The sequence below is a fragment of the Gadus macrocephalus genome, chromosome 3 (assembly GCF_031168955.1).
Source record: "Gadus macrocephalus chromosome 3, ASM3116895v1".
Lineage (NCBI taxonomy): Eukaryota > Metazoa > Chordata > Actinopteri > Gadiformes > Gadidae > Gadus > Gadus macrocephalus.
Genome location: NC_082384.1, coordinates 16,058,839 through 16,130,927, shown reverse-complemented (window position 1 = coordinate 16,130,927; position 72,089 = coordinate 16,058,839). Strand labels below are relative to the sequence as shown.

General features: G+C 42.1%; 1 protein-coding gene and 1 long non-coding RNA gene across 15 annotated transcripts in view; both read left to right on the top strand.

Moving 5' to 3' along the window:
• gab1 (GRB2-associated binding protein 1) overlaps positions 1-9,552 on the top strand; it is a 43,038-nt gene extending 33,486 nt beyond the window's left edge. For 7 of the 14 annotated variants that reach the window (XM_060046283.1, XM_060046285.1, XM_060046295.1 and 4 more), the window contains 9 exons: positions 1-503; positions 1,368-1,462; positions 1,751-2,054; positions 3,483-3,575; positions 4,837-4,930; positions 5,229-5,282; positions 5,440-5,563; positions 7,086-7,214; positions 7,729-9,552. The exon at positions 1-503 is cut by the window's left edge and continues 255 nt beyond it. In XM_060046283.1, the coding sequence (XP_059902266.1) occupies positions 1-503; positions 1,368-1,462; positions 1,751-2,054; positions 3,483-3,575; positions 4,837-4,930; positions 5,229-5,282; positions 5,440-5,563; positions 7,086-7,214; positions 7,729-7,887 (1,555 nt within the window). In that variant the 3' untranslated portion in view covers positions 7,888-9,552. Of the gene's footprint in view, positions 504-1,367; positions 1,463-1,750; positions 2,055-3,482; positions 3,576-4,836; positions 4,931-5,228; positions 5,283-5,439; positions 5,564-6,608; positions 6,685-7,085; positions 7,215-7,728 lie in introns of all 14 variants that reach the window. The other 7 variants (XM_060046284.1, XM_060046288.1, XM_060046290.1 and 4 more) reach the window with 5 other exon arrangements.
• A 7,581-nt stretch (positions 9,553-17,133) lies between these two features.
• On the top strand, positions 17,134-65,933 carry LOC132454336 (uncharacterized). The gene is made up of 3 exons (XR_009524917.1): positions 17,134-17,284; positions 17,735-17,805; positions 65,077-65,933. It is a non-coding gene; the product is annotated as an uncharacterized LOC132454336 (long non-coding RNA).
• The last annotated feature ends 6,156 nt before the right edge of the window (positions 65,934-72,089 follow it).

The window sequence follows — 72,089 nt, the reverse complement described above, 5'->3', positions numbered from 1 at the left end:
CTCCCAGGACACGGTGCTGCAGCCCAAGGCGGCCTCGTCCCCCGTGGCCCGCCCGGACGCCGCCAACAGCGACGCCGATCTCTACGTGTTCAACACGCCGGCGCGCAAGGCCTCGTCCGGCATGGAGACGCAGCTGCGCAACATGTCCGTCAGCTACGACATCCCGTCCACGCCCGGCGCCAACTGCACCTACCAGGTGCCCCGCACGCTGCCGCCGCCCTCCTCGGCGGGGAGTGGCGGGGACGTCGTGGGAGGTAGCGTTGGCGGAGGAGTGGGCGGTGGTGACGTGGTGCCCCCGCCCAGACCGCCCAAGCCCTCGCTGAGCTCCGGGTCCGGGCTGCTGCCGCCGCCGCCGCCGGCCGAGCGGTCGCCCACGGACACGTACTGCGTGCCGCGGTCTGCGTCGGAGGCGGACGGGAACTACTGCGTCCCCACCAGCGCCGGGGTCAAGGCGCTGCGCAGCAACACCATCGGCCCCATGGACTCCTCGCGCCTCCGCAAAGGTGAGAGCCTCAGAGAGGTGGATGGGGAGGAGGCCCATCTGGAGCGCTCAGTTATTCAGGTCGGGGGTCAAGATGAACTTGTTGTCTTTTTTTTTTTGGTTGATTTTAAAGATGATCGTGTTATTGGCATGCTGGATAATGTATTTGATAGTGTGTTAGATATTATGTTGGAGCACAGTGAGTGACTATCATAATTTATTCCGAATAACATCTTCACATTGGGCTTTTGAAGGTTACACCTCTGAAAGGTAAATAAACATGACTTTCTCCCATCACTGCCCCCTTGTGATAATGGTTGGCATTAAAACAGCAGAGGAACATTCCTGTTGGAAGCCAAAATGCATCATTACCCAAGCATATACCTGGGTGCCATTTACTAAAACTGATACTCACATTGTCACATTGGAGAAGAATAGGGGCATATGTCCCACCTAAAACAAAACTTTAAGTCTTTTGTATACACTTTCTATATCTTTATTAAACAGTCACATCCCAGTGACCTTCAACTAAACAGTTAATTACAAGTTCCCTGCCGTGTCCTTTTCGCTGTTGCCCATGAGAAAAACATGCTGAGTGAAGCTGTCGAGTCATTTCTCAGATTCTTGTGGTTTTCAAAGTGAATTAGCATTAATACTCTAGCTAGCAGAGGGAGAGGAGAACAGCAGAGAGCCACTAATGATGCACACCGGTCCTGGTGCTAGAATGAACTCTGTGGAGTTTACATTCAGTATAATCCATTACGCTCGCTACCACAAATAGCTACGGTGCATGGGCTGTTTTGTCTGTAGAAACACAGATGTCTTTTTATTATTTTTACTGTTGAATAAGCTTGGCTGAGCAAATTGGTTTATTGTATGCTTTCAGATTTCGGATCCCAAGACTGCTACGACATCCCCAGGACTTTTCCGTCAGACAAGACCTGCTCCTTTGACTTCAACGAAAGTTTCAACAGCTACTTTGTAAGTGTGCTTGATATTTATCGTGTGGTTCCTTGGAAACACAACCTCGTAATTTCTTAGAAATTCTTGAAAGATCTGTGCTGCAGGCTTGTTAAGTGTGTGTGTGTGTGTGTGTGTGTGTGTGTGTGTGTGTGTGTGTGTGTGTGTGTGTGTGTGTGTGTGTGTGTGTGTGTGTGTGTGTGTGTGTGTGTGTGTGTGTGTGTGTGTGTGTGTGTGTGTGTGTGTGTGTGTGTGTGTTGGGGGTGGGGGGTGGGGGGGCACATGTCTGGTGGTGTGCTCACGGTTTAGAAAAACAAAGGCATGATGCCGGTGGGCAGCCAGTCCATGGAGGAAGTGGACCAGAACTACGTTCCCATGAGCGCCAACTCTCCGTCGCACCACCACTCCGCCAGCCTGCCCGAGCCCATCCATGAGACCAACTACGTGCCCATGACCCCCGGCACCGTGGAGTTCTCCTCGCTGGGCAAGCAGGTGCCCCCGCCAGCACACATGGGCTTCCGCTCGAGCCCCAAGACCCCCCCGCGCCGGCCGATCCTCATCAGCGACTGCCAGCCCCCTCCGGTCGACCGCAACCTCAAACCCGACCGCAAAGGTACGTTCGTCGTTTTTAATTTGCCGCTTGCTGTCGTTTTTCTCTTTTTTTTTTTTTTTTTTTTTAGTTCTGCTACGCCTCGATTTTAGCTTTCAGGCTTTGTCCTCACATAAACTTTAACATGACCAGGCCTTTCTTTCCTTGAAACATTTGTTGCTTCATATAATCTCTCCCATGAGCGTCATGCTTTAGTTTGAAGATAACTTGGACAAAGCCATCTTTCACCACCAGTTTAAGTTCCCCGCTTTAGCAAGTGTCCTTGCACACACGTTCCCACACCACCACTACTCCATGTCTCCATTAGATGCTTTAGTTTTCCGCCTGACACTTCCTGTCTAATTCTGCACAGTAATCTTCATATTAAACGTAGCTTCGTCCAAGGAGCCTGAGCAGGAGTCATCTTATAGGGGGGAGTGGTGATAGGTTTGGGTTTGGGGTGAGGTGGGGGGGGGGGGGGGATGTATCACTTGATGCATCATCGGTCCCCATTGTCTCTTCTTCTGTGAATGGAGTTCTTTCATTTGAGACCTAATTGCATAGAGAGAGTGAATGGTAGTGCAAGGAACACACCGACATGTATCCAATCATTTTTAAATCGACAATAAATATGGAGGCTGAGTTAGACATTGTCACTCGTATGCTTTGATTGTATAATTGTTTACTTGAGTACAGACACAGTTTAGACACACTTTTCTCTTCCATCTATATGCTGTTATGATATTGACTTTGCCCTTAGTGTTGTATCACTTCATACATAACAAAGTCTTTAACCGACTGGAATGGGTTCACTTAATCTTTGATTTTGGACTTGACGCACATTTTAACCTTTCAAAACCAGTTTCACTGAACAGTTGCTATTGAACTCTTGTCTTTTGTGTACGGCTGCACTGAATTGGGGCTTCTGTATTGTGTATGTGATTGTTTTCTTTGGCATGGTTTTGCTTTGACCTTCTCACTTGATGTCTGTTCTTGTCTCTGTTGTACGTGGATAAGGGCTGAAAGGGCTTTGAGGGTTATACTCTAACCTAACAGTATACGTGTGTAGTGGACAATTGGTCCTGCTGCAAATTTTTATATAGAATGGGAAGAATAAAATATAATAATATTTATGATATGATAACAATGAAATCTGCTTTCTCTATGTTCTCAACGTTACAACGCGGCTTTTGATGCATGTGCAGCTGTTAGGGCAATAGAGCATGGAGTGATGTGAATGTTGCAGTGTTTTGGGAAGTTGCGGCTATGAAAGTGTCCTTAAAATGCAGGTTTTAGTTGGCTGGGTGTTCATGTTGATTCAACGTGATTTAATGGCAACAGACTTTGGCTTGGCATGGCATGATACGGGGTCTTTGGGATAAGGATATATTTAGCTGCTTACTGTGATCGTCCAAAATGTTATAATGAGTCAAGTCTTCTTCCACCAATCAGGTCAGAGTCCTAAAAATATAAGAGCAAAGGTTGTCGTATTAGAACGAACCGACTCCCAAACCGTAGGGGAATTTCCGAGGCGACGACGCAAGGGTATGTACATCGACGATTAAGGCACACTGATTTTCTCAGCAAAATCTCTCTCTCTCTCACTCTCACTCTCACTCTCACTCTCTCTCACTCTCACTCTCACTCTCTCTCACACACACACACACACACACACACACACACACACACACACACACACACACACACACACACACACACACACACACACACACACACACACACACACACAATGGGGACATTATTTTCCACCAATCACTTGACATACATGGGGCACTCAGGAGGAGCTTAGCTCTGTTGGCTCACGTTGCATCCAGGTAAATAAAAAATCTATTACATAGAATAGGGCCAGGAGGATAGAGAAGGGATTGGGCTGCTCGAATCCCAGCCCAAAGGTACTGTGTTTGATACCCATTGCCCGCAGGTAGAGTGTCCTTGAGCAGAATTGCCCTAATCCCCTACCTGATTCATTATGCCGTCGCTTTGGATCTGAAGTCTCTTTTGATTAACTTAATAGTGCTATTTAATTTGAATTAACTATTTAACGAGTAGATTTTATCTTACCGCCGTTTATTCTCTGTTAAGGTTCAAATCCCTCCACCACTGTGTTCAGTGGGGATTAGAAAATGACAGCAGCTCTGATCAAGCAGTAATGGCTCTTATTCTTTTTAATGAGCTCATAGTGCAGAAAAAACCGAATATTCAGTTTGGAGATTCATGAGCCAACAAAACAGGCCTATACTCACTGGGAATTAATCTTCAAATCATTTAAACTAACCATTCATACTTGCATTGCTATTAAACTAAATATTTGTAGATGAACTTTAACTTGACTTTTAGTAATCCAATATTTTCTTAAGCAGTCAAGAACATATGGCTGATCAGATGTTTATGGGGAATATTGTACAACCGCATTATCAAATATAAGGACATTTCTTATAGCAGATTTATATGAGTTTAAACCAAACTAGCCACAAAGAATGTATTACTTTTCTCCCCTTTAAACTCATTAATGGGATGGAAAATCAGTTTTATATAATCGTTGCTGACATTCTGGCCAACTGATAAAAATGTGTTAATATTCACCCATTTGACAGATGAATTTTTACTCAACTCTTAGCTACACATACTGCATTACATTTGAGTCACTAATGTAGGTCACCAGATCATTGGTATAACTATTTTACGCATGAAATAAAATATCCCATTTTCATGGTCTTCTGCCACGTCTTTCCGCTCAAACCCGACATCCTTGCCCGTGATTGAAAGATGTTTTTCATTCCCACAGCAAAGCCCGCCCCCTTGGAGATCAAACCGCTTCCAGAGTGGGAGGAGCCGTGCGCTCCCGTGCGCTCCCCTGACACGCGAACATTCGCTAGAGAGTAAGTCTCCAAAATATTGCATATTGTCTTGCCTTTCACCCTTTTCAGTATTGTAACTTAGCAAAGTAGCCAACACTAGCTGACTCCCCACCCGTCCATACATTACCATAGCAACTTCATGTTGTCTGTCCTAGTATTAACGTAGACGTAGAAACTACAAACACAGAACAAGCTTTGAGAACTTATTGGGGGGAAAAGCTACGGCACTACACAACAAAATACCTGACGCAAGTAACATTTCTGTTGGCCTGTTAAATGAAGATGGTTCATGGCTTGTTTTTCTTTCACTCATTTAAAGTCGAGGGGATTCAACTGGCTGCAATGGTGGGTTACATAGCAGTGGCAGCTATGGGTACGTCTACACAGCAGTAGAATCCATATTTTGTTTGGTTCCGTTTGTGAGCCTGTTGTTGTTGTTGTTGTTGTTGTTTTGACTTGTGTGTGCAAGAAATGCTGGAAGTGGTTGAGTCAGTGGTTGTTTTGTAAAGGTTCTGGTCGTTCCTCCACAGTCCCTCCAGGTTCCCCATGCCCCCGCGGCCCACCTCCATCCACAGCATGGCCTCCAGCACCGACTCGGATGACTGTGACGAGAACTATGTAGCCATGCTCTCTAACATGTCCGCAGACGAACTAGTATGTAACACCAGACCTCCGCACCAAACACGTCTACGTATTGTCAGGCTGCTGCATGGGTTCCTTGCCATCACTGTTTTATTTCCCCCTTCCCACAACATGTTTCAGATTTGTTGGGTAATTTTACCTTAAATTAATCAACCTTACGTGGCTACAAACTTTTTGTTGGGCGATTATAATTTAGGTTGATAAAGGTTAATTTTTTGTATGTATTTAATATGGGAGGAAACTTGACAGAAAGAAAAAGACGGTAATTTCTAGCTTAGTTGAAGGAGAACATTGGTTTACCGGTTTTACAGGTTTAACTGTGAAGGGTCCCAAATACCTTTTAGGATATTAGTTTTGGTCCTCAGCATCTGCCATCATAGACGGGCTCCTCCTCACTTCCTCATCTCTTGCTCTTCCTTTCCACAGTCATGTTTTTTTATTTGTTTTCTGTTGCTGCTTCACCTCAGGTCTGCTTTATTCACCAATGTTTTCCTCCTCATGCCTCATTAAGTACCTCTACTGTAATTGCTAAGACCCCCATCCCATTTTAAAAGTTCAGTACATGGTTTTGGTTAACATTATTTGGGCTGTACTCAACCAATTAAAAATGACTGAAATTTTCTGTTCTGAAATGTTATAGATTTAAAGCAGTCCCTGGGGGTCGATAGGTCAACCCTATCTCCAATCAATCTCCCATATAGAGTGGGACTTTCTTTTACAGTGTAGATATTTACTGTAATAATTTCCTTTTTATTTTCCTTATTTGTCTGTGGCATTGTCTGGTGACAATCCTTCTGTTTATGACCCACGTGCTTACTTTACCTATTGTTTTCCCTCCAGTTTATTTGTTTTCCCTTCCGTCAAAGCTTTTCCCCTTTTTCTTTTCCTCTGCGCTTCCGGGTGGCTTCCTGACCATTTCAAACCTGCTCTTTATCCTCCTCCTCGTCCTCCTCCTCCTCCTCCCCATTGGGTTCCTTCTTTTGCTTGATGCTTTTGTTTTGTGTTTCCTCCTTCCCTTTTTCTCCTCTTTGACCTCCTCCCACTTCGTGCGGTGCAGAGAGGAGTCCTTCTACTGCACTGTCCCTATCACCCCTGTAAAGAGGGAGGTGGAGGAGCTTGACTCCCTGGAGGAGGTGAGCAGGGCATGCCAGGCTAGCTTAGCCGTGCATGTTGCTGCATCCCCCCCCTCCTCCCAGCCACCCTGCCCCACCCCCAGCGTGTGACGCAGATATCAATACTTGGGAATGCAAACCTAAGGGCTCAGGAAGCAAGGACCACCACATGTAGATGGGGGAAAAAACAGAAAAGCACTGTTGATTTGACCGTACATAAGGTGGATTTGGATGTAGAGTCGGATACTTGTCTGTTTGTGTTTTGTCATCATCCTAGTTTTAACCTCCGTACTGACTCAAATTCCCGCTTCAGAATTAACACCACTCACTGTGTTTTCAATCTTGATGCTGCTGTGACTCGACTTCCTCTCCGTCGCCATGGCTACCTACTAAAAAGGCTTTTGGGTTAACTCTACTCCTAGAACATGAAGCTGAGTGCCCCTAAGACATCGGACGGAGGGAGCAGCCCCCTGGTGAAGCCCAAGGAGGAGAAGCAGGTGGAGTATCTGGACCTGGACCTAGACCCAGGGAAGTCTACCCCACCCAGGAAGGTAGGCATTGTGCTCCACTCCCTCACACAAAGACAAGCTAGGCTGGAACAATGTGTTGAGGTAGTGATGTCTATATATCGTTTATATGTTAACGTAGCTGGTGTGTGTGCGTGTTGTTGGGTCTGTGAGTCTGCATTACACTCAGAACTCAAGACATCTTTTAAAGGGGACATGTTATGCCACCAGGTGTGACATTTTGAAAATCTGCTTGTTAGGGCTAATCACAGTCACACATGGTGGTATAATATGTCACCTTTACGGCCAATGCTGCTAACCTGCTTAGGCATTATATGCACATAAAAATGTATCCCTTTATGCTCTCCCAATATATTGCTATCAACTAAAATGTAAACTTTATCATTCAAATCAAATCAATTCATGAAAACATTACATGAACTTCAACCTATTTCATCTGTTCACTCAAGAAGGCCAGTGAAAGATATTCCTATTAAATGTACCACCTACTGGATGGACGTCATTCAACACTGGTCATGTGTTCATGTCACTCCTGCAGAAGAAGAGCAACGGGACGGGCATGGCGGCGTCGGACGAGCGCGTGGACTACGTGGTCGTCGACCAGCAGAGGACGCAGGCGCTCAAGAGCACGCGGGAGGCATGGAACGACGGGCGCCAGTCCACGGAGACGGACGCCCCCGTCAAGGGACCCAAGTGATCCCCCTCTCCCCGTCACCACCTAGCCGCCCACCCTTTGGTTCCCGTGCGGCTGAGGACGTACTCTGGCGCCTGCGGTCCAACACATCACTGAGATGCTTTGGTCGGTTGGAACCAGGGAAGAGCTCCCGCAGCCAACTGAACTGGCTTGAGTTTACACTGCGCTTTCGGGGACGGGATGGCTGGTGGGGGGAGGCTGGGACAGGCACTCAGCCCCCTGTGGTGGATGGTTTCAGGGAAGGGGACGGAGGCGGTGGTTGGAGCCAGGAATAAGCTGTGTTGTGTGCAGTCTGGAAGCAGGTAGACCGGGAGGTGGAAAGGAATGATGGAGATGGCCTAAGGAGCTGGGAGTCGAACAAATAACGGATGAATCATATCTGGACATTCACTCCCCTACCTCCTGCTTTTTCAACATGGAAGGGGCTTTTTTTTTTATTCTGGTCAACTACTGGAGGAAAGAAGGACTGACATTTCCGTTAAATTATGATGCTGATGGATTCTGTGTTGAGGGAGAGAAAAGGTGAAATGATATCCCCCCCCTTCCCAAACGTCGATGTCACTTAATTTCTCCTATCCTCAAGGGTATGAGATTTAAAAAAAAAAAAAAGACTAATATGCTTCGTATGGACCCAGATCAGAGGTCAGTTTCTGCAGCTCATTCATGAAACAGAGGATTTTCCATGACCCTGTAGTGTAGGAAAATGCCAGTAAGAAAAAGGGCAGGATAGAGCACCGTTTCTCCATAACAACATGTGATAAAAATGCCGACAACAGAAAAATTGCAACAGACAATTTTGTGTACAAAAGTGTTATGTATATAAACAACAAAAAAAGTGCCCTTTATTTGTAATACGGAATATCCTGAGTGTCTTGCTCCTAGGTATGTGGATTCTGCAGGGTAGAATTCTGTGCCTGGCTCAATGGTATCAGAAGGTGTGAGAAGGGATTAAATTACTGTGAGTTTTCAAAAGAAAGTGACAGGCTTTCTATAAGTTATGCACAGGTATCAAACTTGGGTGAAAGATAGGATATCAGGTACTTTCATGTTGGGGAATACTAACCGCTACTTGTTTATTTATTTTTTGTTTTTTTTCCCGCTGGATGTCGCATTTACAAATAGCTCCGTGTTCTCACGCCGTGCAGAAAAATGTGTTCTCAACAAAGCAAACAACAAAGTAATCTCAACAAAGCGTTAACTTTGATTACCACAAGTCAGTCAGTTAGTTTCAGGCTTTTTTTGTTTTGCTTGGTCTTTCACTTACTTTTTCCTCTTGGTTTTTAATTTATTTCAATCTGAGCATTATACACTCTTGGCTAATCATCGGACTGCCTTAACAAGTGCAAACAAACAACTCATTTGTAAATACCGTGTGTACAATGTTTTTAGCCTTATTCTTACTAACACTATCAACTCTGGAGTCCAAAGTCCCAAGCATGTATAAGCACCGGAGATCAACATTTTTTGCTGTATATATTATGCCATAAGCTATTTAAGCATGTAGTACTTATACTGAAAACTGTGCCTATGATGTCAATTTCATACTAGTTTTTTTCTTTCTTGCAGTTTAGATGTGATGTGGACTGCAAATCTGATTATGTTCTTTTTTTAATGAATCTAGAGAAATTGTAAATTTTAAAGTGGACTAAATAAAATCACAACATTTTATGCATTTGTCCCCTGTGGTTGTTTACACATGGGGGTTGTAAAATAGTTTAAACATCCCCAGGAAGGTTCTTGAATGGCTACACTTTAAAGTTGGATGAGGCCAATTATAGAGAGGTTACTGGGTTTAGCATATCTTTTTTGATTTTGTTGGCACAAATTCTTTAATTGAACACCAGGTGGCGACGTTGCTTGCGAATCCTATTGCTTTGCCTCCTGCACCAAGAAGCTAGCCTGGTTCTACCAGACTCGTACTTCACTTCATTTCATTTGTACAGAGTCTGGACCTAATCAATTGACAAACGTTAACTCACTTGAAGGCGGGTGTCTGTTGAAGTTTAAAATGATTGGATCTGCCCAGTGCCACTCTGGATCTGCCATAACCAATCGCTAACGTTTGGTTGTGACGTATGTCATGCGCCGGGAATCACGCGCAGGTTGAACACAAACCAAACACCTTGCGCGTCTGCACGAAAATGTCCGTCAACGACAGCTGCAGGTTTTGTTCGTCGAATTTAATTTATCAGGGAAAAATTGCACATTGTAAATCAACTACCGACCTACAACAACAACTCAAACTGGCGCACGACTTTATCGTCATTGTTCTCAGACACGCCCTCTGTTCGCTGATTGGGCGCCGCTGTGGCGGCGCCCGAAAACCAAATTACATACAGCAGGTCCAGACCTAGTACTGAAGGGAAATTCAAATTGAGCGGAAGTACTTAGGCGGGCGGAGCCAGGCTACCAAGAAGCTAGGTTACAAAACTAACTTCAATGACACGGGTTTTAGTTTTAGAAGTTCTGATATGTTGTCCGAGGTCAGGCAAAAAAATAAAAAAGGTAAGATGAGAATTAATATAAATGTCTCATGAATTGAGAAAATGTGTTACGCACCTGGCCTAGAGGCGCCAGGCTACACAACAAAAAGACAGGAGACAACAGTTTCCCAATCAAAATAAGTATTTAATCAAACCAAACCAATCCAAGTGCTCAACTTATAATAAAAGTATGGGATGTGGAAGTCAGTAAGTCTGTAGTGTGGAGTGTGTATGCATGAGTGGATTATAGGTGTGTGTGTTGTTTTAACATAAGTGTTGAAAGGTGTGCATGGATGTGGAGCTGAAAAGAACAGAGAGGGAATGACTGGGGAAGCAGACTCTTATAGGGCGTTGGCACCCGGGCCCAGGTGCACGCCAATCCCTCCTAATGACCAATTAAGTAGGCCTAGGTCTCTGCTCCCCAGTCCTAGAAACCAATGGAAGACACAACATACAGGGAACCGTCACACCCCCCCCCATAAAGACGGAGTCCCAAAGGGATCACCGGCAACCAATTTAACATTGGATAAATATATACTATCTACTCCCTATCATACCCAACCTCTACTCCAATGGCCGCCTGCCGACTGTCACAGGCCTCCACCCCAGCAACCGGTACCACGGAAGCACTTTAAGGGGTGCAAGACAGACAGAGGCAAAAAGGACCAACGGAGACCGGACCTCAACTTTTGATTAGGCTCGTCAGTTAACTGGCATGCATGACAAGTTTTGATAAATGCTGACACATCTCTCCTCATACGAGGCCAAAAGAAATGCCTAAGTAGTCTATCATAAGTTTTTCTCACACCAGCATGTCCAGATTCATTATGCGCTACTTTTAACACTGACTGGCGAAGTTTCTCTGGCAACACAATTTGGAACACTGGTTCACCCACAAACCTTCCTTTATGTGACAGCCATTTTCTCACCAACAATGAGTCCTTCAGAAAATACCCACAAGCACTGTCAAACAGCTCCTCCTCTGGCCGTACCAATGGAAATATCTCCTTCAGATAGGCATCAGCCTGCTGTTCCGCAACCAGATCTGAACGGGTTATGGACAATGGAAAATCAGAAAGAGGTATCGAAAACTTTTCAGATACTTTTGCCTTAATTGAATCATTTAAATGAGATTTCTCTTTTAACTTAGCCATTGCACGGGTCACCGCACCCGCTGTAAAAACCTCTGGGAAGTCATGTTCACATTCATCAGCTTCCTCCGTTACCAAGGGAACAGAGGTCACCACTGCCGGCGGCAGCGGCGGTACCCCAGCCCAGACCTTAGCACCCACCAGGTCGTTGCCCAGGATCAGCGTCACACCCGGAATAGGCAGTGCTGGGCGCACAGCGAGCTTTGCTTCTCCCTGGAACAGTTCACATTTTAGGACAACATTATGCAAGGGAACCAACAAAATATTCATGTCTAAGCCCCGGATAGGAACCTTATCACCAGTGTCAGAACCATTAGTCAAAGGGAGAATACCAGCTTGAATGAATGAATCAAAAGCCCCAGTGTCCCTCAAAATAGTTACCGGTACTTCTTCCCCACCCTGCACCAAAGACACAGTCCCCTGCATGATAAATGGACGGTAAGAATTCAGAGCTACAACCGATGTATCCTCATTTGAACCGAAAGTAGGTGTAACACAAGTGGACACCGGACGAACTGGAGCTGCCGTAGCAACCCCTTTTGGTTCCCAATGACCCGCCTTAGGGGAATTTAACAAGAAGCAATCTTTTTTCCAGTGCCCCCATTTGTTAGTGATGGCAAACCTTCCCCGAGTCACGCACATCATCTCTACTGTTGTTGGCGTTAGCTCTGGAATCGACAGGCAGAGATTTATTAAATCGGCCATGCGACTCACTGGCGGCAACATAATTGCCACCGCCCGCTCTAAACTCTCCACGGTGCGTTAAGACAAAGTCATCTGCGAGCGCCGCCGCATCTGCTGCGTTGCGTGCTTTCTGCTCACTGATATATGTTGCCACACGAGCTGGAACAGAACCTTTGAACTGCTCCAAAATCATCAAATCTTGTAAGCCTTCGAAATCTTCCACCTCCGAGGCGTTACACCAGCGGTTAAAGCTCGTCGTCAAATCACGTGCAAATTCCAAATGACTTTGTCTGTCATGTTTCTTCCAAAATCTAAACCGCTGCCTATACGCCTCAGGAACGAGCTCGTACGACTTCAGTACCACCGCCTTAACACGGGCATACTCTTGACTGTCAGCCGCATTCATAGCTGAAAAAACCTCTTGCGCCCTGCCTGTTAAGACGCACTGCAGCATCAATGTGCGCGCCGAGTCAGGCCATCTACGCACATCTGCCACCCTCTCAAACATGGCAAAGAATGCCTCAGGATCACATTCGGAAAACTTGGGCACCAAACGTAGATTGCCACTAATGTCAAACCCCCCTGCAGACCGTTTTGCAGGTTCTGAAAACACTTGTGCAGCCGCTGAAATCTTACCATCCCCTATCAAGTCCAATCTATTTTGCTCTACCTGCAACTTAGCCAGTTCTGTCTGCTGTTTCATTTTTTCAATAGCATACTCACTATCTAGCCTAAGTTGTTCCTGATCAGTTTTTAATTTCGCTTGCAAAATGATTAATTCTTTTTGTTGGTCGAACGTCAACCCTGACATAGCTGCTGGTGAAGGCACCTCCATTGCGGCACCTACTGCGGGAGAAAGAGACGCCTCCTCTTTCTTATCCCGTTCCTCAGTTGAAACCGCTATACCACATAGCTCTCTTTTCAAAACTTCCAACAATGTCTCCTTTAACCTTCTATCACTAGCTTCAATTTTCAACCCAAAACGATCTGCAACGTTCAGCAATTGGTCTTTGGTGCATTGATTTAAGAGCTCCACCGAGGGAGACTGAACAACGTCATCCACTGACACCATCCTGGGTATTGTGCGCTTTAAGAGCCTCCTAGCTGGCAAACCAAACAAACTAAATACAATACAAGTGTCCCCCTAGCCTATATAAACCCCAGCTAACTCCACCCTCTTCGTGTGCCGGTTGCGGAGGATTTCTACGCACTGAAGGCCACCGCAAAGGCCTAGCTCATACCAAAGGGGAGGAAAGGCAACCAATAACTGGCGACCCGCATGCCCCCCTTAGCCGTGCCCCCGAGTCGAGATATTCAGTACGAACTTCTCGCTACTGCCGCACCTGACGCACCTAGCCACCCCCCGGCCTAAACCAACGAGCTATTTTACCCAGGCAGCTAAGCGCACCTACCGGGGACACTCGTATCAAACAAATACAAAAAAAATAAAATAAACAACCAGCCAGGCAACTGTTGGCGTCCCAAATGACGTTTACTTAGCTGCACAACTACCAGAAATAAACAAGTCTCCAACCGCACAAAATGAACCAAACAGCTACCGTACTGTACTGAAATAACCAAACCTAATCAAATTAACTCAAATTTAAACAGATGAATTCAACTCATAACAATTAACTGCATCTCCCCAAAGTCTGAATAACAAGCCTGTAACATTGCTTTGTCTACTCACCGGACTGTTGACCAAACAATGGAACGACGGAACCTCCCGGAAAGATTCCCAACTGACGTCACTCCATTCACAAATCCAATACAGGAGTGAGACTAAATTGACGCTCCAAACTCACTGTACAAACAACTTATTGGACGAGCCCCCACTTTGTTACGCACCTGGCCTAGAGGCGCCAGGCTACACAACAAAAAGACAGGAGACAACAGTTTCCCAATCAAAATAAGTATTTAATCAAACCAAACCAATCCAAGTGCTCAACTTATAATAAAAGTATGGGATGTGGAAGTCAGTAAGTCTGTAGTGTGGAGTGTGTATGCATGAGTGGATTATAGGTGTGTGTGTTGTTTTAACATAAGTGTTGAAAGGTGTGCATGGATGTGGAGCTGAAAAGAACAGAGAGGGAATGACTGGGGAAGCAGACTCTTATAGGGCGTTGGCACCCGGGCCCAGGTGCACGCCAATCCCTCCTAATGACCAATTAAGTAGGCCTAGGTCTCTGCTCCCCAGTCCTAGAAACCAATGGAAGACACAACATACAGGGAACCGTCACAAATGTATAAACTACCTTTTAAATGCTGTGTTGCAGGGTTTGTTTTCGAACGAATTTGTGCAATTTTCTTGTTGGTATTTAAGATTTAAACAGTTATTCATTGTATTTAATGTTGTTAGCAGTGGCGGCGCCAGAGATTTTTTTCTGGTGGTGCTATGGGGGTGCTCGGCGTTTTACTGAGGGTGCTATGAAAGGGTGATAGCATACGAGTCTCATTTTTCTCTACTACAACACCTCCCCACCATATCGTCACATATGTTTACACGTTTGCTCTCTAACGGGTCTTTGGGGTACATAAAAAGCGCCATTCAAATCGATCGTATTATTATTGTCATTAGGCTACTTCTGACGGACGCGCACAAAGCCGCGTTCATCTCCGACGGTCAAAATGGATGCAGCATGTTATAGATAACGTAATCCCAAATGCTTCACTTACTTCAGTGTGTGGATTAAAGTTTGCGCCAGATGACTACCAGGTCACCACTACCATGAGCGACAAATTAAACTAAACATACCAAGTTCAATACACTTCTAACTAAAGACGGCAGATTAGAATGTCAGATAGAATTAATTTAAACAGGCAAAGAGTCAGAAATGCTTTCAAAAAGAGTATATTATTTTAGGTCACAATCAAAACATGAATGAAACCAAACAGTAGGTACTCAAAACCACAATAATAAGAGAATTGACCGATCGCCAGGATTACTGTTACTTAGCCTACTACTCATTGAACAATCACGTTCACGCACGCAACGTGTCTGTGTCGTGCTACGTGAACAATCTGTTTATTTCAATGTTATTTTCTTTTGTGATTAAAATATTATCACACAATACATTTTATTAAGAACTCAGAATGAAATTAAATAATAATAAATAAACCATTAATTTCTTGGGGGTGCTATGGCCAATCTAGGGGGTGCTCTAGCACCCCCTAGCCCCCCCCTGGCGCCGCCACTGGTTGTTAGGTATCACAAAACGGAATGTAATACGAAAAATTAGGTACTATTTTAGCATTTTGCTATTGATTCTCATTTCCCCCAGAATGCATTGCATTGCACACGTTGGGGAGACAGTAGACACGGACCAAAGCCGCATAAACCCTTGAGAGTAGAGACTAGTAAGAGACTGTTCAGCAGATTATACAAATACATAGATAAATACATAGAAATTGTATATAGTTAGTATGCTACACGTGAACCTCCTAAGATGGCGCAATTTGATTGGTTCGCTATCTTGGGATATTGGGCAATATCCCATGATTGACATCTCAAACTCGATATTGTTTTCATCGCAAAATGTCAGCTGATAACATAAACCTTCGGTCTCGGGGGCTATTCCCCACTATTCACTTCGCCTTCGCGAATAATTGTTGACTAATAGCCTAGATAGATAAATAGCCTAGTCAAGTCTTTATTAATACCAAACTACACGTAGGGAATACATTTAGGTGATTCGGCTGACACAGTATAGCCTACAAGACCACACAGTACAAGGTAGACAACAAGTCTGACTGGACATACACAAAATACATCACATTAAAACTAGACCCATGCATTGATAGATAGATAGACAGAAAGATAAATAAATATGTTCTGTTATTTGCCTTGCGGAGCCAGCCAATCCGTGCACGTATGCAACTTAGCCATGTGCGCCTAACGCAAGAAAGACCTAATGTTGAGAAGTCATACTAAAATCGGATAGCAAACGAAAGCCGAACCAGACTATCAATCACATACTTTGGATCCATTCTAACGTATGGTAAGGGGCTAGTCTTTGCAGTTAATGAATGTTGGTGATAAAACGGATTGTTTTGCATAAGATGAGTGTGTGCGACTGTGCGTGTGTCCTTTTCGGCTTTGGCATACTGCATGGTTATGAAGGCCTTGTGGTCTTACTGAAGCAGCCTAGCCTTGGAGTTGGATACATTGGAGTGATTGTGTTGTAGTACTGGCTTACGGGAGTGTGTGAGAGAGAGAGAGCACACACGCCGTGGTTTGGCTTGTTGTGGGCGGTCTGTAAGCATCCGCCGGGTTGGACGGTGTGCTCTGGGGTATGTGTTCAATGTACATCTTTCTGGTTGTATTTGCGGTAGATTGATGGTTAAATAATGTCACACCACGATCGGTTATACTTGCAGTTATTGTATGCACTGCTGTATTGACCAGCTCCAGCGCTCGTTGCTGCGTTGTTAAATGATAGCAACTCTCCACTCATTCTCCTCTGACCATGCATTTAATTGGCTTTGACCGCCATCAGTTCTCGGCAATTCCTCATTCGCCCTCTCACGTCTGACAGGTTCGAAATGATACTGCTGTGGGCCATCATACATGTTATTTGTGGTTCTTGCCACTTCTTGGACGCCATAGTTCTAGTACTAGGCTGAGGCTACCTTCCACCCTACTTTCAATAGGAATGAATGGGGCATCATTTTGTAGTCCGCTGTCCTTTCTATAATATGTCCATGCTTCCACCACGTCTCCCCAACGTGACGCCATCGCCGAATTGCGTTAGAAAACACCCGTTACTGCCCAAAACGACCAAAACTGGACTTTAACACTATTTGAGACATTTTATAAATGATACACATATTTTGAGTGCTTCATGTACCCATTAATCAAAATTTCCGGTTAACCTGCACGTGGGCCTTTAACTTGTTAAGGATCGATTCCAGAAGTGCAAATATGGCCTCCAGTGTTGTACTGTCTATGGCCTCGCCCGACCCACTAAGTAGATTTGGTTTGTTCTCATTCTTTAAACAACAAACTTGGTTTCAGGAACGACGTCCTCCGGGAAATACCTTCCCAGAGTTATGCCTTCAATTGAGGTCTCCATTTTCTATCGAGTACGGACACACGGTTTGACTCAGATGCCTGGCTTTACTGCCATATCTAATATCATTAATCTCTTAACTGCACCTCGCATCGCAAGGGTTTGTCTTCTCACATGTGTGATCCTTTGCACTGGCATCACTTAACCTTTACTAACTGCCTCTCAAATCGAATTTAGCACAAATGAGGCATTTTACGACAACTTTACATAGAACTATCTACATTACTTATCGCTTTTATAAAATGTGTTATGTAGTCTGAGTAACAAACATAATACATTTAGAATTATTTTTTGTATTACATTTTGCACTAGAATATAGAGGAAAGTGTATTACTAGCAATTTCATCATCTATGACCATGCCAGAGGTCGTAAAAAATTCATTAGCACCAAAATATGAGAGAAAACGTGCCCTCGTCAGGATTTATAACATTGATTAATCTAACTTGATTTACTGTATTTCAGTTGTCTCCACATCTCCATCTGAGGCACCATCCGAATCCAGGCAGAAATCTCAAGAGTTCTAAAGTAACAGGGTAAGCCTACATATAATAAATGCTATATGCTTAACCAAAAAAACATAACGCATCCATATTTATAATGCAAGTAATGGAGGAGACTGGAGAGAGAGAGAGAGAGCGAGGGAGAGAGAGACGGTCCCTTGCCTCCAGTTGGGGAGAGGGCCAACTGAATAGTTATGAGCTGGGCTGAGGGACATCTCAGGAAGCAAGGAGAAAGCCTCAGCAGACCTAGGTCTATCATGTTGTATATCCGCCCAGTCTGGTGGGGCCAGTGTGTTGTACGCAGGCCTGGGGAGCCAGGGACTCTCCTAGATCCTCAAGCCTCTCCGCCTGCCTCCCCGGCCTGTCTCCATGACAGCCTTCCAGGTCATATCCCTGTATGATTATGTGTTATTGCTCTGGCGCTGTTGGAATCATTCCACTAGATAGAGGGCAGGCGTTGGGGGGGCTGGCCCAACTCCATCCGTCAACTGCTACTTCTGTGTAGCCTTCTGTGTTTCTCTTTACCCAACCCTGATGATGGTATACGCTCTTATGTTTTGTTTTTCACATGTGCACTCCCTTCTTTGTTTAGCCTGATAGAGAAACGGATATTCTGTGTAAGGTTTACTTTATGCCATAAAGGAAGTAGCATTGATTTGGATGTAGATTAACAAAATGTATGCAATATTGTTTAAATATACAAACTAATTAATAAACTTCTTTACCAATATATATTTTCATCTAAATGAATGTTAAGTAGCAACCTGTTAGTGTTGATAATACCTAGTCGATTTCCTGATTAGAACCAGTCCTGCTCTATTTCAATCCCCATCATGCCCATGATCCCACCTCTCTGCAAGGTCATGAGTATAAAATGATTCATTCCACCGCCTGACACGGGTCACATGGGATTGTAAAACTCACCAAGGCAGCCTCTAATCAGACCCATTAAAACCCTTGGTTAAATGTCCAGTGGGTTGAATTGAGTAGCAACTAGCGGAACGGACTTGGCAGAAATGGAATATAATATTCATAAATGTGTTTTTAATCACTTTATGATCCTGTGAAAACAAGAATAGTTATGTTTTCATTGTCTTAGAATGAGCCATTTTATATATACTTTGTTGACGATCACATGCAACATAACCAGTTTTACCAAGTAAAAATAATTATATCATGCCAATAATAGGTGCCTAACCTAATAATATACATATTGGGTTCAGTGCTCATATAGCTTGTTGTATTTAAAATCTGTTTGGGAAACTAGATCGCTAGAAACACGGATTCTATCCATATTTTATCCCAAAAATATTATTTATGTTATGGCATAAGCGCTATTCTCAACCTAATGAGATCTGATCAGATTAGCTTTATATTAAAATGTACTTACTCTAGCAATGTCTTGCATAGGGCAGTGTGGATTTTGATTATATACCAATCAATCTTTAGATGCTTAGCTGCGTTTTAATGATTCATCCTGCATTACCACACAGTTTTTTTGTTTGTATATTCTGCCTGTGGAGCAAGTATAACTCCAGGAAAACTGCCCGTAGAGCAGTACTTGCTTAATGGGGATCTGTCGCGCAAGCAGCAGTCGGGGTGTAAGTTTGGATGAGGTCAGTAAAATTCCCATTAATGTATTACTTATGTGACCCGCCCGAGTCTAATTTCTACTGCCAGTTTCCCCGGTTGCAATAACAAAAAAACAAACAAACACAAAGCGTCGCTATTATGTTATGTAAAACAAAACATTGTTTCATGTGAGATTAAAATATACTGTTAAAATGAAACTATACAAACATCCAATTTGTTATCAGGCCTATGGCTTAATGTCTCTTGGTTAAAATCCATCACGTACATTCTCTGTTGCGCAGGGCAGGCTAAGCGGTGCATTGGTATCATCATACAAAACTAGATTAAATGGTAAACTTGCTAAACTGCAACATAATAAAGTTGGTAGGATTCAGCATTTCCTAATAAATAATTGAAACGCAGCAATCTTATTATGATATCTACCGAGTGCAGCAAAATTATGAAAAAACACTTTTGTAAAAACGGTTCTATGGATGGGATACTTTGTGAGCCCAAACAGAGAAAATCTCTTTCATCGAGATCACAAAAGCAGCAATCACATTACTAAGCAAGCTAGTATATGGCAACCTTTCTTATTAAATGGATACTTCACCGGTTGAGATATGAAGGGTATATGAAGTAAATAATTCTATGTATTATTTATAAATGTACAATTTTTTTTTTAATCGGTTCATCCTAGCCTGAAAAAAGGCAGTGTCTCTGGCGCTAGTGCAATGCGCTCGCTTCACCGCCCGCCTGTTTCCGTTTGTAGTGGGAAGGACCCATTATACTAGCGGGAGTGGTAGCTCGACGAGCAAACTTTGTGTAAACATATCCCCGTGATACGTTGACTACACTTCTCTAGCTAAGCACAGTGAAGAAACATGGTGGACATTGTGTTCACATTTCGTACGCGAGCTCCTGCCCCCCCTCATTCCTTATTGGTGGGCTCACAAATTTGCAGAACCAGTGGTTTGTAGTCCTCGGCCCTTCTAGCAGGCAAGCAAAGTTTCCCGAGATGACGTCAAACGCGTCATTTGACGTGTTTGACGGAGAAAATTGGATCAGGAAAGCTGGGCCAATGGAAGGGTTGGACTGGGAAAAAAACCTTTTTTTTATATATTACAATAGCGATTTTACAATGTTAGAACGCCGGTTCTGAATCTGTGAAGTATCCCTTTAATCATCCTCATGCATGGCAAAACCGATGGGTATTTCAGGACGGAAAATTTACATTTCAGCCTTGTATCGACAACAGCCCCTCTTCCTAGGACTTGCACTTGACTGACTAGAGCTACATAGGGACTGTCGGCAAGTGCAAGCAGCATTACTCTCCGTACTCTCTTCTCTTAGAAAATAGCATTAAGCAAGCATGACATTCCCCTAGGCCTAAAAAAAAAAAAAAGTTTGGTTCCTGTTGGTTGTCAGTTGAGGTCATGGGTAGGTAGGGAATTTATTTTATTTTTTTATTTTATTTTTTCCAGCGGCAGCGAATGATAGGTAGGTTGTTTTCATTTAAAAACGAGAAAATTCGCTCATCCTTGTACAGAATGAAGAGGTGCTGTACCAAAACGTAATTATAGAGGTGCTGTACCAAAACGTAATTGCATAATTTTTTTTTATTTTTTATTTTTTTTTATAAAACTCATAAAATAATTTGGGTCGCACATAAATTGACAGGGTCGGTCGGAAACCGGAACCAAACAAAAAATTTTTTTAGGCCCTATAAGCACCCCTTGCCTCACTGGTATTGAAGTTTTGAGCTATATTTGCAGCCGTTTTTTCAACACCAGGCTACTAGTTTTTCAGAATGTCAGCCAGGATGGGTCTCCATTAGTGGTGCAAGGCAATATGTCAGTGGTGGAAGTTCTCTATAATAAGCTGTGTAAGGGACGTGTCTTTAAGGCTTAATGTCAAGCACTTTTTAGTAGATGTCCCCTTCAAATGTCTCCAGTAGTCGTTTGAATCCTCCAAAAAAAAAAAGGAGGCATTGGGAACTAAAGATGCTCTGCCTCCCTCTTAGTTAACATGTATTCTAGGATACAAGGGTATAACTGCGGTTTTGAATGACCCACAATGATGGCTTCCACTGTTTGAGTTGCTGTACGGCTTTTAGCTGTCCACTGTTAATTTCACACGTGTATCATTATTTTGGCCATTAAAACAAAACATTTATGTCTTCTGTGTACCTTTTAGACCTGTTCCACTATTTGTGTGTCATTGAACCTCATTATATGCTATTATACCCTCAATCTTCGTGTAGGCCTAATTATTGAAACGCCCTATCTAAGTGCTCATAAATAAACAGTGATAATGCCCCAACCCCTCCTCCCCTCCCCTTATTGGCGATGTAGTTTATTAAGTGTTGGCAGCCATATTGGACTGCAACATCCCACCAATGTAGCGGTACATTATTGATCACCAAGCAGCCCTCTGCAGCACAGCGAGAGTCTCCCAAAAGGGGGGAAAAAAACCACAAGAAGCTTTAAGAGTTGACTGGAGTGCCTTTTAACCGGTCCTTGCTTTTGTGGAAGAGGGCGGGCGACCGACAGTAAGAAAGAGAGAGACACACACACACACACACACACACACACACACACACACACACACACACACACACACACACACACACACACACACACACACACACACACACACACACACACACACACACACACACACACACAGAGAGAGAGAGAATGAAGCAATGGTGGGATTGGACTGGTCTGCGATTTAACTAGTATAAAACCAAAAAAACAACAGCCATCCATCTGTGTAATGGACCCTGTCAAAAGTTTCGAGTGATTCAGCACTTCCCTTTTAAGCAAGGCCACGATGGCCGTCAAGAGAGAGCGCTGATAAGCTGTTAAGCCCGTTGAGGCTGTGAGTGGGCCCTCCTGATGCATAGCAATTTCTCCACACCATCCCCAAACTCATTCTGTCATATCTGTCAGCCAAACACTTTTCTGTTAAATGATCTCTAAGCACCTTTTTCAACTTCACCAGTATTTATTATTTATAAGAGGAGATCTGCGGTCATTAATGAAGCAATGTATGTTTTTTCCCCCTTCCCTCTCCCTACCTCGTCAATGATGTACAAGAAACAAAGATGTGATTAAACAATGCAGGACAGATGCTCTCACATTTGGCATTGGGAAATAGTTGTCAATGTAGGTCATATTGTTATAGACTCAAAATATGGTGCTTTTAATCTCGTTGGTAAATTAACATATAATTTTTTGTCTACTGCATAACTTCAACACTAATTAAGGATGATTATAATCAGATAAGTATGAGATGTGTTTTGTCTCCCAGCTTTAAAGATCATCACCCAACTCAAAAATAAGTTACACCTCACCTACAGAAACAGAAGCATTTTATGTAAAAACTTATGTTTGATCCCTAAACATCCTAAACCTTACGTATGTCTAACTCCTTGTATCTCTAACTCTAATTTGTTTTTCTTCTTTGTAGTCCCTGTTTTCTCTCTCTCTCTCTCTCTCTCTCTCTCTCTCTCTCTCTCTCTCTCTCTCTCTCTCTCTCTCTCTCTCTCTCTCTCTCTCTCTCTCTCTCTCTGTGTGTCTTCTCTCTCTCTCGTGGTCTTCTCTCTCTCGTGGTCTTCCATCACACACCTTTCTGCTGCAGACACAGGGGGGCTCTCTGAGTGAACACACGTTCTGCTCCAGGGGGCTTCCTGCCAGGCCTGCTGACGTTAGCCAATCAACCCTCTGTTGTTTCCCATTTTGCTGCAGCACTATTTGCCTTTTTCATTTTTCGGGACACAGGGACGCAGCAGAACTCAATGTGCTACCCCTATACCCCTCTTGGGGAAACTCATTGGCATTTTCCAACCTGCTGGACCCCAGCGCTGTCCCTGGGGCACAGATAACTCTAAACACAACACCCGCCACCACCGTCGCCTTAAATTGTCGTTCCCTGTTTCCTCCACGCTGCCCTGGCTGCTCTGACCTTTCCCACAGCGCCTATTCTCATTCCAGGCATCAAGCTGGAAGCGTGGTTAGCCTGGCTAACGCCGTTCCAGGGGAATCTTCTCATAGTGGCGTGGGGAGCATTAGCAGACACAGCGCTACACAGGCGCCGCCAGCACCGTTGGCCCCACCGTGGCTCTGCTGCCACTTCGTGTGTGTTGTTTAATCTTTCTTTGTGTGCTGTGACGAGCGCCGTGAGTCAGACTTTCTTTATTTTTTCCCCCCATGGAGAAAAACCTTTTGTATCTTTTTTTAATGTGTGACAATCTCTGCTGTGGCTCTTCTTTGAGTTATTCTGAGTTTACTGCCGAGTACAAATACAGATGCACAGAAGCACATTTTTCGTTTGAAGATTGATAAGAAAACCCACCATAACATATATTTCTTAGTGCATTTGTGTGAGCCTGTAATGTTTAAACCATAGTTTTAGAATTTTTTATTAAATAGTTATATGAACGAATAATGACGAGCAAAACTGTTGAATTCAAGTCATACTCTTGTGTGTGATAAGTCTCAGACACAAGAACGAACAGTTATTGTGTTTAGTAAGGCTTATATTCCTACCATCTGATGGACTTCCTTATCAAAACGGCAAGCAGGGCTGATGTTGCAACCTGCTTGGAGCGTGGCCGACTCCAGAGCGGCTCGGCTCTACTCATGGTTTTTAAACTGGTAATTGAAACGTGAATCAGCACGTCATGGTTTCACTCTGTGTTGCAGTGCAGATGGAAAGGGCCGGTGGGGGGGGGCGGTGAATTCAGTTGGTTGCAACCTCCCTACTAGACTAGATTCCACTAAATTTTAAAACTACACCTTTAAACTTATACTTAATCGGAGTTGCTCGCTTTTCGATTGATGATGATGATCTACTCTGGACACACACCATCAAGTTAGAACCGCCTCTACAGCGCTGTTTGTGTGCTTGCATTGTAAACCCAGCTCCAACATGTCCAAGTGAATCTCTAACTGAGATGTACTGCTCTTCCTGGATCTGACGATGCCCACTCAGTATTCACGCACAAGCACATTTGCATTCTAAGTCGCCTGATTTGCTGATATCCAAATCTAAGTCTAGCTCTTGTCTTATTAAGGTCTGCTCCGGGTCATTTTTTCCCTGAGGTATAGCTCTTGTTTGGCAGTGCCAAATAAATTACATGCATGCAAGTGGATTCCTTTTTTCTTATTTTTTTTTAAATTGTATTTTTTTTTCAGATTGATCAGTTGTGAAACCATTGCTGATGCAAGCTAATGTAGATAGTAGGGCTGGCCGATAAACAGGATAATAACGGCATTAAAGCAAATTTGTTTTAACGCCACACATTTCTTTGACGCATTTCTTTGACGCATTAAGGCCAACTGACCTTTCTTTCTTGCAGCGAACAAAGAGAGACACTAAATTACACCAACATTCTACAAATAGTGCTTGCATGCCAACATAGTCCATGTGACGCATAACAGGGCTCTCTCGAAACCTATACTTGATAACAGCGCTGTCTGCTGTAGCTGGACCTCCGGGCTGAGCTTGTGAGGTAAGACTTGAAACCGTACGCTCCCTTTGCAAATTGGTAATTTATGTTGTTTTGACTCAATTTATTTTTCCCAATGATGCATTGGTGAACTTGTTTCTGTGTGTTCCGAACTCTTTAAATAATTCCATATCACTAATGAATGAAAATGATATGCTACCGTTGATTAACATTTGCATGGGCTGGAATTGTCCAATTGAACGACAATTGTGAGCTTTTGGAAATAAAAAACAGGATGTGGATGGCAGCGGGACCCGGGTCCTTAAATCAACAAGCGTCTTTCTAATCCTCGTTTTAATTGCCATGAGTGGTGATTTGAGGATATGCGTAAATGCCTGACCTGTTTGGGTCTCAGGATTGTTTCCGTAGCTGGAATAGGTTGGACACACTTTATTGTGTTTTTGTCCTTACTTGATTTCCAGGCAGCCAAAAATATTCAAACAGCATTAAGCAAGCATTTTTTTTTTCAAACCCATGTAGATTTGAGTATTAAAACCGTAAAGAAATACCCTTTGGGATACAAATAGCTTCTTTTTTGATTTTTTGTGTTCATCGCGATTAACTATGGACAATTGATTAAATCGTGGTTAATTATTGTATTAAAGTATTGAGTATTTAATGTTACTATTTGCTTCTATTACTACTATTACTTAGCCCCAAAATGATATGTGATATGATTTCAAACAGGCAAAACTCGTGTTGTCACAGAGTACTACCTGAGCTATGTGACCCAGGCAGAATTTTTTCATCTGAGAAACATCGCTAAGGTGCAGCTGTTTTTAACCCAGCGGAATGCGGAAAAAGTGATTCATGCTTTTATTTCAAGTAGACAAAAATTCTGCTGCTAGGCTTCTGACAAAAACTAAGAGGAGTGAGCATATCACTCCAGCCTTAACTACTTTGCCCTGGCACCCTTTATCATTAGGAATTGACTGCTTCTCTTGTTAAAAGCACAAAGTGGGTCCAGCATACATTATTGACTCACTGACAACCCCTTCCCCCTCAACTGTATGTGGGTCCTCTGGTGCGGGTTTATTGGTGGTTTGCTTCAAAACCCAAAAGATAGTTGGTGATTATGAGCCTGCATTTTGGAATGGGTTGCCTCAATAAATCAGGGAAGCAAGCTCAGTATAAATTTGAGCACCTGTTAAAAACCTATCTTTTAAATTAAGCTTTTAATTAGCTTTTTATAAGACAAATTAATTAGCATTTGATCTATGCTGCTTTTTTTGCTGCTTTTATTTTATTGATTTCATTGATGTTTGAGTTTGGTTTTTCATCTGCTATAAAGTGGGTTTTGGTTTTAATCAGTTTCTTTCTTTTGCACTGTATTGCACTTTCAGCTGCATTACTCTGTATTAAAGGTGCTATATGAATAAAGCTTAATATGATTATTATTATCTTTGTAAATATATTATTCTCTAGCCAGATGACAGTGGTCCTTAATGAATTGCCAAAGCATTTAATCTGACTAAGCGGGGTGGGAGATACAGTGTTTCTTTAAAATAATTGATGTTTTTGTGAATAATGAATAGGATGGTATTTGTACGCTTGGAATGGAAATTATATAATAGCCAGGGCTTTCTTGTTTGACAAAGTATGGGAACATATGATGTCCTTGAGGATTATTATCTCTAATTCATCCCTAATTGCAAGTAGTTAATTGAAACATCCATGGATCACACTTAACAATTATTTGAAACACATGATTTTAAAACATTTAATCTTGTGTTATTCAAAGCTCTTCAATGCCAGAAACATTGAGAGTCATTTTACAGTAATGGGTTATGCGTGGAAGCATCGCATTGTCATAGTTGAAGCAGCTGTCTTGCCAAGTATTTGTCCGTGTCAAATGTAATGGGTGCTCCATGTTGCAAACGTGCTGTTATTGTCTACTTGAGACAGAATGTATATTTGTTTGCACAGAACAACTGATGGCTTTTTATGTCTGATACTGTCATAGCTTTTTTTCCTTTGTTACATGGATAACATTTTATTATAGGGTACTACTAGCCGAAAGTTTAATGATTCAGTCCTGAATGGCTGTAAACTGACCCAAACTTCCTTGAGCAAAACCCCTAATTAGCGACCTGCCTCATGTATCTGTATCCGGATTTGCTTGTACTATCTTTGGATAAAAACGACAAAATATTAGTCAAGTATCATAATTATTTCATTACCATACATTACCCTAATAAAGTAGAATTATTTCCAAATTATAAGTGGATTCTCTATTCATAAGCAGATGTACTGCCATGTTTCTCAATATGGAGTAAAATTATCTCAATAGCTATAAAATGTTCCTTCTTGTCGCAAAGCCCCAGGCCGGCTGCTAATGGCTGTGGTAGAGAGAGCACTAAATTATGTCAATAAATCAAGTTAACCTAGTGTCCCTTTTTTAATGGGTTACTCTGGCCCAATAGGTGGACATAAACCAACTAGCTTTACCTCTTTAATTTGTTCGTCCTATTGTCATTAATTCATTATTCTTCCTAATTGGATTATTAGCGCGTAAATCAATCAATCAAAAGTGTAAAAAATAAATAAAGTGTAGATGGTGAGAATTATTATTTTGCTTCCATTGCTTGGCAACTGTGAGCTTCATTGCTGTAAAAGAAACATGATTAAAATTAACAAATCAATACCATTTGCATGTCTTAAGTGTTTCCCACTGCAGTTGGTCTGTCTCGCTCCAGACTGAACTTCTCAATTTAATACATCCGTCTGCAATGGGGGCAGGATATAGTGTTGAAGAGCTGTTTAATTCTACGATCCCAATGTCGACGACCTTCCCATAGGCATTCCAGAGCAAAATTCCTAAGCCTATCACCTGCTCCTCAATAATCTCCAATTCACTGCAAGTCACCTTGGATAAGACCACCCTGTTATTAATTGACCCTAACCCTTTCCTGGTCCATCCTTGGATGGGAGACCAGATGGTGCTCAGAGAGGTGTTGGCCAGTAGGGGGTGCTCATCCCTCTGGCCTATGTAATATCTCCAATGCCCAGACCGAGAAGGGGTCTCTGTCCTTTAGAGCACCATCTTTTGAATAAGAGGTTAAACAGAGTCCCTGTGGTTACTAAAGATCTAACAACAAAATACCCACCATGGCTCTTGCACCAACATGGCCACCTTATTATCCCCTGGTCTTTAATTGGATAGATTCATTCTTCACATCAAGCCAGTCTGTCGGAAACGTTCTGGCTGCCGTGCATCACGTGGGTCTACACACTGGTCGTGAATTAACGCTCACTATCTAAAGCCCTTTGAGTGCCTGGAAAAATAGCGCTGTATAAATACAATTAATTACATTTAACTAAAGCTGCACTAGCCTTAACTAATAAACTTGCAACTGTTTTGACATGGTGAAAAAAAGGTTATACACGTGAAATAGAATCCCAAGTAATTATTCATACTCCTAATTTTTGTCTTCCTCTCCGTGAAGTTGAGAACTTGTTCCGCAAATTAGCGAGCAACAGGATGACAGGCGAGTCTAGGAGACTGGGAGAGCCGTGTGAGCTGTTCCGGAGGTGGCCCAGTGGGTTTATTCTCCTTATGGTCGGGCTCCGGTGAGATAAGACTCTGGCCGTGGGTTATAATAGAAAGCTAACAATGTCCTTTGAGCCTTCTGCTCCCACTGACAGTGACAGACGGGAGGAATCGGTTGATCACTGTAGACCACACACACACACACACACACACACACACACACACACACACACACACACACACACACACACACACACACACACACACACACACACACACACACACACACACACACACACACACACACACACAAATCCCTATCGGTTACCCATTGGAAAGCTTCTCTGGTGCATAGAAACCAACTGAAAAACGACCTGCTTCCCCCCTTATTTTGGCTGTGCCGTGAGATAATTAAGACGGCTTGACAACCGGCATTGGGCCCTATCTTGCATCCGGCGCAAGTGATTTAGTCACTGACGCATGTGTCGTTGCTAGTTTACAACTGGCGCAGAGCGTTCTTTTCCCACCACCGCTACTCGCCGGTAAATTAGGGATTGATCATGCGCCCCAAGGGGCGGTTCGGCGGAAGGAGGAGGCGTGTTCTGGCGCAAACGGTATTTTGCCGTTTCTGAATACCATTGCGCTACTGACCAGGAAATACCTGGTTTAAAGTCAGTGGCGCGTTGTTCAGATGCTATTTTAAGGGCGCATGCATACATGCGCATGCGATGCATACGGATTGCTTGTGCACCTCGCGCATACACTTTGCTTCTCTCATCTACACGGACAGCAGTTCCCATTTTTGCAAACCATACATAATTACAAGGAAAATAAAATATTACCACACAAGGAAAATCATTGTGGTGTCCATAAAGATAAAATAAATAGGCATAAATCTAGCGTACACATTTACCCAAATTATTCACGCGAATTGTAGCAGGCGTAATGACGGAACAAATTAACCTGGTTGACCAATAGTGGCAAGAGACACATGTATATAAGGACACCTGTCAAAGTGGGTTGTCCGTCAAGAATCAGGAACCACAATTCTGAAGACTGCGAAATAAATTCTGAAGACTGCGAAATCACCTTCTGTAAGTCCATTTAAAACCTTACTCTGCAACTTACCAGTTAAGTTGAGGTTGCTCATAATTTTTCTATTGCACAGTGGAATGGAATACGTCTTGGGACAGAGGACGCCGGGGGGAGAGGGTCTACCGGCCCAGACACACCTATCTCTCCCTGAGTGAGGAGGAATGCAGGCGTAAGCTACGCCTGACCCGTCAGGCTGTCACAGATATCTGCCATCTCCTGGCAGATGAGCTGGGGACTGATGCACGCTGTCCCTATGCCCTCCCCGTTGAAGTGAAAGTTACAGCGGCACTGCATTTCTATGCACCTGGGTCGTTCCAGCATCTCCTTAGTTCTATTGGACGCATTTCACAATCGGCAAGTTCGGCTATACATGCAGTTACGTCAGGTCGAGTCCGACATGCTGGGGAATACATCAAATTCCCCGTTACACCTGACAGCCAGGAAAGAACAAAGCAGGAGTTTTGGACCAAGTATGGGCGTCCTTGGTGCTATAGACTGCACCCATGTGCAGGTACGTGCCCCATCAGTAAACGCACTCGTATACATAAACCGGAACGGAACTCATTAGATTAATATCCAAGTCATTTCCGATGCTAATTGTAGAATAAATCAAGTCTTTGCTAACTACCCTGGCTCAAGCCATGACTCTTTCATATTGGCAAACTCGACCATTCATGCCATATTCGAGGGGAATCCTCCCTTGGATGGGTGGCTGTTAGGGGACAACGGCAATCCGTTGAAGTCATGACTCATGACCCCATTTCTTATGCCAGCAACAGTCCGCGAAATTGTATTCAACAGGAAACACACACAAACACGCAGTTTAATTGAACGTACATTCGGAATACGGAAAATGCGCTTCAGGTGTTTGGATAGGTCAGGTCAGGTGGTACTTTACAGTATGGTCCTCAAAAAGTCGCAGCATTCTTTGTGGCATGTTGTGTTTTACACAACATTGCCATGAATCATGGATGTGTCGATGACATTAATGAGGATAGATTAGAGGACTTAAGGAGACGTGATGCTGAACTGCATGTGCCGATGCCATTACGTCCAAATGCCGCAGCAGCACGGGAGAGGAGAGCTCATCTAGAGGAGCTGCATATAGTGAGGTATATGCAAACTAATGACATCTCCGCTCTATTGTTTAGCTACATTGTACAATTATTACCATGCATTCATAACCTTGTGATTCAGAGAAAGTGAGCCCAAAACATCGGAAAGTATAGTAGGCCTATGTCCTTGAGACATTTTTTATTCGACTTGTCCAAATGTTCGTAGGCGTAAATGAAGAAAAATAATACAAAACGAAAAATGAAAAGTTGCAAAGATTTGAAGGAGATTTAGCCGAAAAATAAATTATTTTCTCCCTCCTCTGGACATCATCTGTTGTGAACCTTTCTTGGCGTGCGCCTGGCAAATCCGCCATCATAATAGCAATCCGCCATGGAACAAGCGCCGATCGCTCTTAAAGGGGATGCGAGAAAACGCTCTGATTGGTTCATTGCACGTTACGCCCAAACCACACCTACGGGTAATTAGGCTGCTTCAGACCAACCCTTTTGACACTTGCGCCGCGGCGGAAGTGTCATTTATCCGCCTGTAAAATAGCGATAGCGCCGTAGAACCGCCCACAAAGCTACTTGCGCTTTGCGCTTCCCACTTGCGTTTCAGACCGTTAAAATAGGGCCCATTGTGTCTTAACATGGGTCTTGTTAGCGACACATTATGTCATGTGCGTTGTTTTAATTGAAGGAATTAATTTGATACAAGAGTGCATTATACACGTGTTGGGTTACACAATTTTCATCTGTCAGATTTTCTTTTTTTTCTATGCTGCAGTAAGATTTCGTTCTCGAGCTAGAGACACACGAGAGAGTGGGAGTGAGGGAGGCAGAGAGAGGGAGAGCCAGAGAGAGAAAGAAGGTAAGATGCTAAGAGATTAGGTCGATGTTGAAACAACCCTAGATTTAAATAATTACAATTGTCTCATTATTCATTCCTCCCCCATCAATATGAAGTATCACTCTCTGCTCCCTTCGTGACGAGCTCCTGCTGAACCCACAAGGGGCCTCTTTTCCTCGAATAACCGTTCATTCTCTTTCTTTCTTTGCAATAAAATGGCTCATTAGTAAGACCAGGGTGACACGTAGCGAAGGACATAAGGATTGGCTCTGCAGGGTTTCTGCTGTCACATCCATAAGCCTAGACTATCCAAAACAGTCTGAAGTTACGACCCTTTTTTACTAATGAATGTAGGAACAAGGGTAGTTTCAATGACGAAAATGGGAAATTAATACCAAAAATAACATTATTCTGAAAGCATATTTTACTTGTATTATTATGTGTGTAAAGACATGGTTCTTATCACTGAACCATGTCCGACCATGTCTGATGACTATTATATACTAAGTATAGAGGTAGAATTGAACGATACCAAAATATATTTTAATTTATATAATAAATGTATCTGAACATAACCTTAGGAACACAATCCAAAAACTTGCCATGTACATTATGGATTTCTATTTACCATTGACACCTGGAAGCAGAAATAATATCCTATAAGTTCCCCCCTTCTCTCTCCTAAATCTTTTATTCCCCTGGATGTTTTTTTCCTTCTTCGTATCCCTCGTCTCCCCTCTCTGTCCCTCTAACTCTCTCAGGTATTCAATTATCCTAGAGAGTTTCTAGCCAAGGAGAACTTTTGACATTTGCAAAACGAAATAATTAGTCGCTGTTATTTCCATAGAGAGGCTTGTCTTCTTCACTTGGCCTAGAAGAGGTCTATACTCGACAAAAAAACATGGCATTTTCCCACTTCCTCCCCATTTTTTACCTGTCTGATCCGCCTAATGTGTTTCATTATGTTGTGGAAGTTTGAAAAGGCGAGGGCAACCTTGAGAAAATTCTGTTAGCATGTATTGCCTCCTTGCTAATTAAGTAGGTTTGAGGCGCTATCGTACGGCATGAGAGAGAAAGAGCAGCATACGCCAGGAGAATAATCCATCTTGTCCAACATCAGCTTGTTGCGCACGCGGTATCGCCGGGTATCGCTAATAAACTACCCGCATACGTGATATTACCGAATGCTCTAAATATAGCAAGTTGTCCGTTCTTTCTCCCAAAGGCAAAGCAGCATTCAGGTATAAAAGGGCTTCACACACTCACTCAGTCATTGAAATTCATGAGGCGAGATGGTAGGGTGGGGGATGGAAACAAGGCTAATTTTTCAAGAGCAGGATCACAAATGCTGGGCCTTTTGTAAAAAAAAAAAAAAAAAAAAAGCCGTCAGATATTCGTATACACATGGAATAAATTTGAACTGCTGTCAGGCTATTAATAAAGCCCTGAATGCTTTGATTTACTGGGGAGGTAACAAAATGTTCCAGGGCATGTTGGAGCGCTATTAGCCAATAGGAAGTAGAGGTCTTATCGCTGGCTAACTGATGTCTTTTTGGGCTCCTCCACTGCCTCAGGTCGCTCTGGCCCTCTCGTTATCGTGGGTGATGCACGGATGTCGGATTAGCCAGTGCCCCAATAGATCAGTGAAATTATGTTTTAACTGGAGGGGGTACCTTGGATCAATTATATCCTTAAATTACTTATTGCGATCTACTAGATTCTTGCAACTAGCAAGTGCTCTGGTTGGAGCCTTTGATAAGATTAGCCATGACCAGCTTTTAAGCCTAACCATGTGGTTACATGAGAGGGGCATTTCTGCTCTAGTGTTGTCTCACTCAGATGTGTGTAGTGTGTGTTTTGAACTGGAATGTGTGTTGAAGTGTGAATGAAATAAAAAACTTTTACACAGAAGGTTCATACATTTCTGGCCCATTCGGCATTTAAAAGCAGTTAACAGAAATTCGTGTTAATCACAGAAATGATAGTGACAATGTTTTTGTAATGTATGGTGAATGAGTTCATCTAGTGTTCACGCATCGGCAGGTTTTGTCAAGCAAAGCTTGAGTGCAATATGAAAATGGAGTACTGCTATCAATGGTTAAGAAGATCTAGACTAGAGCTATGGCCCAGTGAGTCATCAGTCATCACACATGGGATTTACTGGCGGGAGTGTAGATTTTTTGAGTTGTTACTTTGCAAGAAAATGGTGGATGATTACCCCCCCTTGAATCCCGCCTTCCCAAAACCTAGTTTTTGGAATTCTTTGCCTGGCAGTTTGTAATGGTGCAAAATGTGTTGGATTAGGAACTGAAGACGCTTAATAGCCCTGTTCCTTACCCCTGCCAAATGAACAATGAGGACATCTGACAACGTACACTAGCTCAATATCAACATTTGCAGTTCTTTCTAAAGGGTTCCTAGCCTGGCTATTGCCAAACCAAGCTCAATCGTACATCGCACGTTGGCCTGGGGAAGCTGCTGTCATTTTCTTCAGCTAAAGAGGCATGATCATCGGGCCTAGTTCAACGAGTTCAACTGACTACGCAATTGGCTGCTTGCCGCCGGTTCCCTGTGGTCATTGTGTAAATGCCGTCATTGTGTTAAACCAATAGCCCGCCGGGGGGGGGGAGAGCCAGCTTGGTGATCGGCTCCCGCAAAAACTTATCGGAAGGAGAAAGAAATGTATTGCTCTTCTCCAGACCCTTCTGCAGAGCAAATTTAAATCTCTGACAGAATGGGCGGGGCTATTGGTGCCATGTTCACGGACAATCCACATTTTCGTTCCTATAAAAAATTAGAAAAGAAGCAAACGTTTAGTAAGTGAGCTATTTGCTACCATTTACATTGTAATGACATCCTTTCGCCCTTTTTATTTCTATGTTAATATCATGTAAATATCAGAGCATGAAATTAATCTGTGCAGTGTGTAGCCCGGGGCTGTATAAAATGGGATATGAAATAATGTGATATGCCACAGAGTTCATATAGAGAGAGAGTGAGAGAGGAAGAGTGAGAGCTAAGTTGTGAGGGAGAGTTAATGGAGATAACTTCAAAGCCATGTGTCCAACATGCATTAACACTGTCAGGGGGAGACTGTAGTCACAGTCACCCCTCCCTGTTCTCACTGGGGTACCAAGCTCATTTTTAGATAATGCTCCGAGAGGGAGTCCTTGTGGATTAGAGCATTACAGGAGAGGGGTATACTCTTCAAATGGAGATTGCCTGATTACGATACAGCCAGTCGAGTCAGCTACATCCATAGCCATGCCCAAGGAGGGATGAACACCCGATTTCAATCCATTCCAAGCTGTTGTTTGAATGTAGAATTCCCTGCTTAATGCTAAATGCCTCATTAGATAAATATCAAGCTTCAGAGAAACTCATTTTTAAAGCTTTGCAGCTGGTTCTTTTCGTTAAATTATTGCAATTAAATGTGGTATTGTAGAAGCTTTCTCACTACAGTCATAAGATTGTTTTTCCTGTGGTTTTCGTGTATGAGAAGACTGCGATTTGAATCTTGAGATTCAAACAGTGCAAATAAAAGTAAATGAGCCAACGACATATTACACATATATAATATACGTAAATGTATTGTAATTATATTCCTCAATAGTCTTGCTGCATTAGAATCAGAACCCACCATTGAATAATTTGAATGTTGCGTGGTGCTGGATACTTATTTTGAATATTTTGTTGAAGAGGTTGATAAATATGGAATAGGGTAAGATGCACAGATGACACAAAGCACATATGTAACTCGATCAAACAATTACATTAACTAAGTTTGTGATGTTACTTAATGAGGCGCCTATACAATGTAGCACTGTTTGGTAGTGTTTGAAACTCAATTGTAAGCCTTCCAACATTTCTGAAACCAAATGGTCACAAAACACACTACTTTAATATTAGCAATACTGCAATATTAAAAACTATGAAAAAGCTTCAGTTGTCTCCAGCAGTTTTGTGTCAAGTCAAAGGCTTTTTGTGAGCCAAAAGGCAATAGTTGTTTTGGTACTGCGAAAGTATACAACTTTTAATAACTACAGTGTCTCTGAGAAGTCATACAATTTTAATCATTGCTTAGTTGCTTATATCGAAGCCTATTAAAACTTCTGTTTGCAGGGCTCTCACTAAATAGATAGTGAGTTTTCCACTGTGTACTCTAGGATGTATTCTGATTGCCACTGTAATAAATGACCTCTCCAAAGCACAGCAGAAGTAGAAAGGTCCATCTCATTCCTTATTAAGTTGAGCACTGTCGTATATTTAATCAACACTTCCAAGAAGTCATCAAAAGACATGCAAATCGTACCCTTGGGTCAGTTGGTTTGTTTTTCCTTCTTTAGTTTTTCTAATTTAAACCGATTTTCTTTTGTACAAATGTATATGGTTAACGCTTGCAACCCCCAATGTCACATCAATATGGTTCTGGGTGACCAGCATCTCATAGTTAGGTTTCAAATTCATAAATTCATAATAATTCATGCTATTGCTCGTTCTCCTTTATCCACTTCAACTCAGCCATTCATTGTCCAATTGTCACTGTGTTGCATAATAAACAGGCTTACTCTTTTACTTTACTTCTTTGGGAACAAAACAACCATCTACTTTAACGCTGTTATGTCGTTATATAGGAAATTTAGTTAATGAACAACGTCAGTTTGGATATCAATTAGTATGACAATACATGGAGTGTTCTTGCTCCCTCGCATGAGTGAGCTGGTACGGGTAAAACAAACAGACTCGATACATTACCATAGCCAAATTAGCATTGTTGCCACAGTTAGCTAGAGAGTAAGGAAAAAGATGTGGCAGCGTCTGCCATTGTGTCAGGCGATTTTCAGGCTTCCCCTTCTGTAAGAGCACTTTCAATCTTTGGACTGCAGGTCACACAAAGCCATGTTCATTAATAACACGCTACTATTACGCATAAACCCTCATGTAAAATCATTTACATTTTTTATGTTGCGCGATGGGAACCCATATATATTGTGGCAACCCTTCTCCGGCACAGCGCCCCTGGAGGCCCAGGGGGCAGGTTGTTGAGGTGGTGTACCACAGATTTCCTTCAGATGCCCCCAGTAAGAGCATTGGTGCCAGCCAATTATTGAAATGCGGAGCACCTGAGGAGCAGGTGGGGAAGCATGCTTTAAAAAGCATGCTCCAACACTCATTCAAGGCTCTCCTGGTTCGCGTGTATAGAGAGTCTGCACACGCAACAGACTCCGTGGGTGACGTGATTCCTACCGGAGGAACAAGACTGGATTCATCTAAAGCTTTTTTTTGTTTGGTTTAATAGTAATATACTTTATGTTTGATTAAAAGTGCAGTTTTGGCTTTGAGTTAACTCCGCTTCGTGTGCTATTTGGAATTCCTATAACAGAAACAAAAGCAAAAATCTGTGACCGATTGAATCCGTACAGGTCCATGCATCGGTTAGAGATTTTAGATGCAATTACTCATATTTACTCAACAAAGTACCATTATGTCTCTGGCAACAGTGGTCTTTAAGGGGACTGGCCTTCCCTTTAAAGAGTGTGAGTTTGATTCTCTTTAGAAAGCTTCGACATGAAAGCGCTCGTCGCCCAGAGCTGGGGCTGGGGAGTGTTATTCAGGTAGGTAGACGTGAGCCGTTTGATCCCCTGTGTTTGATAAAGAGCCACGCATGTGTGCTCCAACACAGACTGTTGATCCAGTACCCACAGGGGGCTTTTTGCGCAGAACAATATTATTATTCTGTCCATAAATGTCACTGTGTTAAACATGATGCATTAGCCTTTGTAAAGAAGACTCTTCCTTCAGCTCTTGCGATCAAGGGGGGGCGATTAAACATGTTTTCTCTGTGGTTGAGGGTAGACGGCTCTTAGCTTGGTATGCAGTCATTTAACACTTGACAGAGAATAACATGTTTATTATTACACAGGTTAACGGTCACTTGGGCTAATTGGTAATAAATCAAAAGGATGATATTACAAAGAAACACCTTGCATTTGTTATTGAAAGACAGATTGTAAATAGGGATCTATTAAATTCTTTAGAAAAGGAAATGCAAGGCAACTTTATTTATCTAGCACTTTTCATACACAAGGCAGACTCAAAGCGCTTAATTATAGAAAAGTATAATTTGACGTTCTCAGAAGTAAGCCTTCAAAGAGTTACATTCATAAAGCTATGAATCTTATTTCAGTGTGGTACCTTATTATATACTTGACTATAATTACCTTTTAGTTCATTTTATATATCTGTTGATTATATGTACATTTACATTTAGGGCATTTAGCAGACTTAAAATATTTTTTCTCAGAATAAAGTGAAACAACATATCTCTGTCGGTACACAAAGGATGTTCCTAGAACCAAGTGCAAAGCACCAGCAATCGCTAGGTTAACCCATTCCCGTTATACAACAAGATTATATAATTTAGCATTTAAGTTATTTAATTAATTTTGAACCTTATTTTAATGATTAGTTCTAGCTTCACCAAAGCTTGAGGTGGATGAAGTACCACTGGATGTGTGACGATTCTCCAAATCAACGGTTTGCCCCTGACTTAGTTTTTTGAGCCATGATTCGGTTCATACCTCATTTTTTATTAATTTATTTAATTTAAGAAAGATAAGAAAGGGATGGGCATAATTAATCGATGCTCGATAATTGATCGTTAAGAAATGCGTCGATCAATTTATATTGTTATCGATCAAAAGGACGTTGTGTTGCATACTGTGAGTCTTGAAGCATTTAATTGAATATAACCCTGCCGACTGGTGGAAAGTGAATGGAAGAAGGTTCCCCAGGCTGTCAAAGTTAGCGCGACAATACCTCTGCATCCCCGCAACTTCGGTCCCGTCAGAGCGGGTGTTTTCTGCTGCTGGACTGACAGTTACAAGGCTGCGTTCGCGTCTGACCCCCGAGCATGTTAACATGCTTATATTCCTAAACAAAAATATGTAGGCTGGAGTTACTGTATGCTATGGACAGTAGGGACAGTCACCACCGTATGTGAGTCGCTCTTTTCTTTCTTAATGTGTTGACTCTCGCTCCGCTTGGTGCCGAGTCGTTACATTTTGCCAAAACTGTGATATTTTAGCAACAAGTCCAGCCTTATATATGTTCAATAAGGTATTGCTTTTAGATAGACTAGTTCATGCAATTGTTTGTAAATGGGTGGCTCATCTTTTTGTTGCGAGCCTTTTCCGCGCGCCGGCTGCAGGCATTATATGTCGGCCTTTTCCCCCCCCTTTTTTTCATAACAGTTATACAGTTTAATGCCCACTTTTAGCCTACTGCCTTTGTTTGATTATTGTTGTCCGATAAGTTCGCTACTTATTGTAATTGGAATAGGCTACAGATTTAGTCTTGTTGAATCGTTTCCAAACCTTTAAGAGCGCCTGTAGGCGCATTGTTCGGACTTTACGAGCGCCGCATAGGCCTATAACCTATAATGCCTGTATTTATTATTTTAAAACTGTTAAACAGTTGTAGGTCTTCAAGTTAACTGTATTGTATTAATTTTGGCCCATACATTATTGTTGGAATAAAGATTTCATTGATAAAAACATTAGAAAAAAAACATAGAAAAAAGTTAATGATTAATCGATAATTGATCGATAACTCTAGCGATGCTCGATCAAGAAAATTTCTTCAAATGCCCATCCCTAGAATCAACTGCAATTGAATACTAAAGAACACAATGAATAAAATTATAAATAAGCATCAACAACACTTGGGGTGTATCACTGACACTCTTAAGTGAACCCCCAGTTTCAGCTGGAGTTCGACCACTATAAGATAAAGAAAGAAGAAGTGTTTTGGGTTGACAGTTCTAGGAAGAACGGGGGGGGGGGGAGTTATCTCCATGGTTATGACCAACGGCAACCTAGTGATACTTTTTTAGTTCCATGGTTTTATTTCAGATTTTTTACACCATTCTGTTACACTTTAAGTCTCGGGAGAAGCCCCTAGCTCCGACTCGCATATCAAAATAATCCGCTGCTTCGACCAAGTTTCACCATCAATGTAGTGTAGTGTTATATTGTTAGTGTCCGAGAAGCCAGGGGAGATGCAGGCTGGTTATTGCATCCTACAACCTAGATCAACCAAAAGCTTTTTCTATGGATAAGTGAAATCTACCTTTTATTTGAGTCAAGATTAATTATGTTAAAGCAGGTTAACATTACTGTCTCAGTGACTGAACCTAATGACGGCACTTCTTGTAAGCAATCGTTTTGGAGTCACATGATCGACTGGAATCGTCACCAATTACCGATCACTTGTTCAGAGAGTATATTGGCCGATAATGATAGGTGTCTCACTAATCATGAGACAATAGTGTCTCTCACCAGACAGAAAGGTGTCCTTTGGGAATATCAACCAGGACAGAATTTGCTATATTCCACAGCCATTTATCATACTAACAATGTAACCTTATGTGTGCGAACCTGGCTGCCAAATTGTACACATGATTAATTGGGGGGGAGATCCCGCCTCAATGATGTAGTAATTTGCTATCAAAGCAATGGCTTTTTGTTTGATGGATCATGTCATATAGTCAATCTTGCCCAAACATGATGGGACAATAACATGAGAATGTATTGTTCTCCCAACTATCTGTTCAGTCGGGTCATTCGAGCTGTTCACATATTAGTGACGCTTCTAGCATGTTCAATTTCTACATTTTTTAAGAGATCAATAGGTTTTGTCTTTTTGTTGGGGTGAATCAAACTTATAAAATGTATGCATATAACTATTCAATTAACAACACAGGGATAGTAAATAACAACACAGGGATAGTAAATAGTACAATGTGTTCCATCTGTATTCATTACTCAAACAATAGAGTAGAGTAAAGTAGACTCCACATACATCTCACATGCAAACACGCTACACACTCCCAATATCATTTCACACAACCCAGAGACATCTATGGCCTTTAATTTATTGGACTGTGAGACCCCTGACTCTTATGGACTTATCTGTGTGTATGGACTCTTGGACTCTTAAATGTTGTGTAAATGTTTTTATGTGCTGTTTTAATGTCTTTCTATGAGGGTTGAAGAGATGTGTAATGCAAGACAAATTTCTGTGTAAACAGACATTAAAGTTTATCTAATCTAATCTAATCTATTCAATTTCCCAACAAAAACAGCCACCATGAAGCTATAATTTAATAATTTGATTAGAGAACCATCCTCTCACCTGCTGTCCAATATGTTTATTTTAAGAGCATAGGGGGCAATCAGCAAATGTGGGGGTGTAGTTCCACAGATATTATTCTGGACTAAAAGAGAAAATCCTCGAAGAGTGAGAAGGCAGAGGTTTCAGAAGATGATTTTAACAAATGTATTTCTGCAATGGTCAGTCTATTACACAGGTTTCATTTTAAATCAATAGTCAGCCATATCACGTTTGAAACAACCTGAAAGCTGATCTGGTTGTTCCCAGTTCATACAAATGCTTACCAACGTACCCCTGCCCTCAAGAACATGATGGTCAAAACATATATGATGCAAAGTAAAACACCAAGGTAACACTGATTTGAGCTAGTCTGCCATCAGACTTTAGATGGTAAACTACACTTTAAACATCTCCCTGAGCTCGAATTGGTTGGACACAATACCAACATACCAGATCAAGCGGAGGACAAAGAATGAAGTTGTATATGTCTGTAGGGATTCAGAATCAGAATCAGAATCAGAAAACTTTATTGATCCCCGGGGGGAAATTGTTTCGTTCCAGGTGTTCCGCACAAGTAAAAATTACAAGCATAGAAGATACGATTATAAATAGAAAATTATAAATAAAATACAATAAAATAAAAGCAAGAATAAAGTAAGAAGTGTACATCTCTTAATGAAACTGGACATCTCTTAGTGGGTTATATTCACAAATTTACAATACAATATTTACATTCTGCCTTATGTGAAAATAGCAATGAAAATGAAGAGTGAATGAATAAATTATAATTTGTTTATTTTAAATAGTCATTTGTCAGATTATCAGAGGGAGGAGTTAGAGTTTCAGAATGTTGTGAGACACAATATTTGAGCCTGTCAGTGGCAAAGAAAGCACATTTAGAGGACCTACATTAACTGGGTGCTATTGCCCTAAAGGGTTACATACAGCCTGTTTGTGGCTGCGAAGACTGAAGCACTCCCACTCAATACTGGACCAATTTCACAGATTGTTATTCACAATGGTTAGTTAGACCCAAAGTGATGGGGGAATCTTTAAGGGAAACCGAAGTATTGCAACATGGTAATGAAGCTAAGCACCAAAGCATTTGCTCTGATACAACCAGTAGTTTAACTGGTTGTCTCACTTCCAAACTTCAAACCATAGAAAACCTTTCAATCAAGATGGGTATATCCATTATAACCATAGATGTGATAATAGCCACCGAAAGTCGTCCACCATATTTGTTCTCATCCAACTCTCGCATCACGTTTGATAGCGGGATTTAACGAGAGTTTTAATTCTTAGAATGAAATCGGGAAGTTTGTGATGTGCCTTTTTTTCCAGAGCATTCCAAATCACTCCACTCCACATGATGACACAGTTTTGTGTCATCATATACGATTTCTGAAACCTTGTTATCTGTCCCCAGCATTAAAAACACTAATTGGAAAGGAACACTGCTAGTAAACTGTGTTCCCAACTATTTCTGCCTCCTCATTAAAGCAGTTAATCTGCATCATTTGCTTGTTTTTAAACTTCTCCAAACCGACGTGTATTAATTACAGGAAATATCTTCTAGTTTTATAACATAATATGATAATATTATTACTAATTTACAGTGACTCTTGCCTGTAAGTTTTAATGGGTTTGTCTTGGACAAGGCAATGAACAGAGAGGGACAGTTGACATATTTAATTTTTGTTTATTCACAAGGTTATTCGTTTTTATTATATTCATACTTCGTAAAGCATCTGTGAGAGCAAATAAATATGCTCTCAAAGCAGTGCACTGTTCTTTTTAGTCGATGGATTAGTCGAGGACTAAAACAACAGTTTGTTTACTAGTTTTTGCATACACGGACAAAACAAAATAACAAAGCCTCAACAACATAAGAAAAGCTGCCTCTGTATAATAACCAGGGGCAAATAGACATTAACACGGTTCAAATAGAACATGGGCTCTATAGTTCTACGTAAATTTACAAAGGACAAGTTTCAGGCCTCAGCGACTGCTGGCAAGGCTTGCTTGCGGCGGCCGGGGGAGAGAGGGGGTTTTCATTCACTTGAGTGTGTTTTTTCTCCCCAGGGATATCTGTCTTTCTGTGGCCGCTTTAAAGTGCAGAACAGAAACACATGCAAGGGTCTTGTTGCCACCCACCCACGCAACATGAGGAGGGATGTGACACTCTATGGCTTAGGGATGGGCACGAGTAGTAAATTCCAAACTCGAGTGATCGAAGGAATTCCTCGAGGATCAATCGAGTACTCGTTAAATCAAATCTATTTTTAGAATGCAACGCATCTGCAGCAGGAATAGTCCTGATGATGAACGGCAATATTACCAACCAAACATGTAATGCTTATTCTCCATCAAAACAGTCAGAGTTATCAGAGTATTCATTATTTATTTTTGCAAACGTCCTCATCGTCATCCGTTTATCCGGGGTCGGGTCGCGGGGGGAGCAGCTCAAGCAGGGGGCCCCAGACTTCCCTTTCCCGGGCCACATTGACCAGCTCTGACGGGGGGATCCCGAGGCGTTCCCAGGCCAGTGTTGAGATATAATCTCTCCACCTAGTCCTGGGTCTTCCCCGAGGTCTCCTCCCCACTGGACGTGCCTGAAACACCTCCCAAGGAAGGCGCCCAGTGGGCATCCTTACCAGATGCCCGAACCACCTCAGCTGACTCCTTTCTAAGTACGTTTTGCAAACGTTCAAAACACATTTCCCTTACAAAAATAAATATGCGTCTCACAATTTAAATCACGTCGAACCAAGGCCTGTAACAGTTTAAAAAAAACGAAACAAGTAGCCTAACCATTGCAAATAAATGCTTAAAGCTGCAAATAAAACGGCAGCAAATGGACTATGGAAATACTCAGCGTTGTGATCTTCTCTACACGCCCGGGATTACAGCTGCGTCTTGCGGCGGTGAAAATAGCCGACACACTTTCACTTTCACCGTTGCTGCGGGTCTGCTTTCCCGAACTCACTGTTGTGTTTCAGGAGCATATGTTGCCGCATAGTACTTTTTGGTAGCTCGATTTCGCTTGGCATATTTTACATTTCACCTTATGATCTCCTATTTCTTTAAAGTATTTCAATTCTTCGCTGCGGTTTGCTTTAACCGCCATCTCTTAACTTTTTGAATTCTGGCGTGCCTGCATGCACACGCCACGGAACGCGCCATGGAAATGGATGCATTTAATTTTCTTTGTGCCCACGTCATGCGTTAGTGGCGCCGACAGAAAATTGATACATTTGCTTCAGAAAACTTTGTTTGTGTGTGTATATGCAAACTCGAGTTTGCCTGTCCACCAACCGAGTTCATTTGTAACGAGTAGTACTCGAGTAATCGATTCCTCACGCCCATCCCTAGCAAACATTCATTCCGGAGGAGGATCAGTGCACTTGACCTTATTGGATATGATGAGGGTTTGCAGCAAAAGTAAATCAGGTTTATACATACATATGCAATAAATAAAATATGATGGTATAAAACAGGGCTATTCAACCTCCTTAACAAGTGGGCCGAAAAGGAAAACCACTGAGGGTTCATGGGCCACACAGAGTAAAACTACGTGAATGAATCGCTACAAATAAATCGTACTTAAAGTAGTGTTAACTTAATATATATAATACTACTGCATGGAATAAACTTGTCAGACGCATTCCTTCCTTCACTTTTAATCGTATCATTATAAAATATTTTGTTCTCACAGATTTTGGACACGTATTTAGAATTCAACAATGTTGTTTGAATCATCACAAAACAGAACTACTGTACATATGAGACATTTTGAGCCAGTGAGTCAGTGAGAAAGATTGCACTGCCTTGTTTGCCTAGTTTGGCTCATCCTGAGACACTCATGCAGCTTCTCATAGGTCATGGAGCAATGTGCCCTTGTTCTGATGGCATTCATATGAGAAAAGCTAGACTCGCACTTATCGGTTGAGCCAAACATTGTTATGCCGCGTTTCCACTGCAGGGTGCGGAACGGATCGGATCGCAAAGGTGCGGTAGGGAGGGGGCGGTATAGCCCAGCTCAGTTCCGAGGTTGCGTTTCCACTGCCGACAGTACCCTTTGTGGTAGGCCGGATGTCGATCGCCGCGGCAGCTACGTCAACATCGTAAACAACGTCTTCCTCCCAAAGAATGCAGACGAACGTCTCCACCTCCTTGTTCGCCCAAGCAAGCGTTTTACGCGACATGTTAATTGTAAAGAATAATACCTCGAGGCTTCTGTTTGTTTGTTTTTATCCCCACGTCACCCGGAAGTGATGAATCTGTCGACCAATCAACGGAGGGGGTGTGTAGCTAGAATTTCCCGGGACCCTTTCAGGCGTCTCGTCTCGTTTTCGGTACCCCAACGGAGGAGTCCCGAGAACGAGGCCGGAACGGGTACGGCAAAGTCCGGGTCACGCCCACTTTTGGTTGTGGAAACGCGACCCGATCCGCACCTTTGCGATCCGATCCGTTCCGCACCCTGCAGTGGAAACGCGCCATTAGAATAAGTGATGCCAGTTCCTGATTGTGGGGTACTGATACCTGCTAGTATCACCGGCTACACACAGAAACCTGATTTGCATGCAACTATGTTTCTCCTTTATTTTATTTATTTTTTGCATGCAACCTCTTGCGGGCCAGAAAAAAAGTAAGAGGGGCCGCATTTGGCCCACGGGCCGCTAGTTGAATAGGCCTGGTATAAAATATGATTTGTGACAAATATAGTATAACAAATGTCATGTTAGTACATTTGAGGGAATACTTATTACACACAGCAAAAATCACAGTGTACATTGTACTCTATGGGTGTACATTTAACACTCATTTTTGGGTATATATAGGTCGAAGAGTTCAGTGTTCACTGAACACTGTTAGAAGAGCAAAATATGTACTCCAAATTTAGAGTTACATTTGAACACTTTGAGAGTGCAAATGTACTCTATTAGTGGTATTTTTGGGCACTCATTCAGTGCTTCCTTACACCTGCAGTGTAAACCTAGAACCCCAGAGAGAGAAAATATGTACTCCAAGTCAGTGCTTTGTAGCACTTCGCAGAGCTGATTATTTAATACTTCTAGAGTGAGAATGTACTCTGACTGGTGTACAGCCAACACCTTTTGAGGTGAATTATCAACACTTCATGAATGAATAGTCTACACATTAGATTCTTGAAAACATTATATTTTTATTGATGCTGCTGTTGTTACAGTGCATACATATATAATATAGTTAACATTATAGTTAAACTTTAATTATTTTACATCAAGAACCATATTTAGTTTTACATTTATATGATGTAACAAACAACTTGAAAATAAATAAATGTGTCCCTGTCAACCAATTAAAGGGGAATTCCGGTGTAAAACGGATTTGGGATATGTTTTGTATGATAATGAGTTGAAACGTTCGTTTTGGAGCACAAAAAAACGCATATAGACGCTTTCTTCAGTTGGCTGTTTTTAGCCGATTCTATCAAAACGCTATAAAATTGAAACAATGGGGGCAGTGGTTATGGTAAAAACTAAATTGCTATTTTAAACCATTTAAAAGGCTAGAAGTAGCCCGACACTTCTTTGGTAGTTCAATAAGGGTATTAACATATAAAACGAGGCAATGAGAACTTTGTAAGTGTACAGATTGTTTATTAAAAAGTACATTTTATACACACAATACCATCAGTAGATCACCCGTCGACGCCATTGTTTTCAAGACTCGATAAGTAGATTGACAAACACAGAGATTGTGACATCCATCAGCAACACACAAGCTCTGGCGGCATGTCATGGGACCTTTAAAAATAAAATAAAAATTATCAGGATACAATTACCCTGTGAAACTTCACTACACGATCCACAGCTTCCCGGATACTGATTTTGACAGCTCCCTTCTTTCCACTTGGAGGTGGTGGCAGGAGGTAGACCAGCAGGAGAAGTGAGGCCATGTCACTATCCCAACCTGAAAAGGGAGAGCACATACTTTGAGCATGAAATACACCTGATGAAAGCACGTGACACAACATAAAAGGTTCAAAAAGTTCTTGTCAATAAATAGTCAGCATCTAAAAAGGTGGCCAAATACAAACAGGTTATTATCATAGGACCCTTTTTTTTTTTTTTTTTTAAAGGGTCCTATGTTCCCCAGTCTCATACAAAGAGGGGAACATAGGACCCGGGGAACATAGACACGCTCCCACTAAATTAAAGCCACGTGCCTCGTTAGCATTAGCTAAAAATGGTAACGAGGCGTTAGCTAAATTGAAGACATGTGCCTCATTAGCATTGGCCATTAAGTTTGACGTTAGCTAAAATCGTTAGCATTTATAAGTTGGTTATCAGATCTAAAAGACGAAGAAATGCTGAATATTCTGCATTCAGGGTTTCTGCAGGTTTGAACAAGTTAAATTTAAGACTTTAATACCTTCTGAAGACCCATTATGAATACAATTGCTGACCTATATGAAGGACACACGCACAACTAACTATGAAACATAGAAACCCTGTGCATTATTCACTTGGTACTTTTCTTACCTGTTTACGTTCCCGTGAAGTTCAAAAATGTCTTCGCTCACTCTGAGCAATCCCTTGCCGATATTGATTCGATCCTCTCTAGTCAACCATCTCTGCCGAAACAGTTTGCCGCGTAGTGTGGAAGAGGACAAATGGTCACATGTCTCTAGATTCAACCAATGAGGAGGCGCAGCGAGCCAATGACGAATCGAAACCTAAGCCGACGTGCGGCCGTCAATCAACCGTTGGACACTCAGGGAGTCCATCATCCTAAAATAAACACTTAAATTACTCTAAACCAGCATTAACTTAGAGACAACACCCAAGAGTGTTTCTGGTACACCCCAAAAAATGTACTTAGTGCCTATTCAACACCAAAGTGTATAAAATCTACTCTGGTCATGAATACTCTGGGATTTTAACACTTTGGCATTTGCTGTGCAGTTACATGTGCATATTAAATTTAAGAGGCAATTAGCAAGCCGAAGGCGTGCAAGAGTGGAGAGGCTAAAATTGTCACCTTGTGCTATTCAGTATTAAAGGTAATATGTGGTTAGCAGAAGGACAGCATTTACCATCATAATGACTGACGTTTTTCACATCAAAGCTGTGTTCGAAATCGTTCCCAATTCACTCAATCACTATTCCCTATATAGTGTTTATGATATAGTGAGCTATATAGGGAACGAACAAACGAGAATTCGGACACTACGCCTAACATTTCTAAACGTCATTTGCGTCAGTAAATTACGTTTAGAAAACACGACCGTATTGCATTGTGGTATACGGGAGTAACATGTAAGGAACATCGTATCTTCACTCAAATTTTTATTTTATTGTCCAGTATATATATAGTGAATGAAATTAACCACTGAGAATTCGAACACCACTACAAAATGGAGAGCACCCTATATAGTGTACTATAACTGTGATAGGGAACGATTTCGAACACAGCTCAAATCTGCACTACTCATTTCGAAGTGAAACAAAATTCACATTCAAGCGAGCAATATCTTGGCAACATGGTGCCATTTCATCATATTAGTTCACAGTCAAATCACTGTCTAAAATAAATTAAACATACCGTCTTCCATGTGAGCTGCCAGTCTCCACAGTGTTCTCTCTCCCGCTCCTGAGTGTCTCTGCGTTAGGTACTGTCGACTCCTCATACCCCCCTCAGTCATAATGGAACACCCATTTTAGCCAGAAAGTGTGTTTCTTAAGTCGCGTTTGCCCTTCAACCCCATCCTCAGCGTCTCTCCCGCACGTACACACTCCACCACCACCCTCCTCCAGCCACCCAAGGGACATCTTCTCTCCTCTTCTGTAATCGCCAGGTAGTCTCCTTGGAGGTATGTGTGACTAGCTCAGAGGATATGGCTTTTCAAGGCTTCAGACAGCCCCCTGCAGAGCTGCCACTGTCTTCCATGAGCATCCCCACTGTCTGTCGGTCTGTCTGTCTGTCTGCCTGTATCTCAGACAGCTATGTATAGCCATTTCACCCAAAAGGCCAGGTTAAGAGAGAATAAAGAGATGTTTTACAGGAGAGAGGTGAACCTGGTCTGCCCCCTTTGTTACTGCTTTATTTGAAACTGAATTTTGTGTGAGATTGTCTTATTTGCAGTTTGGAAATGGGTAATGTAGATATTTTGTTTTGCCCTTGAAACCCTGCTTAAGGATTTGGTCTCTTCGTCTCATTGGTTTATATGCTAAACCTCTATAGGGCCAGTCTTTTGAGCTGTCAGTAACTCTTCCCCCACCGAGTTCAACACCACCCCTGGTCAAAGGGAGTTGGCTGATATCCATCCTAAATCATGAGAAAATCTGCTCAGCATACTGTAGGCTTCTGCTCGTTTGCGGCTCTTTTTATGCTCAACATAACTTTAACAGAGCTGAGCGCGTAAATCAAAGGGTTTGCGAGGTGCTCCCCAACACACTGCTTGCACTTCTTGAAATGATAATAGCAAAGCGCTTCACGGGTGACATTTGAGTATAAGCACCACTGTCGCCACCCTCACTTTATTTTCTGGTAATTCCATCAAATTCTATTTCCCTCTCAATGCTGTTTGGACAGCTAATTCCACAAGCATTAGGAGTTAATTATTATTAACCTATCCATGCAATTAATTCAAGTTCATTCTGAGCTATTATATGGGCAAATCAAATTTCAATATAATACATATCTGAGAATTTGGTGTCACCATTGACCATTGATGAGTCTACAGTATACTACTCTGGATAATTTATAGATGCCATAAAATACCCTATGAATGACTTCAATTGTACTTTACTCCGGTGAAATATAGAGCAATATGTACCTGTTACCTTTTTTTGACGGAACAGCGATCCGGGGCTATTCCCAAAAGATCTGCGGCTATAGCGAATGCCCAGGTCTAACGACGCGCCAGGTCGTGTGTGTGTGTGTGTGTGTGTGTGTGTGTGTGTGTGTGTGTGTGTGTGTGTGTGTGTGTGTGTGTGTGTGTGTGTGTGTGTGTGTGTGTGTGTGTGTGTGTGTGTGTAAGAGAATAGCGAGCTATAAAAAAGATAGTATTTTAAAAGTAGAATATCTTAAAAAGTATAAAATATTTTAAAAATCGGAAAAGCGTGCAATTCCAAGCTATTCTGAACATTTAATCATTTGAATGGAGTGTTGTTCTATTATTCTGGTATTAATCCTCATTAATTTATTCTTGTAAACACTTCAATTAGGCTAACATAATAATTATGCAGAACAGAAATTCCACCCATATTAGAGTGGTGCGCGCATTTTATAGCCAATTAAAATGAAAGCTGTCCAAGCCATATCCAATTCTAGCTCTAGCCTACCCGACATCAAAAATGGCAAATCCTACACTAAAAATAAAATACCATGGATATAGAGTTGTAAAACTGCGAAGGCCTAATGGTCATCATCAACTCAAAACATGAAAAAGCATAGGCCTACCTAAAGGAAAGGCGCTAGTGCAAAAAAATAAATAGCCTCAAAAAATAAAATAAAGATAGCCTTTCTTAGCTTTGGACAGGTGTATAAAAAATTATATATGTCTATAAAAAATAAATCTATCAACAGATGCATCAAGAGAGCCAAAAGGCAGTCTCATCAAACCATGTTTTTATTAAGGAACAACAGCATGTCTACATGTGCTGGGAGGAGACGAGTGTGGAGCCTACTGACCAAAACACCTGCAGCGGAAAAAACCCGCTCAGCAGGGACAGGCGTGGCCGGGATAGAGAGGTAAGCCTTCGCGACACGAGAGAGCTCGGGGTATCTATTTTCATTCCTTTTCCACCACTCCAAAGGGGCTTGATCTGGTGGAATGAACTGGTCCTGTGAGTATTGCTCCAGCTCCGTCTTTTGATCCGGTGCATTCAAGGAGTATTGTGCTCCTAATGTGCCAGCCTCGAAATTTAAAAGGGCAACAGCAATTCAGTTGTTTTTTTTGTGCTGTCAAGTGATTAAGATATTTAATCGCGATTAATCGCGATCAATGTCATAGTTAACTCGCGATTAATCACACTTTTTTTTTATTCTAAATATCCCTTGATCTCGTGCTGCTAGCCTTTTAGTGAGATCAGAGAGTGTTGAGAAGGACAGTAATAAAATATATTTGTTAAAATGGATATAAGAAGAGAGACCCGCAGTGAATTCAACCCGGTCCACTTGACATCGGGTAGGTGCATGACAGTGGTAGGCCGACCGTAAAACTTCAATAGCCCAGGCTTTTATTTGTTTTAATCACTGAACTTTCGAACAAAACTCTTGCTCAGCAAAGATGGGAAATACTATAACATTTATTATTTATACCGATATGAATATTCCTACCGTACGAAGGCCTTGAAACACATTACCAGGCTATCGAATAACGCACGCACGCGCGCGCGTCTGCGCGCGGTGGCAGAGTGGTAATCGGGAGAGTCGGGAGAATTCTCGGTGGGCCCCTTAACGTTTCGGGGCTGTCGGGCTGATTACTGCGGGATAACAATATTGCGTTTATAAAAGTTCCTTGGAGCGTTGTCGTTGACATGGAGCCATGGTAAGATAATTTTGTTCCACATATCCCACACTGGACACGATTGTCTTCTATGTTCTTGAAGTGTGCCCAGGCGGAGCTTTTGCGGGACTTCGACATTGTTAGCCTCCTATACAATAGGCCTACACTCTGTAAGCTAACAACGTTATTTGCGCAATGCGCTGTTGAATGACTTCAGACTCTCTCCCCGTTCCACACTCAGTGGCGTACCTGGTGTTGTTTGTTTGTGTTGTATGCATATATATTAATATTTATGCTTGTGTATTGTGTACCTAGTTTTTCTGTGCATGAATATTAATGATAAAAAAAAATAATAGTGCTATAGAACCAACGTTCTGTTTATTTGTATGAAATTGAACAGCACCAATTTTAAAAATCGGTTTTGACCCTCGGGAACGAATAATCGAATATTCTGACACACACACACAGACACACACACACACACACCAGCAGTGCAGGGCAATACATTTGACCTTTCAGATTCTTCGGTTCATCCATTCTTTCATTCAGCTGTCAATTTATAAAAAAGGTTTTCAACCTCACTTTGTACTACAGCACTCACCACATTTTCTGCAGGAAATGCATTTTCTAGTTTGCTTGTGTGTTCCTTTTGTGGAACTGGGTTTGTGTCTGTGTTCTGTTATTTGCAGCTTGGAACCCTTAGTTAGTCACAGTTTAAAGGGCATTAGATCAAGGGACTTGAGAGTGTTTTTTCCACAACATGTAATTTTCTCTTGCTGGATCTCTGAGTCATTCTCCCCTGGTCCCTTTGCAATATTTTTTTTTTTAATATTGTTGGGCCATCTGCCATTGATTGAAGTGCCATTTTGTACTATACCCAAGCTATTGCTTTTGCGATAGGTAGACCTAAGTGTATTGGTCAAGTATTTGCTCTAAGTTGACACACTGGTAGTACTTATGGGATATTTGGGCAACTTCCTAGAAATATTGATTAGTTAAATTCCCAGGTGCACAAAAACCTTGATGTAGTTGCATTATATTCGATGCCCTTGGTGTGGAAAAAGTTGGACGGCTCAGAAACGTGCAATACTACGAAGTTTTGCACTATTACAAATATATACAAATTTTCAAAAACTTGAAGGGATTGCTTTCAGTTGCATTAAGCGTTTACTGTAGCACTATGCTGTAATTTACTTTATTTTAAATCATCAAAATATGTCTTATCCTGAGCCTAATTAAATTGTTGCTGACATTTTTTGAAATCGACACCTTTTAATTGCATACGGATTAATACACCATACACAGCAAAATCAGCAGTGTTAATTCAACACCAATTGAGTTAAACACTTTGAAAGTGTCTATTTTGGTCCACACCAGATTGAGTTAAAATTACACTTTTAAAACGGTTAAATACTTAACACTGTGACAGAGTTGCAGCAACTAGTTGAAATTTAACACTGGTCAACACTTGCCAGAGTTAAATTTACACAACACTAGTAGGGATGGGCCGATAGTCGATTCTATCGACTATCGACGATAGATGGATTCCATCGTCGATCGTCTCAAATTGACTATAATTTTTTTTAAATTATTAATTATTTACTATTTTTTTTTTTTTTAAACAGCACTGTGGTGGCTATTTTTACAACATAAAAAGCCCCGTAAATTGTAATTGAAGTAAACTGGCACAGGTAGAAACATACTATGTAGCGCTGACCTGCCGTATTCACTCACTGCTACGAGGAGAGGGGTGGGGCTCGAAACCTACCGGTCTGCTCGCACGGCAAAATGACATCACACCCCGCTGCACCATTTCCGGGTCACAGCTGTGGTACACTAGCTGTGTTCGAAATCGTTCCCTATACACTCACTCACTATTCCCTATATAGTGTTCATGATATAGTGCACTATATAGGGAGTGAACAAACGAGATTTCGGACACTACGCTGAACATTTCTAAACATAATTTGCGTCGGTAAATGCGCCGGGTATTTGTGTGACGCAGACAGATGCGCCCACATCATGTAAACAAACCGGGCACTCAAGAGGAAAGCTGGAGGTTGTATTGATCTTGAGTGTTACATTTCCTTGATCAAGTATTTTTTTTTAATTAATTTTTTCAATGTAACCTGTTAAATTTTCTGTTAAATCCCAAATTAATTGTTGACATTTCTAAACGAAAGCCGGAGACTCCATCTTTAAATATATACTTTTTCGCGGCTATTCAGCTTCTTCTTCTCCTTCGGAAAAACACGACTGCATTGCATTGTGGTATACGGGAGTAACATGTAGGGAACATCGTATGTTCACTCAAATGTTTTTGAGTGAACAAATTTTAAGTCCACTGAATGAAATTTGCCACTGAGAATTCGAACGCCACTACAAAATGGCGAGCACCCTATTTAGTGCACTATATCTGTGATAGGGAACGATTTCGAACACAGCTACTGCTTCCATCAAAGGCTGTCTCGCTTGTATTTGTTTCCCCGCGAGAAGGCGCCCAGGATTGAAGGCTGCTGCGAGGTTGTAGCAATAGCGGAGGCCGCGGCACGTGGAGCTAAAGTAGCATGATCTGCCGGATGATGCACTCTTAAATGAGCGTGTAAATTGGTTGTCTGGGAATCCTTCACCAGAATCATCCTTTTACAAAGCCGACATATCGGCTGGTTGACGTCTTTAGGTTCACCATTATCATTTGGCTTGAACCCAAAAAACTTCCAGATGGGCAAAATTGCTGTAGTCTTACTAACATGGCCTCCATTTTGTGTAACATGTGCTGCTTAAACAGCGCCAGTAGGTTTCACTCTTGAGACACTGTGTGTCATCATGACAGAGCCGCCGGCACCGACGTATCGAAAATTTAATCAGCGGAGGCTCACGCTGGTCCAAGGGGAAGACCATCCTTATCGATTTTAAGAAAAAAAATAGACAAATAAAACCGCAATTTTATAATGTGATAAATTATTATAAATAATTATTATTATAAAATTATTATAAAGTCGCCCATTTGTGTACATTTGTGGCAAAATGTATACTTTTTCATCCATCCCATTAGAAAACTGTTTATTATAGGGTCTATAATAAATCAACTTATCAACAGAAATAACAGAAAATTAATCATTCCTCTCCTGGATACAGTAGGCATCAAGGTGCTCATCAAAATAAAGAGAATCAACTGTGCCAGTCAAAATGAAAGCTTGATCGTCATTTATAATGATACTGTTGATCTTTCCAAAAACAGGCATTTCTATATTTGTTGAAATGCAAACAAACATACCAGTTTGATACTCAGTTTCATAGTTACACACCCACTTGGTAGTTGGCACATCAGAGTATGTATTGAAGTTTAACATTGCAAGTAAAGTCTGACCACCTTCCAAATTATCAATTGTTTCCTTCCTTACTGGACCAAACTCAAACCTCTGAAAATTAAAATTCTCCCAGTGATAAGCTGTCTCTGTACCAATGCTTTTGTGATATTTTTGAAATTCTTGACCGATCTTTAAAAATAATTAAATTAAATTAAATTATGGAAGATGAGGGATTCAATGAATAATAGACATAATATACTTTAAAACATGCCTTTCATTAAAGGCTCACTATGCAACTTTTCTAGCCAAAATAACATTAATTATGCAGGTTGAGAGTTATTCTGATGGTTCTGCAACCATTTCTGGGTTGTTTGGTGGGTGTGTCATTGCCCCATGTCGCCTCTCCAAGGAAAAAGCGCATATGCAACTTGCTCTGTTCGGACCGACACAATTCGGATGTGACGCAGCGGAAGTATCCAATCGCGCCTCGAAAATGTAGTCAGATTGTAGTTTCGAAAATGCTTTACGGCACAGACACACCCCCAAACATGGCACCGGCTAGATATAAACAGCCAGTTGCGAGGCAATTGTTGCATTCATCATGGATCAATCGACTGATAAGGGACCCAAGAGGCGACTGTCGGTGGAACAAAAAGAAGAATAAAAGAAGTTGGACCTGAAAAGAGACCAGACACGAGTGAAAGGGGAACTATGCAACTTTTTTGGCTTGATTTACCCTAATATAACAGGCTAAGAGTCATTGCGATGGTTCTATTATACATTTTTGTTCGATTATTCATTGTTTCGACTCCCCCTTGCGCATCTTGGTGGAGAAAGGGAATAGGTTTCTGCCGGCGACCCGCCGCCCACTCTCGCGGGAGTCTCGGGTCTCGCAAAGTAACGAATTGCTTTACGGCACAGACCCCCAAACACGGAACCGGCTCGATCTAAACATATAAACACAAGTAACTAAGGGATTGTTACATTCATCATAGATCAGCCGACTAAAAAGAGACAGAGAAACCCAATGTCGGAGGAACAGAATAAGATAAAAGGGAGACTGACTGACAGAGAGGCCAGACACGTGTAAACGTTGGGCAAGCTTTTCAGGAATAGCGTGAACTGAAAGGAAAAGAAGACTGCAAATCAGACGCCGACTTGGCCGTGTTGCTTTTGAAATTGAAAGTACCCTTTGGTGAACTTTGTCTTCGTGGTATTCTTGATGTTGATAGTCTCTGTATAAATGTGTTTGCTCAACCATTTTGTTGTGAGCCCTGTAAAAATGTGTTTTCTCGACCGTTTTGTTGTGAGCCCTGTGTGTTTCCTTTCCTTTGTTTCCATGGGTGTTTTGCCGTTTGTCTGTCTCGTCCCCCAGATACAGGCTGAATCCCCGAATCCAGGTTCTTGTTTATTTAGATTATTATGTTGGCCAACACTCTTACACTGATTGTTCTGTTCAACCTAAAATAAAACAATTATAATCTAGGATATAAATTCTCCCCGTCAACTATAAAAAAGGATGGATTTATGTTTATTGCAATACAAATACAGTTTTAAAATGTATAACCTTGTCCGCACTTCATCTACTTTGGACATGGCTCCACGCATTCGCCGGCTTCTTTGAAAACAAATGCACATGGCTAGCGTAGAAGTGCATGGGGAAGGGTCGTCAAAGAGTTGTTACGACAGTGTTGTAAAATATCTACTACGAAGCTGTAGGGGGCGCTGTGTAGAGAAAAGTGCGTGCCAAACCAAGAAAACAGCGAAGAAATGCCCGATCTTGCATAGTGGGCCTTTAACATACGGTGCATTTTAAGATCACAAATGTTTTGTGTTGAGGTGATATTTAAGGGTTGATGAACTCCGGTGATAGGAAAATTCCTTACTACAGAGATTGCAGATAACGGTGTTATTATCTACAGTTCCGTCTGGGAGTTTAAACTTGAACTTTTCGTTCACGGGGCCAAAGAGCGTCTTCTCGTCTGCCTCCATTTTGTTTCAACGCAAATGACGCACCGGGTCAAAGGGCACTATAGAAGTGCGATTTCGTTTTTCTGTAATCAATTAATTGAAATTAAAGCATTAATTTGACAGCCCTTTTGTTGTCTGAAAACAACTTTAAATAAAACCAGATTATGCAACATACAATATTTGGATCATTCAGGTAAGTAATTAAATGTTTTCAAAGAGATAATGAGCCATGCTTACCAGAACCATCGGAGCGCTGATTTCCAGCCAGGGATGCATAGTCCGGACGGTAGCTGTTGACAGCCAGCCTCAAGCACACTTCCAAATGATCATCAGTTATGGTGGAACTGTGCTTGGAGTTAATGATCTTCATGTGGGAAAAGGCTGACTCGCATAAATAAGTGGAGCAGAATAAAGCAGTCAAGGAGGTAGCACATTTCCTCACGTTGGGGTACCTTTCCTCTGTGAGTAAGTTCCAGAACTCTCCATGAGCTCTGGACTTCAGCTGAATGTCTGCTTGTAATGTCAAAATATCCTCTTCCACTCAAGAGGAGTTCAGGTGAAACAGTGTTGAAATTTTTGATGCGAGTGAATCAACCTCAGCATCTTCCCGAAAAGAATGAAGTGGCTGGATGAATGCAGCGACTGGCTCGAGCAAAGAAAAGTCTTGAAAGCGTTTGTCGAACTCTGACAGACATTTGTCAATCTGCTCTGTGTAGCGTGCACTGTCAAGTTGCACACAGGCCTTCCCTTGCATCTCCAGCTCTGTTGCAGGTTCTGGACGTTTGCCAAATCATGGCACCGCAGCTTTGAGAAGAGATGTTGCATCTTTCGTTTGAATGCATCAACTGAGCTGATCATATTAATCACTGAATTGTCTTTTCCCTGCAGCTCTAGATTAAGGTCATTCAATAGGTTTGTCAGATCAGTTAAAAATGCCAAGTCTAACAGCCACTGACCGTCATTTAGTTGCTTGTATTCTGCATGTCCAGCTACATGGAAAAACTCCTTAATCTCTGGACAGAGCTCTCGAAATCTTTGAAGGAATTTCCCTCGACTAAGCCATCTCACATCAGTGTGTAGCAACAACTTAGTGGTCGCAGTCAGCCTGCTCTAGATGTGCACGGAATAGCCGTCTTTGAAGAGGTCTGGCGCGAATAGAACAGGCGATCTTCATTGCCACATCCATTATCTCTTTCATGTTGAGCATTTTGGCGCATAACGCTTTTTGGTGTATTATGCAGTGGTAATTCAGGAAGTCCGGGAAAGCATCGTCCTCCCTGCACTTGGCAATAAATCCATTCACGCGGCCAACCATTGCGGGTGCTCCATCCGTGGTGATGGACACCAATTTGTGCACTGGGAGCTGGGTTTTCGTGATAACGTTTTTGAAAGACTGAAATATATCCTCTCCTCGCGTGTGTTCTTTCATGGGCAGTAGTGTTAACAGCTCCTCTTTTGCAGTTATGTCAGTAAACACCATCCGAATAAAAATTCACAACTGGGCTGTGTCACTCACGTCCGTAGATTCGTCCAACTGCAGTGAGAAGCACTTGCAATCTGCGATGTCCTTCCAAAGTTGCTGCGTCAAATCCTCGGCCATGGCCTCACTGCGCCACGTAACTGTACTTCTTGACAGCTGGAGAGCTTTGATCGAAGATAATATTTCTGCCTTGTTTTTTAGGTCTCGCAACAATGAGTCAGCTGCTTCAACGAATGCTTCTTTTACCATCTCTCCATCTTGGAAGGACTTCTTGTTCTTAACGATTAAGTGGCTCACCCGGAACGATGCTTCGGTGGCGGCTTTGGCTTTTGAAGTTAGCTGTGAGAAAAATTACTGCTGTCCGGACAACTGGCATTTTAGTTCCTTGACCTTTCTCTTTCTCAGCTCGCTTTTCGGCGGGAAGTTGGTGTCGTAGTTTTTATGAGCAGTCCGAAAATGCCGCTCCACATTTCCCTTCTTCGGTATTGCGATGGTAGACTGGCAGATGTGGCAAACGCACTTCGAAAATGACATAGTGAAAAAAAACTCCTCCTCCCATTCCTTATGAAAGTGATACGTTTTTGGCTTCTTACTCGGTCCAGCTCCCCCACTCATTTTCATACCCTTTCTTAAGATTAAGAGAAAAAACCGAGGGCTAAAAATTGAAGGCTAACTAGGTAACTCACAAGCTTTTTTTTAATTTTCCCGCACTTAGCGCCGTTGTTTGCGCATGCGCAAATTTCCTAGGGGGGATGGATGATAGGCTGACGTCTATTTTTTTAATGATGATTTTTTTTTTCCTTCAATGCCATGCGATCTACCCACGCTACCTTAGCGATCGACCAGTCGATCGCGATCGACGTATTGGGCACCCCTGCTCTAAACATATATTATTTGTCGAGACATGATGAGCACTAGAGAGAACATGACATGCTTACCCATGAACTTCAACCATGTCAGCCACCAGTAGGTTTTCCCTCTGTCGCCGTGTACCATCCGTCAATGACTTTGTTTTGTCAACACCTTTTCTCCCCCTGGCTTGGACTGAAGTATATCTCTCACCATCTGAAGACAAAGAAGAAAATAAGTTTTAATTTCAACCTCCCCTGCAACAAAACCACAGCAAAATGTCTATGTTTAGGATTAAAAACGAACTTAATGCATTAAAAAAGTTAGTTTATATACCGCCTCTGCTGATTCCCGATCGGCGTGGGTCCTTTTCAATCCACTATCTTTCTCAAGAATGATTGTTGCATCAGATGAATCTGAAGGCACAGAGGATGAGATTTCTGACGCAAGCGACTCAGATGAAACATCTAATAGATCTTGATGAAGCACAACTGCAAGACAGTTAAGAGAAATACACACGCAATTGAATAAAAATATTGTTTGAGGCCCCCTAACAAATTCTTTGGCTTGTCAGCCAAACTCTCTTTAACTAAAAAGTCCCAACAGGTTAGCTGACTGAAACAAACTTCACAATACATACTATTACAGTACATCTGGTTAATGATCCTTATTTTTTCCTAACAAGACTAAGTCTTACCTGTAGATTTTTCTGTGGACACATTGATGGCAAGGTGCTTGTAAAAGGAACTCAAATACATCTGCATCCACCTCTGTCCTTGATTCATCTGTCAAGTGTAACTCAGTCTGTAGTGGAAGACCTAACTTCCCTATTACTGAGAGAATATCAGATTTAGAAAAATGGTCCTTTGTATGCTTCTTTTATTGACACTAAAAATTAGAAAATTCTGAGCAGTGTGCAATAGGAAACCACAATAATTAAATGGCTTTTAACTATAGAACAAGAGAACTTTCTTATTCTACATTTTAGATAGTATACCAATTGCATTTTAACTTTTCCATTAGACATGATTACATTGGTCAACATAATAAACAACAATTGATGGATGGGGCAATGTAACCATATTAAAATCAGATCACATTATAGCCTGAACTAACATTTTAGCAACTTATTAGTTTACTCCAACAATCAGGGCTGTGTGAAAAAACTAATACCAACCTTTCTGAATCAATGAACTATAGTCTTCATAGCCTTCTTCAGTCTGCCACCTTAACATACTTCTAAATGCCACTAAATCTCATCTTGACCAACATTATGTCCTTAAAAACAAAGTACATTCATGAATAGTCCACACCTTTTTCAGTGAAATTGTCTTTTTTTGTTGCCTTTATTATGCCACTGGGCGGAACAGTCAATGTCGTTTTTCTGGTTTAGCTAGTGAACAGACTTGACTGTACACACGCTAGCTTGTATGGCCACATGGCGGCCCTGCTAACAGTCCTCGATGCACGTCTTCTCTAATTAGCAGATTTATACATGGAAATGGATGAAATCACGAACCCAGTACATAAAAATGTCAATAAACTCACTTTTCATGTGTTTTTTCAATACCTTTACTTCATAGTTTGAACAGAAAACCACGAAAGTGCAGAGAGCAGAGTGGAAACGTAGCTTACCGCGAAGAGTCCCGACCCAAAGAGGAAGTAAAGCTAACGGAAGCGCGACAAGTGCAGTACAATAAAAAGCGCTCGATACTTATACGATAACACCCATCATTTTCCTTCATGTAAAAGTGTCTAACCTTAACATGAACCCCAATATACTTATTTAAAGGTTGGGTATGGAATTCGCTTTTTTGGCCATTTTTGCAAAATTACTTGAAATCCTTATCATAACCCACTTACAGCCACTGAGTTAGAAGTACTGACATGAAAATTAAACAAGTCAATCATCTGTGGAACGGGCAGGGCTCGAAAAACTCCAGCCAATGATTTCCAGAGCCACCGAGTTGCATTGGACAGTAAGTACGTCAATCAAACGGTCGTACTGCACTCCCCCTCCCCCGCGCCCCGCGTGCGACCCCTTCGTGCAGTACTCGTGACCCAGAGCAAGCTCCTGTTTGTAGTTATCCTGCGGTAGCTACTGGAGCTAGCTAATGGCTCGCTCTCGCCCATCTGTGTTCGCGCTCGTGCATGATTGCGCGTCCATGTACTTGGAATGGGTGGAGTCAGAGTCAGCGTTGAAGGAGAGGGGGTAGGACCTTTTGAGTTGTGTATTTTCAAAATCTGCTGGCGTTTCGCAAATCCCATACCCAACCTTTAAACAATTTAGTAAAAATGTTTGGTCGACATATCAGGAAAAAGAAGAATATGATGGAAATTTGATAGCGGAAATCCTAACCAGCCTCCTTCAAAATAAATGTCTGAGCTACCAGAGTACATAATCCTTCCAAAATGTAGGTTACATGCCGGTTCATAAACTAAATAATAAAATAAATATAGCGCAACGAGTCACAACATCACATTACTGTACTAAACTTATTGTTAAGGACATTTTCAGTGGTCAGTGATACCAATCCAATGCCATGGAGCCTAATACAGCATGGAGGGGCCAACAAGCATCTAACTTGCTCTAAAACAAAGTAACAGTTGTGCGCAATGTTATTAAGCTCCGGTTGCCATGCCGAATCAGTGTGTTGCTTATACTTTTCTTCATAAGAAAATGATTAGGGCCAGTGTCCACATCACGCCTTTTTCCGAGTACAAGCGCCTTTTTTCAATAGATTCCCAATGAGAAGCAGCCGCCTCACTGTATAATGCTGCTGCTTTGTTAGCTAACCATGGTTTGCTAATGCTAGCTAACCAATACTGATGTTTAACCTTAGCTTCTTGTAAAATACACATTATTGGGTATACATTTGAATTAAATAGACATATTTGCTTAGACATACTTACACATGGATGTTCCTAATCACAGTTTGAGTGATGTCCGATAATTTTCCAGTCCAAAGAAAAGAGTGTGTCTGGCTAGACTCCCGCCTCTTTCAGACAACCACCAATGGTTTGACTTCTGGAGTAACACTAGGTATATTTTGAAATCAACACTGTAGTGTTTTGCAGAAAATGAAATTTGACTCCCTGTATTAACAACAACTCTTTTTGAAGAATAACTCTCTTGTAGTTAAATTACACTAAACCTGTGTTGAAACAACTCTATGGGCCCTATCTTGCATCCGGCGCAAGTGACTTAGTCACTGGCGCATGTGTCGTTGCTAGTTTACAACTGGCGCAGAGCGTTCTTTTCCCACCAGCGCCACTCGCCGGTAAATTAGGGATTGATCATGCGCCCCAAGGGGCGGTTCGGCGGAAGGAGGAGGCGTGTTCTGGCGCAAACGCTATTTTGCCGTTGCTGAATACCATTGCGCTACTGACCAGGAAATACCTGGTTTAAAGTCAGTGGCGCGTTGTTCAGATGCTATTTTAAGGGCGGATGCATAGCCTACATGCGCATGCGATGCATACGGATTGCTTGTGCACCTCGCGCATACACTTTGCTTCTCTCATCTACCTAGCCGCACATTCTTGGTAAATTATTTGGGAAAGAACAGCTGATGCAGCGGTAATAAGTTGTCCTTTTAAATCAATGCATCTGCAAACACCGTAGAGCAAACACATATTTTCTTGACACAGACATCGTATAGGCCTACATGCCCATAACTTTTAGGATTGATGAGTATTTGATCGTGAAAAACATTGTTTTACCGCGAGTGAGTGTTAAAAAGAATGAATGAATGCGGGCGCGCGTGTGTGCTCTGTTTAAACACACGCAAACTAAACACGTAACGCATAATACAATCAATGGCAATGTCTATTACCGCGGAGACACATGCATATTAGGATAGCATACAATACTGATAAGAAACAATGTTGATAATGTATTGCGTATTTCATTAAATAGATCAGTTACCGGATATCATATGTTATATTATTTACGTTTTCTTTGGCGAAATTTATTTGAGGACTCAGTATTTCTGAAGTTGTGGAAGAAAACCCCTTATTCCATGTGTGAATTAGGCCATATTATTTGGCAATAAACTGAGCCATTTGCAGTTTGAAATTCATGTGCATCTGTCTCATCGGAGACTGCAGACGCGCTGTCAAAATATCAACTCGTCCGATTCAAATGCGGTCATGGCTCTTAAAGGGGATGGGAGCTGGCACTCTCATTGGTTTGTTGGACGTTACGCCCAAACCACACCTACGGGTAATTAGGCTGCTTCAGACCAACCCTTTTGACACTTGCGCCGCGACGCAAGTGTCATTTATCCGCCTGTAAAATAGCGATAGCGCCGTAGAACCGACAACAAAGCTACTTGCGCTTTGCGCTTTCCACTTGCGTTTCAGACCGTTAAAATAGGGCCCCATGTGTTTTACACTCCACTCAAACACTGAATATCTAACACTTTGGATTTTGCTGTGTGCTAGGTTTTGCTAGCAGTAGACTGCATTTTACTCCCTGTGACCAATATAGAAACCAGACCATTTTACCACCAATTGCATTTAAAAGTGGGACATGGCAACCACTGGACAAAGCTGTTTTTAAAATAAATATGTCTTTAGTGCAAGAGTTCCTGAGGGGCACCCCAGATTGAAACCATAGGCTTTAATTTAATCTGGACTGTGGTTGGGATTTCATCCTGAGCCCATCTTGTCCTCTGTCTACTCTACCGTGATCTATGTGAACAGCGCTACATATAGCTACACCTTTCTTTTCCCATCCATCCCTTTTATTGTTCCCAGACTCCCATATGGAAGTAGCTTTTAGCTCCAGGCAACAAAAACAGTTATTCGGAACTACCCCTTGATCCCAACAGCTTTGCACTGCTATAGATTCTGTCTATTGAACCTTTTCTTGTGTTTTTTATTTAAAAAACAGTACTCGGAGAAGGCACATGTATCTGCATCCCTCAGTGTAAATAACTTAATTTGAAAGAAGAAATTTGAGAGGGGTTTAAGGCAACAGCCCCTACTGCATGTTTTCTGCTATGGTTCCCTCTGCCTCGAAAGTAGTATGTGTACCCCACTGGAGTCCACATTGATTTTTTTTGCCTTTTTAAGTGAAACCAACAAGCATTTATAGACTATGTGAACTCTCAAGTCAGGCAGAAAAAGTGCTTTTATCAGAGTCCATGCTCGATCTTTGATTCCTTGAAATAGCACAGGGAGCACACCTGAGAGGTTAACGGCTTGAGGGGGCAAACGGGGGGGCCAAAGCTCAGAAAAACAATATAAATATGGACACAGATTTAGCAAGAGGTAAACAGTAAAGCAATCTTTATCCCTCTAATGGATCCAGAATATGACCAATTATATACAGGGGGCAGTAGAATGTGGGAGGTACAATGGCTGTTTCCACATCCAAACCCCCCACATCCTGGTGTTTACTTTATTACAGAGGTTGCAAATTGCTGCACATTGGACGGTTTGCATATCAAACACCATAGAGACGTCGACTCTGTTGGTGTGCTGGGATGTGTTTGCTCTGCAAACAAACAGTTTAATTGGAAAAATAGTTTTCCAGCTGCTGTGGATTCAGGGGCTGAGAGATTTTGTGTGTATATGTGTCAGTATGAGCGTCTGAATGTTTGTACGTTGGTGTGCACGTGTGTGTGTGTGTGTGTATGTGTGTGTGTGTGTGTGTGCCAATGTGTCTGTATGGATGTGTGAATTTATCCTTACAGTAGTGGTGAAGTGGCTCCCTCAATAATTTAAACAAGCAAATGGGTAAATTGAAAGGCCAAGGCTTTGGCTCGATCCAGCATGTAGCCTTTCCTCTCTAACAGGCCCTTCGCCCCTGAGTGCATGCTGTGACAGCTGTCAGTACATTCAGCGACGCTTAATGTAACGTCATGAAGATGGGCCCCCAGTCACGGATGTTCACTGAGTGGCCCAAGCTGAACGACTGTGGAGGCATGTGTTGAGGAAACCAAAATGGACACCAGCATACTAATGACCTGGAGAGGCTTCTGCTCAGACCCTATTTATTCCAGATCAATTCCACATTGTGGGCCCTAATGAATAGGCTGCGGCTTGCAGACTCTTCACCGTCTGTTCGAGAGTGATGGTTGGGACATGGCCATCTGCCTTATTCTAGCCCAGCTTTGATTAGTGGGCCTTGGAGATAAAGAAGACCGGATTGATCTTGTTGAGTGTTGTTACATATTCAGTCCATCCATCCGCGTGTGTGTGTGTGTGTGTGTGTGTGTGTGTGTGTGTGTGTGTGTGTGTGTGTGTGTGTGTGTGTGTGTGTGTGTGTGTGTGTGTGTGTGTGTGTGTGTGTGTGTATGCTTGTTCTTTCTCTCTTTCTCTGTCTCTCTTCAGCTCTCAATCATGGCTAGGTCTCTTTCTCTTTCTCTCCCCCTCAACCCCAGTCCCCCCCTCCCACCCATCCCTGATACCTTCTTCACTGTCTCCTCCACTTAGGGGCTGGGCCGGTATTAGCCAGTAGGCAGATGTACTTTGTCATGGAGGCGACGTCTCCCTGAGCTTCCTGCTGAGTCCGTCCCTGGGACTCTCTTTGACAGGGAAAGAAGAATTGAGCACGTGATCAAAGAAGGGGAAGAGAAGAAGACTAATATGTTGGATTGAAGGAGCTCTTGTGGCGTAGGAGAAGTGGTTGTGCTAAAGGTTGACCCAGGAAGCCCTGAAGGATTAACCGTGATTAATAGTTATATAAATTTACCGAGCACGAGGAGATAAAAGGTCTGTTTCCTGTTTTTTTCTTGCTGGAGGATGAAGAGGATTAGTTGAAGGGAATGTCTGTTGCAACCCACTGTGAATAATAATTGGGTTATTTGACAGTTATTTTTACATAACCTTATAATGTGTCTGTCATATATTATATGCCCGTTTAATCTGATGGTCGTCTGATACCAGGAACGTTAATGGCATAGTCTGCCAATTTAGTGACTTTAGTGGCCTGTTAAGTTTATATTGGCGCAATACTACTTGTACTTTATTTTCAAAAACTAATAATATTAATATAACTAATCATTTGCCAAATTTAATTGTGTTTTTGTTGTTTTGGCTACTGTTACTAGCATTTCTAAATCCCAAGAGAGCAGTTGTTTTCCAACTTACAAAGACAATTTCCTTGTGTGGGAAGGAACCTTGGCAATAAATCAGAATCTGATTGTTTCTGAATTAACATTCACATAGCCTGTCTTTATACGATTGTTATAACAGCGTATTAAAGCATCTTCTATAGCATTGTTTCTCAACAGGGGCGTTCTCCCAACCAAGGGGGTGCTGGGAATGTGATTTTTCTTTTCTTTTTTGGGGAGGGGATTTTAAGCATTCAGGGATTTCAAATCTTTTAGGTGCAAAAGAAAAAAAAATATTTTTTAGGCTACCTGAAATAAATAGCATATTTTCTTTTATTGGTTTCTAACCCCTCTACCGTCTCAGCTACTTTTCACTGTCTATGCTCAGTGTAACAGTGGTCATACAGCGCGGTTCGGTCCTGCACACGCCCGGACTCCCGTTACATCAGCTATCGTCATGATCTCTATAGTATGGCTGATAAGCATAACCCAAGTTTGCGGGTTAACAGTTCAATAACCAACACAACAAGCCCGCGGTCACGGTGAATGAATGTTCAACCCAACCATAACTTCCTCAACTCTTCTTTCTTGGCCAAGAGATCTCTCTCTCTCTCTCTCTCTCTCTGTCTCTCTGTCTCTGTCTCTGTCTCTCTTCCCGTGTCTCTGGAGGTTTAATTGGGTTTATTACAGTGATGGACAGTGCTGTTAGCCAATCAGAGGTGAGACATTTGCCTGTCATGAATATTCATTGATATTTATTTATATTTTTTTCACCGAAACCGACTCAGAGGGCATTCATTCATTGCTATTAGTGACCACCACAAAATCAATGAAAAATGATGCAATGTCGCAATGATGTTGTGATTTGCAACATCAACCAATCACCGCAAATTAAGGGCGGTTTTGCAATTTTAACCAACCACCGCAACTTTCTCGCAAATTTGACAGTTGTGTCGTCTTGAACTGACGTCGACAAACTACCTTCCACCTTACTTCTGTGTTTACTACGGTCAAGCATTCATGCAGTATGTTCACGTCCAACGTTTCACACTTGCAGACCAAAATAACTGCGAAAGATTGCGAGAAGCAGTATCCTGGTACTCTCTACATGAAAGCGGGTTGAAATTATTTTGCACTGCATGCAACATTGTGGTGGAACATAAGCAAAAATCTTCCAATGATAAGCATTTTGCCACCGCGAAACATAACTACCGAACTGCACAACTGCAGGCAGGACATCAGATGACGAGGCAGATCACTATGACACAGGCTGTTGCATCCAGTGCAGAAAGGATCAAGAATCAATTATTCATAGGACCATTTCTCAGTGTTTTTGTTCTTTTTAATTAATGTTTTTTTCAGTAATAACTTGATGTTTAACAAATTTAACAAATCAGGAAAATCGCAACTTTCACAACTTTTATTGCAACTTTCACTTCCTCTCACACTGTAATCGCTACAAAAACATAAAAAACACTGCAACTTTCATCAAAACTTTTTGGAAAAGCTCACGCAACATCAGGCATTTTAGGCCGCAACAATCTCAAAAAAGGCCCGCGAAATGCTGCAGGGACTGATTGTTCATTTACATTGTGGTGTATGACGTCTGAATATATATAGTCAGCATCACTCCCAGTCTCTATATCAGTGGCAGTTGTCAAAGCAATCAAGAACCCAGCTGCGACTATTATTTGGTGCTTCCAATGTGGCTTCAAAAGTAATTGGATTTCTTTCCATTCCTGCTATAGTCTTTTAGCGTGTTTGACCAAGAGGATTGGAGAGGCATCAATCATACATAGCAGGACAATGCCATGTTTTCTCTCGAGGTACCACAAACCAAATTCTTCCTATCGGTTAAATATACTTTTACTTCCAATTACCTTCTTTTCTTCCTTCCTTCAGTTTGGTCTATTTTACAGAAAACCTATTCTAATGTACTTAGATGTTGCACCAAACATCACATTTAGATGTTTGTTTTTTTGGCTACTTCTGAAATCTAATTATTAAGACACGCTTAAATCACAACTAATGGTCCATGAAGGAATTTCCCTTAACTAGGCCAGTTTGAAAACAAATAGACACTTTGTGCTAGTTCAGCCCATCAAAGGGCTGAACTAGCACAAAGCACTGTTTACAGTGGCAGATGACAGCCCAGGGCCCCAGGTGCTGCTATAGTGCATATATGATCAAGCCAACAGCTGTTCCCACAAACAAACACTTACAAATAACATATTTATGTTCACTTAATGTTGGGAAAGTGAAAAGACAAATGAGAAAAAAAAAAGTGCAATTGACAGGAGGATTTTCATTATGTTAACCCAATTATAGTGTTTATCTTATACAGCAAAGAACTAATGCATAGGTAAATAATGTGTAGGCAAACATATACCTGTCCCCATTGTTCTGCAGGACATGAATTATTGTATTAATTTGCAAGTGAGCCCTTGAGGGTATCATTTGTAACAACCGTGTTATGCTTCATAAAACGTGTGCACGCTAGGGTCGTATACATTTTATGACACAATCAAAATGTAAGAAATTCTAGGGAAATATTGGCTAACTCTTTTTCTTTCTATTTTAGACATGCCAATACACAATCAATCTTGCCCAATATACACTTCACATCATTTTCTAATGATTTTTTTTTTTATTATTAGTTCACCTTAAAATTAATTAATGAACAAGCACCTATGTTTTTTGTGATAGAAAAAAATATATTAAATGGGAAAGGACGTCATGGGATAAAAAACATTTAGTAATCATATAGAACTTTTTTGGGAGGGGGGGTTCCTTGGTTTGTTCATATGTCCGAAAAAGACGAATGGATACCCACATGCATTTGGTTCGGTGCAGGTAAACAGTACCTTGAAGTCAATCTAAATTAGGGATCGACCGATATTCGCGTTTTTTACGTGTATCGGTATCGGCCGATACGCGGCTGATTTTCGCCGATTTTTTATTTTTTTATTTTATTTTTTTTACTTGTTCTACCTCACCTGTTTTTAATATTTGTTAAATATTGTTCATCTACTTGTTCTTACTTGTTCTACCTCACCTGTTTTTACTATTTGTTAAATATTGTTCATCTACTTGTTCTTACTTGTTCTACTTCACCTGTTTTTACTATTTGTTAAATATTGTTTTTTATATTGAAGTTCAATAAATGTTTCTTTAAAAAAAAAAAAAAAAAAAAAACGGCTCAAGAAAGTCCGTATCGGCTAAGGCTGATGAAAAAATATCGGTATCGGCCCTAAAAAAACGGTATCGGTCGATCAATGCAACATATCTAAAGAGCACCTGAAAACATTTGTTCAAACGAGGACAATTGTGCAACAGAGTTAAAGGGTACATTTTTCACTGAATAATTTGATTAAAGGGGAACTACTTAACCAATTTTAGATATTAAATATAGATTTCAGTTATCTTGATTTATTTTATCGATCTATATCGAAGCCTTCATGTTTAACAGCAAATTAGATGATTTATCATAGAAATTAAAGCATCTTGGTGAGGAGCTGTTGTTCAGTTCTAATCTTTACTCGGCAAGGCTTAACACTGTTTGAACTCAATTACCATGACTTGATTAAAATATGAAACTGGAGCTTCAGGCTACTAGTACGATTAAGACAGTGAAATCAATTTTTTTTATCTTGTGCATAGTTATTTGTTTGTTTGTACTGTACGTTGTTTAGGTGTATTTTTTTACTATTACAAAATAAAATGTTGATCATGGTCACCACTAGGGATGGGCCACGTTCGTCGAATAGTCGCAGTCACTTAGAAAATTGAATGATGAATGTGACTATTGTTATTTATTACACGGCTCTTCTTAGGCCGAATCTCGATTCTTCCCCTTGCCCCTTTTGCTTTGTCTTTGTCTTTGTCTTAACCCTAGCACTTGCAAGTGTAAGGGCCAAGGGCTGAGATCTTTCCCCTATGAAATGAGACGCCACTCGGTTTCGGGTACGTCATCATTCATCGTCGCCAGCTGGCTTCCCCGTCACCAGAGCGCCGAAACGCCAATAAAAGCCAGAGAAGAAGAGCGATATATATATATATATCTAGATGCTGCCGCCATCGTTGAAGAGTTGAGGGTGTGTGGTGAAACGGATCAGTGTGTCCACGGTTCGGTTCAGATAACCGTTTTGGGCCTCGGTTTCGGATACGGTTCGGATTAGGATCATGTCCGTGATAGTAAAAAGGCGGACTTTTTTTGACGGAGGGTTTGGGGGAGAAACACAAAAATGAATGAGACCCACAGGCTATTCGCAATGTGTTAATTGACTGCAATCAGACAACTTGCAAGGCTTTTTTGTGCAATAAATGTTCCCCTAAATGCATTTGAAAACATGGTGCACTGAGTGTAACATGTAAGGGATAACGGCCGACGAGGCTTAGAACTCTGGCGACGAGCGCAACGAAGTTTAAAGCCCAGTTTGTTTTGAACGCTGACAGGCTGAAGGGAGGGGCGGGAAAAGTCTCATTGGCTTGGGCAGCACTGGAGAGAATGCATTCCGCTGGGTCCTAAACACCCTTTTGTATCGGACGTAGGCTACAGTAGGCAAAGTACGCTACATAAGGCAATGCCTTCATGAAACCGAAATCCGCGGATCTCCAGAATGCTCCGAACTGTGGTAAACGAACCGAACGGATTCGGATACAATTCGAATCCGCTGCAGGCCCTGTAGCATCTAGCTGGCAAGCTACCATATAAGCCAATGGAGTGGTGGTATACGCGCTAATTGTATCCTAAAACTACCGTTTGAAAGCTTCAGTTAAGACCTACAATACTATGCATCGTTCGTGTAGCACATTTCAGATCAAACCGAGTCATTATAAACATATAAAAAGTTGTGTAGATAGCTGTAAAATATTCCTCGCTTCAAGCAGCCATGTTTTTTTGAAAAATCCCGGTTTCGCTATGTGCTCTGGGATAGCCCTTGGAGGAGCAAGTGAGCTCTCAAATCATCTTAAAAATAAGGGGTACATAGCACTCAATCTTATCCCTTAATCTTGATCAAATTGGGTATTTAGACACCACTAGCTCTCACATGAACGCGCAACTTCAAGGGTAAGGGGGAAGATAAGGGGTAAGGGGAAGTATTGAGATTGGGCCTTAATGCTGTTGAACGCTCCATTCACTTGCATGGGCCTTCACATTCACTGTTGCTAAGCATATAATGACCGCTGTCAAGGAACATAGATTTCTTTTTTTCTGTCGTATCACTCCACAAGTAGTCCGGTAACTTATCAACCCCAGTGTCCTCGGTTCCTAAGCGATGTTTCTCTGCTGATCAACACTGCTAATGCTGGTAACAAATAAATTGTAAAAAATACACTGTGTGAAGTCATTTTTTGGGTCATAGTTTCCATATCCTTATGACGTGTTGTGGCAACCCGGCTTGGTGAGTGAGCCGCCTCCTTCCAATAAGCACACGAACCTGAGATTACTTAGAGCCAAAATGGCACTTTTATTCAATAGTAAATTATAAATCTATCAAACCAAACAAAACTCAGCTTTGGAGGAATCGACAGTCTTGTTCCTCCGGGTGGAATCCCACAACCCACGAGACTGGTCTCTCCGCACCCGCGAACCAGGAGAGCCCTGAATGAGTGTGGAAGCATGCTTTTTAAAGCATGCTTCCACACCTGCTCCTCAGGTGCTCCGCATTTCATTAATTGGCCCCAATGTTCTTACTGGCGCCATCTGTGGAGAATCGGTGGTACACCGCCTCCACAACCTGCCCCCTTGGCCTCCAGGGGCGCTGTGCCAGAGACGGGTTGCCACACTCCTCCACCCTTTGATGAAGGCTCGGGGCACCTCTGACTGACCAGCAACCCGGGTCGTGGCTGGATAGGGTGTTGGCGTTGGTCCGCCCCGGCCAGTGTCCCCCCTGGAACCTGTAGGACCTCTTGCCGGAGCGGTAGTCCTGCCCGAAGCGTAGCTGCTCCTGCTGCCGGCGCAGCTCAACCCGCTCCCGCTGGATCCCGTACCGCTCACGCCGGCGCTCAAACCGGATGCGCTGCCGCTCACGCTCCAGGAACTGCAGCTCCATGCATTCGGCGTCCAGACGCCGCTTCTCTACCTCCAGCCAGTTCCTCTTGCGGATCAGGTGCTCCCGGTCCTCCCTCTCTTGGAACTGACGGATGCGATCCCGCCTCTCCACCTTTCGGATGCGTCGCCTCGGCTGGGCTGCCCGTCCAGGTGGCGCTGTTCCCCGTCTGTCCTGACGAGTCTCTCAATTGGCTGGGGCTGGGGACCGACGTTGAAGCTCAGCTGTTGGGCGACGTGCCGGTTCTCTTCCAGCGCCTTCATCAAACCCAACAGCTGGGCCTTCAGTGCCTCCCTCTCCCGCAACCAGTCCATGCTTTGGGCCTCGTGTCTGGCGGCAG